The sequence below is a fragment of the Prunus dulcis genome, chromosome 3 (assembly GCF_902201215.1).
Source record: "Prunus dulcis chromosome 3, ALMONDv2, whole genome shotgun sequence".
Taxonomy (NCBI): Eukaryota; Viridiplantae; Streptophyta; class Magnoliopsida; order Rosales; family Rosaceae; genus Prunus; species Prunus dulcis.
This window is the reverse complement of record NC_047652.1, coordinates 11,469,922-11,526,433: the sequence shown is the minus strand read 5'-3', so window position 1 is coordinate 11,526,433 and position 56,512 is coordinate 11,469,922. Positions and strand designations below refer to the sequence as shown.

General features: G+C 37.0%; 5 protein-coding genes and 1 long non-coding RNA gene across 7 annotated transcripts; 1 reads left to right on the top strand and 5 right to left on the bottom strand.

Annotated features, from left to right (window-relative positions):
- Positions 1-7,427: 7,427 nt before the first annotated feature.
- Positions 7,428-13,706, bottom strand: LOC117621535 (putative ubiquitin-conjugating enzyme E2 38). The gene is made up of 7 exons (XM_034352083.1): positions 13,570-13,706; positions 13,320-13,419; positions 11,696-12,231; positions 11,348-11,411; positions 10,889-11,028; positions 10,495-10,806; positions 7,428-7,975 (listed from the first exon to the last, which is right to left on the bottom strand). The coding sequence occupies exons 2-7, from the start codon at positions 13,384-13,386 to the stop codon at positions 7,736-7,738; spliced, it is 1,359 nt and encodes a 452-aa protein (XP_034207974.1). The 5' UTR covers positions 13,387-13,419; positions 13,570-13,706; the 3' UTR covers positions 7,428-7,735.
- Positions 13,707-18,525: 4,819 nt separating this feature from the next.
- Positions 18,526-19,642, bottom strand: LOC117622084. The gene is made up of 2 exons (XR_004584942.1): positions 18,938-19,642; positions 18,526-18,833 (listed from the first exon to the last, which is right to left on the bottom strand). It is a non-coding gene; the product is annotated as an uncharacterized LOC117622084 (long non-coding RNA).
- Positions 19,643-19,879: 237 nt separating this feature from the next.
- On the bottom strand, positions 19,880-22,075 carry LOC117622083 (ankyrin repeat domain-containing protein EMB506, chloroplastic-like). Its single transcript, XM_034352615.1, has 7 exons — positions 21,573-22,075; positions 21,093-21,172; positions 20,779-20,877; positions 20,581-20,679; positions 20,400-20,498; positions 20,201-20,299; positions 19,880-20,073 (listed from the first exon to the last, which is right to left on the bottom strand). The coding sequence occupies exons 1-7, from the start codon at positions 22,021-22,023 to the stop codon at positions 19,969-19,971; spliced, it is 1,032 nt and encodes a 343-aa protein (XP_034208506.1). The 5' UTR covers positions 22,024-22,075; the 3' UTR covers positions 19,880-19,968.
- Positions 22,076-24,658: 2,583 nt separating this feature from the next.
- Positions 24,659-25,847, top strand: LOC117622415. Its single transcript, XM_034353078.1, has one exon. The coding sequence runs from the start codon at positions 24,950-24,952 to the stop codon at positions 25,709-25,711; it is 762 nt and encodes a 253-aa protein (XP_034208969.1). The 5' UTR covers positions 24,659-24,949; the 3' UTR covers positions 25,712-25,847.
- A 114-nt stretch (positions 25,848-25,961) lies between these two features.
- LOC117621463 (mannan endo-1,4-beta-mannosidase 2-like) lies at positions 25,962-31,415 on the bottom strand. 2 transcript variants are annotated; one of them, XM_034351955.1, is made up of 6 exons: positions 31,318-31,415; positions 30,159-31,188; positions 29,143-29,340; positions 28,091-28,213; positions 27,435-27,646; positions 25,981-26,797 (listed from the first exon to the last, which is right to left on the bottom strand). In XM_034351955.1, exons 2-6 carry the CDS (start codon positions 30,552-30,554, stop codon positions 26,392-26,394), a joined length of 1,335 nt encoding a protein of 444 aa, XP_034207846.1. In that variant the 5' UTR covers positions 30,555-31,188; positions 31,318-31,415; the 3' UTR covers positions 25,981-26,391. The 2 variants fall into 2 exon arrangements, with proteins under 2 accessions (XP_034207847.1, XP_034207846.1); XM_034351956.1 differs by lacking the exon at positions 31,318-31,415 and having other exon boundaries at positions 25,962-26,797; positions 30,159-31,271.
- Positions 31,416-41,267: 9,852 nt separating this feature from the next.
- Positions 41,268-43,635, bottom strand: LOC117623454. Its single transcript, XM_034354445.1, has one exon. It carries the CDS (start codon positions 42,088-42,090, stop codon positions 41,587-41,589), a length of 504 nt encoding a protein of 167 aa, XP_034210336.1. The 5' UTR covers positions 42,091-43,635; the 3' UTR covers positions 41,268-41,586.
- Between the last annotated feature and the right edge of the window lie 12,877 nt (positions 43,636-56,512).

Sequence of the window (56,512 nt, the reverse complement as noted above, 5' to 3'; positions counted from 1 at the left end):
CGTATTATAATATTTCACACGACGAAATAAAGTAGCAATCGACGACATTATATATTTATCACGGCGATAAATAAATACCGACGTGGTTAGTAGTTTCAAACGACTCAATAAAATAAAACACCGACGTGGTTAGTTTATACGCTGTCATTTATTGAAAATCATAAAAACAAAATCCTAAGGAGACTAACCCTGGATTGTAAGGCATCATGAAAATCTGTTCACCGTCTGTCTTCTGAAGTCGAGCTGCTACCAGTCGTGATCTCTCAGCTATTGTGCCAGAGTTGGCACTAACTGTAGCAAGGTCGATAAAGCCAACCATGCTGCACATATTTGCTTGTTTCAAAACATCGTGTAAGTACCTAAATACATAAAATAATATAAACAAGTCAGCACAAAAAAAAAATACGACGGTTATGTATAACAAAACAACGTATTATAATATTTCACACGACGTACTGAAATAGATGAGGACGTTATAATATGATTATCGCGACGGTACACACTAACGACGTGGTTAGTAAGTTAAGACGACGAAATATAAACCAACGACGTATTATTTTAGAATTACGAACCTCATATATACAGCCACCACAGTAGCTCCAATTTCTTCCATGCCTGCAAATTGTGTAATATCTTCATGCAGGAGGAAGGTATCGCGATCACCACCAAACACCTCCTTATCAATTGTAAATTGCAGGAGCTTATCCTCAGGAAAGAGTGTCGTTTCCACATAACGACAAAGGCTTTTTAAAGAAGATGGCGCCTCCATATTTGAATAATCACCAACTTCAATAACCTGTTTAAAGAAATAAAAAAGATGACGTGGTAATTCAATAAAGGCGACGGTTTAAGGAAAAACACGTCGTCTGAAAAGAATTTAAACGACGGTGAAAAACCGTCGTAATGAATATTTTATTACGTCTTAAAAAAATACCGCCGTCTACGTTTTAAACAAACGACGGTTTAAAGAAAAATAACGACGTCTGAAATTTTGAAAAACAAATAAAAAAGGCAAAATTATGTGAACATACCTTTTCGTCATGCTTTTCTTCATCTTTTTTCTCCTTTTCTTCTTCCTTCTCTTCATCTCTTTTTTCTTCTTCCTTCTCTTCTTCTTGCTGATGTTCCCCATTTTTGGCATTATCATCCTCATAATGGAGGGATTTCACCTCACCTCCAGAGAAGCTAGCTTTGTCAGACATAGGATTTTTGGGGCTTTGGCTAATTCTTTGTTTAAGCATGCCTGGATCAAAATTAGGAATTAATTGGGAAAGCTGACTAAGGAAATGCTCCCTCTCAGCCTCTACCAATTGTTTTGTTCTAGCCTCCATCCTTAAGGCCTCTTCCTTTGCCTTAGCCTCCATCTTTTTAGTCTCTTCTTGAAGGAGAACTCTTAAACTCTCCTTCAAACGGTCATCAAAGCTAACCCTCTGTGGTTTGGGTAAATTGAAATACTGCCTTGGGGAAATCCCGGCACCTACTCCTCTCAATCTGCCAGGATGCTCGGGGCCCAAAGCCATGGTCAGCACATCTTTGCTGCCATCTACTCTGACTTTGCCTTCCGAGACTTGTTTCTGCAATTCATCCTAAAACAAAGATATAAAAAAAACACGACAGTTATTTATGTACAAACGACGTATTATATAATTTCACACGACGCAAAAACATATAAACCGACGTTATTATAACTTATCACGACGGTAGTTATAACAACGACGTCTTATGCTATAATTACTGAAAACATAGTGATTCCTATTTAGACCTTTAACGACGTTATTTAAAAAGTTTCGACGTGGTAATATAATTCACACGACGTGAAAATGAACCACCGACGTCTTATGCTATAATTACAGAAAACAGAGTGATTCCTATTTAGACCTTTAACGACGTGTTTTAAAAAGTTTCGACGTGGTAATATCATTCACACGACGAAAAAAATATAACATAAGACGTAATAAGAATTTTTGACAGTTTAATAAAAATTTAAAACAGAGTGAGTAGGCTTACAATTAATTTTGCTTTTTCTGCCACCTTTGGATTGGGGATGTTACCATGTTTGTCCTGTCTAGCTCTCTTCCATAAGGTAGATCGATCAATTTCTACCCCAGGCATGGTTTCCTCCAATTGATCCTCCAATCCAGCATATCCTTTTTGAGACAATCGATGATTGTACTCGAGTTTCTCCCTAATCTGTGCATGTTGAGAATGCACAGACTCAAAATCTTTTGAAAGCCTTGAAGCTACAAAGGCATCCCATTGTGCTTTCTCTATGAATTTATAAGTTTCCGGGGGATGGCTTAATTTCTCCTTGTCATTGGTGTATGGAAGGATATAATGCCTCGTTAGTGTAGACTTGAAATCCTTCCATTTCTTGGCAGCTGAAGTTAAAACAGATTTCTTGCCCCCTTGACCTACGACAAAAGCCATGTCAACTGCTTCCCATATCTGCTCCTTAACATCCTTGGGGATTTGGGACCATTTCTTGTCCACAAGGGGAACTCTGGAGCGTGCAAAGACACCAATGTACGACTGCATTTCACTATGTGCTTGGCCAATACCTTTCCCCCTTTTATTGTACTCAACAATTGGCCTCGGTTTCTGAAGCTTTCTCTTCACAACACGAGGCATTGTGCTCATACCTCGACCAGTCTTTGAATCATCAGAGATTGTTGTCTGGCTTTCTGTCTCAGCAGATGATGAAGCAAACTTCATCTTCTTCGAAGACTTCATCTCCTTCGAAGACTTCATCTCCTTCGAAGACTTGTCTTGAGGAGCTACCATTCCAAGCTTCTTGGAGCCAGAATCCTTAGTTTGTTGTTGAGAAACCATTTTAACAGACAGCCAGAATCCTTAGTTTGTTGTTGAGAAACCATTTTAATGACAAAACTGCATGAAAATATTTCAGGAAAAGATTAAGAACACAAACGACGGTTATTAATAAAATACGACGTATGATACGATTTTAAACGACGTCAATAGTAATAAACCGTCGTGGTATTTATGTTCATACGAGTTTAAAACCATTATTTATATAACGTCGTGGTATTTATGTTCACACGACGTCAATAGTAATACAACGTCGTCACACGTCAATCGTAATAAACCGTCGTGGTAAAACCATTATTTATATAACGTCGTGGTATTTATGTTCATACGACGTCAATAGTAATACACCGTCGTGGTATTAACATTCACACGACGTAAAACAATAAGATATACTGTCGTCTATATTAGATTCCAACCCTAGTTTCTTTTTCTTTATATTTTATCAAATAAGGGAAAAACAAAAACCATTGTTCAGAGAAATCAAACCTGCAATTAAACAAGCAAATAAAAAAAAAGACTATTATTTTAAAAACAACTTTGTCAATTTTCAGACGACGCTAGAACGACTGACGAACCGTCGTGGTCTACATATTTAACCACGTAAATAAGAACTACCGTCGTCATATTTAGTTGAGGTAGTTGTCTTCAAAGTTGGAAACTTTCCCTCTTTGTCTGTATATTTTATCAAACTTGGAAAGAAGTAAAATGATTTTGGCCAGAAAAAAGGTAAAAAGATTTTTCAAACAAAAAAAGTATGAGCATGCAAAACAGTAACCAAAATAGTGAAAATGAAAGTTTACCTTTTGCGTGCAATGAAAGCAAGAGGAAGACGATGTTTAAGTTCAGAGACGACGAAGAAGACGAGAGGAAGACGATGAGATACTCTGACAGTGCTCTGACAGGAAAAAAGACGAAAAGTTTTCTCTGGGAGATTGAAATTTTTAATCGGGTTTGGAAACAGTGCATGTGTAAGTCGAAAAGTTGCTTATATATAAAACCATTTCAAAAAAGAAATACGGCGGTTACATATAACTACGTCGTTTTTAAATAACACGACGCAATATTTGTTATGTGCCGTGGAATCCTTTCATTTAACGTCGTTATGTTTAATATAACCGACGTGGATTTAAATAAAATAAGAATATAAGAACAACGACTGTTTTTGTTTTACTGTCGTCGTTTTTAGTCGTCTTAAGTAATACTAAGACGACGTAATATATTTTTTGAGCGACGTTGATTTTCTAAACGTCGTTAGGTGTAATATAACCGTCGTTGAAAATTGTCTTTCTGATTGCAAATTTGCAAAGACGTTAGGTATAATTTTTGTAGATACACAAACGCACACACATCATCAACTTCCAAAAAATTGTCTCTCTGATTGCAAATCTGTGTCATCTGTTAAGATTATGATGTGGAACAGAATTCCATCTGTTAAGATTTCGTAACCCTTGGGTTCTCAGAAAAATCTGATTATGTCGGCGGTTTTCTATATAAACCGTCGTGGTTATTTCAATTCTTGTCATTAAGTAGATCTACCGACGTAGGATAAGAAAATCAAAGAAAAAAATTGTTAACAAAAATTCATATTAAGACGACAGTTTAAATTAAATGTACGACGTATGAAATGAATAAATACGACGTTAAATTTTATAGTACAATTTAAAGATAACGTCGTAGAACTATATGATAATGACGTCGATATATTTATATTGTACGTCGTTGTAAATTATTTTAATACGGCCATATTTTTTTATTTTAAAGACGTGGATTTGTTTGTAATTATACGGCGTCTTATACGAAAACCTCGTCGTGTTATTTTTTGAGTAAAAACGGCGGTTTTTATTGAAATCGTCGTCTTTAATTTCTACGTCGGTCGATTCATAACTTCCGCCGTTCTTTGTTGCTTTGATTTTACACTGCGGAAATCTGTTTCAAATAGACGTCGGTTGTTTAATTAGGTACGTCGTTGTTTTTGAACAGCCATTTGAATATCCAATTTTTTGTTGTCTAAGGTGGTATTACACGACGGTGTTTTTGGAACCGTCGTCTTTTTATAAACCACGGCGGTTTTCACTTAGACCGTCGTTGTTTTCTGGTCGTCTTTTTCACTTTTTGTAGTAGTGAGAAATTTATGAGTTCTAGAGGTGGGAGGATAAAAGGAAAAGCTTGAGGCTTGAAAGCTATGGTATTTATAGCTTGGAAGGGTATGAGAAGGAAGGAAAAGCTTAGAGTTATGGTTTGTGAGGCTTTATAAGGAAAATTGAGGATTTCAAATATGGGAAAATAGAAGAAATGGTTGTGATAGCTGCGGAATGGCTGGGATGGCCACTGGAATGCTTACAACAGCTGAATGAAGGAAGGAAAGTGGTCTGGTGGTTGCTGAATGGGGTTCATGGCTACTGGGATGCTTGCAGCGGCCAAAGCAAGAAGATGTTGTGCTACTTCAGCAGTTAAAGGAAAGGCCTGATGGCTAAAGAAGGGAGTTGATGGTTGCTGTGTTGCTTGCAACAGCCGAGTAAGGGAGTGTTGGCTGAAGAAAAATTGGTGCCCTTTGCTTGAGCCATGAATGCCAATTTATAGAGGGTGAGGGTTTTCCTTTATTTCCAATAGGTAAAGGGAGGTGCTGGAACCAGCCTATTTCCAGTGGTTAAAAGGAAGCACTGGGGCATGCTATTTTCCAACATGTGAAGCTAGGTACCATAAACTGATTATTTCTTATGGGTAAAGGGAAGTGCTGGTGACTGCTTGTTTCCAGTGGGTAATAGGAAATGCTAGAAAAGGCTTGTTTCCAACGGATAAAGCTAGGCATTTGGAAAATGACTATTTCCTATGGGTAAAAGGAAATGCTTAAAAAATATCTCATTTGCTCACCCACATTGGAGAACTCTAAGTAATAGGCTTGGACTTTGGTGCTCCCAAGTAGCTAGCCCAAAGTCTCCATTATCCAAGAGCTTTCGTGGGCCTTGTGGACCTCCGTAACCTTCCACACCACAATCCCTCATGCAAGCCCCGTAAACCACATGACTTGGGTTCATGTGAGCTTGATAGGTGATTGGCATGGGAAAAATGTATTATGAGTTTGGCATGGCATGTGCACTATTTCTATATTTATTTAATGAATTAAATCCCAAAATACAGCTTGGATTAACGCATGACCTACATTATATGTTATATTGGGCTTTAAATGTCTTTGAGCTTCCCGTGACTTTTTTGGGCCTCAACACAACTGAATTGTATACTCTTTCCTCTCCCAAGGTTTTGTCCCATGTTATTTTCTCCGGGAAGATTTTAACAAGACCACCGTTAACATTATAGTCTTTACCATGTAATGTTATGTTGAGTTTAATGAAATACTATCTTTTTCTCAACAAAAATAATTAATACATCTCCTCAACATCTACGTTCAAGCCTTAAAACTTCACTGGCAATATTTATCTCAACATCATTATGTTCAATCTATTCACTAACAATTATTCTCTCTTAGCCTTGTTGGTCGTATCTTTTCTTTAGCCTTGTTGGTCGTATCTTTTCTTTGTTTATAAGGACAATGCTTGGCTCCTAATATATCAGGAGTCATTCCTCTTTAACACATGACGTGGCCTCCTTAGAAGACGACACATGTATCTTTTTTTTAATTTTTTTTGTTTCACCAACTCTCTCTCTGTCTCTCTTCTCACCCACTCTCCTCTCCTCCCTTTGCTCTCTTTTCTCTCATTTCTGTCTCTGTGTCTTCCCCTGCAATTCTTTGGAAGAAATTTTCAGCCTCTTTCTCTTCCCGATCGCTGCCATTTTCCATCCTCGACATCAAAGTCGACCGCCATCTTCCATCTCCGCATCACCTCCCCCTCCTCCATTCCCCGTTCTCTCTCCAATCACTCTTCCTCCATCATCATCATCATCACCCGAGGGGATGAAGATGGCTGAGGGAAAGAGCGAGAGAGAAAAAGGGAATGAGAGGGAGAAAATGGCAGGAACGAAGGAAAACAAAGTGAACATGTAACCTATATATATATTTTATAATTAGGTTAGAATCATTTTTTCTTTTTTAGTACGAGTGATAGTCTAACTATAGGGCCCTCAGCTTTCTTACAGGTCTGCAAATCAATGCCAACAATGCCATGTTTCACTTGACTAGCCCTCGTTGGCAATTAGGTTAGAAATTTAGAATAGTTAAAAGAGTTGTTCGTTTAAAACAAGGAGGTTGAGTGAGAGCTCTTGCTTGTAGCGAAGTAAGTTGTATATTGTATATCCAATCCAAGTTTTAGACCCATAAAATACGGGTAGGAGTCTGAAAAAGAAAATTAAATATGGACAGGCGAATTTAAATCAAGCTTCGTTTCCTGAGTAACAGGTTTTACTTATTACCAAAAATACAGACTCCAACTCCAAGTTATACTTTTAACAATAGAGATTCTTTTATCTGAGTACCATGTAACATGGTCACCAGAATTTTTCACTATTATCGGTTGTACCCAACCATGTGCCTCTTATCAGGAGATAGGTCATAGATGAAAGAGGTAGATATGGCTGTGCACAACTGGTGATCAGAAAGTATTACTCGCCACACATCTCGGTATGGATTGAGTATTGAGGAATTGGAATAAGAAATGTTTTGGCCAGAATTGGCATAAGCATATATTAATACGGCCATATTCATTCCAATTAGAGCACAATAGCAATGAGCCAAGTCCCGTTCAAAGTCATTACCTTATACTTACATATGCCAGGAATCCCAAAACATAAAACATACTGAAAATTAACCAACCAATTCCAAAATAGCAGAGCATTGAAAAGCACATGGGGTACAAAAATACTATATGCATGTCCAAGGAATTTGTTTCACCATGCCAATGTATCTTTAGCTCTTATTACCTTCCCAATCCCATCATGTCAGCTAGTCAATTGTGATTTAGGCTCCAACTCGAAACTGCTCACAATCTGTTGATCCATTTTTGGTGAAATTTGTAATAAGCATATTCATCATCCTAGCTACACTTGACTTGAACTGTTTTGAGCCACTATTTTCAACATTCTGGGCTGCATCTTCGCTAACAGACCCTACTAAAGTGCCCTCAGTATATGCTTTACATGCTGCCAGAATATTATGTGCACGGTTGCGAAAATGACCCAAGACAAAGTCCTCAAAATACTGCAAGAAAATCCGCTTAATTTAGCCATAGAATTACATACACAAGACAAAAAAGAGAAAGTGCTTCTCAAAACAAAAGATAATATACAAACTCTCACTATTCACTTTTCAGCTACGCTACTAAAACCACAGTAAACCATAAGGAAGAGTGAGGTGTTGTGTTCTAATGTTCATCTCAGTACACTTAATTTAGCCATAGAATTACAAACATAAGACACAAAAGGGAAAGCGCTTCTCAAAACAAAAGATAATATATGAACTGTCTCACAATTCACTTTTCAGCTATGCTACTAAAACCACAGTAAACCATAAAGAAGAGTGAGGTACTGTGTTCTAATGTTCATGTCAGTACACCAATCAGTGGGCAGGACAGCAAAGTTCACCTCGCGAACCACCACCATAGCTCATAAGGAAACTGTTATTGGCACTTAAAAAAAGTCATCATGTGCTCCTTCCTTGTTTTTCCACAGAGGAGTGCAGGATGAGTTTTCTCAAGTGCCAATGACAACTCCGTAACAAAAATACATAAATTACAAGATCCAAAATTTAATCAAATTTTCATACGATCCAAGTAAATACATGAGGAAATAATATTCTAGTTTATGAAAATTCTCTTTTTCCTCGTCTTTTTCCTTCTTTCCCCTTTTGGAATACATAGCATTTCTTTGAACCTTTCCATTATATACTTTCAAATAATAAATATTTCATCACTTAACATATATACCCAGTGGTTCCACAGATTGTGACAGAAGGAAAAAACCAGCGGAATTCAAAGAGCATGGAAACTCACAAAGCAAAATTTATATATCATGATTTAAGGTCCATTAGTCGCATAACTGGCAATTAATGACAAATAATACAGTTTGTACTCTCAAAGTACTTCTACAACAAGCAGAGTCATATAACACAATGAATCAACCATGTTTGAGCTCCCTATATTCTGCTATCTTTTGGCATAGAACACAAGTAACAATTGCAAGCTTTAGATACAAAACCAAGTGGATAAGACATCCACAAGCCAAACGAGCTACAACAGAATAACAGACGAAACCAGAACCAGAATCAGACACACTAAAACAAAGACACTAGCCAAACTACACAGAAAAGGCAACACCAGAAGGACCAAAAGAAACGAGCCAGAAAGAATCGAACAAGATCCAGCAAAAAGCTAAAAATAAGCAAGACTCAAAAAAACACTTGACATCACAACAGCAGCCATATCCCTCAATATAGTGGAGTAGGAATAGTCTTTGAAATCTGAAGTGACAGAAGCCCATAAAGCTGCCAAGAATTGAACTCTATCCCATAATTCACCAACACCCACTCCCTCATACTCATCAAAAATCCTCCTAGTACGCTCCAGCCATATGTTCCAAAATACAGAATGCACCAAACAGCCCCATAAGGTTGAAGCACGCTTCGCCCCGCCCCATACGACAAAATGGGAACTGAGAAAATCAACACAACCTTGTGGAATAGCCCAAACAGACTTAACCTCCCTCAACAAGGTCCACCAAAGACTTAAAGAAAAGGGGCAATGTAAAAACAGATGATCCACGTTTTCCTCACTCATTTTGCATAGAAGATCTAGATGCCATAATAACTCGATAGTTCTCCATGTGAAATAAGAAAATATTTGTTTCCTAGATGAGTAATAGATGGTAATCCAATAGCTCTTAGCTCAGACAAAATAGCATTCCTGGACTCCAAGTTTAATAGATACCAAAGCTGGCAATCTATTTCATATTGTACATCCGAGTACAGCTTCCTGTCTAAGAAGCCTACAAGTCATGCCAAGGGACCCCCGCTGTACAGTTCCAATCTCATCCTGTCTCTATTTAATTGCTAGCTGCTGTCATCTTCTCCTGCAGCCAGTATCCCAAGCCCAAATACAACCACAATCCTAAACTTTTTCACCACATCAAAGTATCCCAAAATAAACTCATGTCCAACAGATCCTGCCACTCTTTAAATTAGATAAATTGTGCTTGAATTTCTTTAAAATATGAATATTCAGAGCAACATAGGGTAGGACAAGACTGAATGAATCTCAAACCATACCTGAATATCCATGGGTAAATCTACAATATCCAAATCCTGCCCCATCTCAGGTTAAAATAGTCGCCAATATTGGACAATAGAGTAAAAGATAAAGCACACGTTCCTCTGCCTTCTGGCCATATTACTCTTCCTCATTGCATCCCTTCTAATTCCATTGTGGATCTAATTCCATTGTGGGACTTGGCAGGTTAGGGTTACAACATAGTTTGCTAACAACTAAAGTAAGCAGAGAAAACAAGCCTAGCTCAATTAAGTCCTACAATTATGCTAGACTCAGAACCAATTCAACCCAAGAAACCACAACTTTGGGAAATAAAACTCCCTATTGTTTTGCAAAAGACTCAAACTTCAATAGAGACAATCTAATAAATCAATCCTCCAGCAAGGAAAGAAGTAAACTTTTTTTGCAAATAAAAGATCAAAGTGAATTCTAACAGAGATGGTCGCGGTAATTATACCTTAGGTGGCCTCCTTAGTGTATACATCATCGTCTTTAGGGATAAAATAAATACTTCCTCATTGTAGCTCCTGGACCTCTTTTGCCCTTCTGCTCCAACATACGTTGTATCATACCCCGGCTCATTGAAGAAGGGGTCTGCATTCAGAATAAGAGCTTGTATAGAGACTAAAACTTGTAGCATTGTTGATTGCCCTGGGACCCAATTTTCATTTTGTTTTCCACTCCAAGTGCCTAGGAGACTGAGACAAACTTTCCCACATTCATACAAATTTGGATTTAATCGAAGACCTCCTGAATAGTAGTACACCATCTGACAGAAGAAATTCTGAAGTCAATACATACAACAGACCAAATAAACAATAAAAGCCAATATAGTGGTAGCAAATACATACCGGTGGTGACTTAGGATAGTTAGTGGGGAAGAGACAATCAAAGACAAAAAGACCATCATGGTAGGGAGTGCCCGGAGGTCCTATAATAACTGCCCTCAAAAGTTCCATTCTTGCTTCATAAACCCTTACAAATATAGTGTCTGCAAAAGGAAAATTAAATTGAGAGAGGAAGTAAGCCATCCTACTAAACTAATGCCATGAAATGACCCAAAAGGAACTGATTTCCCAAAATAGGTGAAATTGCTTATGGAAAACAGAGACGGCAAGGGGAGATACAACCTTACAAACACAAAAATTATTCCAACACTGGTATGATCAATATAAAAGGTTAGTCATTTCTGGAATTGCTTACATTCAATTACATAAAAAATCAAACACAAAAGGCTCAAACCATACATTCCCCATGCTGTCGACATAACAGAAGCATGGTGAATCACTAGACATAGTGGTAGACCTCACCTGGTAAGTCCTTCTCCAAAATTTTCCACTCTTCCTGAATTCTCTTTGCCCAAGACTTGGGTGGCTATCAACAAACAGACACAGATTAGTACATGATCACACATCCATAAATAAGTGCGTGTCCTGGTACCTCAAACCCACCCCCTCCCCGAAACCCATGGGAAATGGTTACCCCAATTTGGGGTGTGTTAGTTTGTGTGTGCTCAGGCCTGTGCATTTTTATCTGTAAGATGAATATTCAGCCAGACCAGGCACATCTGTGAAGTGAAATGTGGGCACCTGCACATGTTCACACATCTGTTTGGGAGGGGGCAGGTGTAAAGCTCAAGTTTAAGTAATTAAACTCACCTGCTCATCTGAAAATCCCATGCGGCTATAGTGATGATCCGAGAAATCTTCCACAATATCAAATTGCTTAAACTGTTGGGAATTTTGAATGGTACAGTCATCAATGCTGTCTGCCGGTTTCGTACTAGAACTTGACTCAGAAGGAACAGTTGAACTACATGGTGGTAGATCTGAAATAGTTAACGTCTTAGTGGATGCTAAGTTCTCACTTGGTGAAGGATCATTCAACCAGGGCAGTGGAGCTTCTACCCCAGGAGGCAAGTTCACATTATCAAAATGAGATTGCAGAGTCATATAATCATCATCATCATACAAAAAACCATCATTGTCATCATTGTCATCATAGTCATATTCATTATCATCATCACCATCATCATCTTCAATGCTCATATCATCATCGTCATTAGATGAAACACCATTGGAAGTTTTGACAACATTTGAATTGGATGATCCTGATGTTGAAATCTTGAGGAGATCAATGCTATCTGCTGATCCTGCTACACTACTTGAGTTCCCAGGATCACTGACCAAAGCACAAGCACCCTACAGAAAGATGTACAATTTTTACAACCATGCAATGGTACACAAGAGATACAGAAAAGGCAGCCAATCAGCATGTAGTGTAAAATTAGTCAAGATAACACAGCTTAGCTTATTCTTCTTACATCTCATTCTTCATAATTTAACAGTTCTTCCCACACTACCTAAGTCAATTTCAATAATATCATCCAAAATGGTAATTGATCTTTATTGAGAAACAAGCTCCACAAGGAAAAAAATTATTTCGAGTAGTTGAAATTGTTTCATAGCTATTGTCATTGAATTGCTAAAATATGTCTTTTTGCATATTCATGTAAGTATAAAAATTTCTTTTTTGTAAAATTGAAACACGGTACAGTACATTGCAATAACGATGAGTGGTGATGATAATGGTCAGAGGTTAAACCAGCAACACCAGTAATGGTAATAAATATAAGGGAGACACACACAATCTTAACTATGGCAAAAAGTAAGTGACAACATACAAGTTTACAACTTTTCAAATGGTAACTGTGACAATAACAGTGGCCGTAACAGTATGTTTAGCATAAAAATTCCGCATTTGCCAACAAACTGATGGAGACTGTATATAAGTGTAGTTCACTTCAACCACGAGGAGAGTTTATATGCATTGCAAAAGTGCTTAAAAGTTAAAGCTAAAAAAAATAGGTTTTAACCAAAACAACCAGTGGTTGCTGCTGGAAACTGTTAGTTTTACAGCATTTAGTTGAGTGATCAAACAGCCCAAACTAAAATAACAAAAGCACTGAAAGAAACAGAGAAATCAGTCGTGTAGAAGCGTAGAAGACTTCTAGTTCACTTGCTAACCAAACACAAAGCCTCAACTTTCCCAGAAAGTTTAACAAAATTGAAGAGAACAAAACAATTTCTTGGCGATTGGTCTCAATAAGTGTAGTTCTCTTCAACCACGAGTCAAAAATCATCATAAACGACCAGATACCCAAAACCCATCACAAAAAAAGGCATAAATAGAAAATTTGACACAAACCCATGAAAAATAAATTCACCCAACAATTACCCAAAAAGTCCCATTTCTTAAATTATACTAAATTTAAAAGCAATACCTCATTCTCCTTGAGTTTCTTGGGCAAAGAGGCCTGAAGGGCTTCTTCAGAAGCGGAAGAGGCCATGCCAAATTTCACTTCTGACAACGACAACGATCCCTAGAAAATCAATGGGACCAAACTTTAAAAGACAGAGAGAGAAACAAAGTTTTCTTGTACGGACTATTTCCACTTAAAAATTAAAATTCATGCTTATTATTACGGAGAAAAACAAAATCCAAATTTCAAAGTCATCAACATGATCAAAACCTTGCAGAGCTGTGAAGTCCTTGTTCTATACGAAGAGAGAGAGAGAGAGAGAGAGTAGTAAAGTGAGAGTGGAACTTCCAATTGGAAGAGGAGAGAGAGAGAGTGAGCGTTTCGCGCCCTATTAGGTAAGTTCGCTATCGTACGCGGAAACAAAGGTTAGGACGAGGGAATACGACGCGGTGAGGATAAGCATGTATTGCAACGTGGCGGCTTATTATTGGAATGTCGAGTTATTGTCTCCTGCATTGCCAATAAGGAAGTGAGTATTTTAAAGCTTCAGGTGAGACTGAATATGGGGGATTGCTGCTGATTCTAATTTACACCCTTATAATTCCCATTAATTTTTTGGGTTCTTTAGTTTTTAGGCACTATATATTTTACTAATTAAGAAAATACAAATCCAATTTCACTTAATTAGGAAAAGGCCAAAGAATAAAAAATAGGATGTAATTTTACAATCATGTATTGCAAAAAGCTAAAAATTGCAAAAAATGACATTTTAACTATTTCATTTTAAATCAAAAAGTATTACAATTTTACAATAATGTAATATAAAAAATATCAAAATTACACACAATGTCATTTCAACTTCGGCAATCCCCCGGGGACCAATTCCATTGCCTTTTATTCATCCTTTAAAAAAAAAAAATTGTTACATTAAAGGGCTGGAACCTTGACCGTCAAAGGAGGAAGCCTCACTCACAAACCAATACACCAAACTTGTTTTTGTGATATTCATTTAGTTACACAATATTTATATAAACAATCAACGATTTTAAAAATAAAAAAAAACATTTCAAAACCAAATTCATGGAAAACTGCAAATAAAAACAGAAACTACAACAAATACAATGTAGATATCAATGATGTAAAAAAACAAAAACTATTAACAAAAAATATATATACAATGTAGATATCAAATGATGTAAACAAAAAACTCTAAAAAAACATTTTAAAAAACCATTATCGTTCTACAGGGACTTTCCAAAACCTCTAAAAAACAACAACAACAAAAATACTACCTGAGATGAAGAGGAACAGGAAATAGGTATGCAGTTTTTTTTTTTTTTTTTTTTTGTATTGCAGTTTATGTTTTATTATGTTTCATGTAATAATCTGATCCTAAATAAATTTTTAATTATTAATTTATTCAAGTAAAAGACGATTTTATTCCGAGAATATTTTAATGGTTTAAAAGTTGACTTTTTGTTTGGGAAGGAATCTGGGGATTCTAGTTGTACCAGTGTAGAGCACGTCAAGATGAGTCCGTAGACATGTAGTGGGCTCAAATCAAAGTTGTAATGAAGAAGTTATGATCTACGGAAGCCTAGTGGCATAACCGTAAACATTTTGAAGTGAGTTTTTTTTTTTTTAATAAACCAGATCTCTCTCTCTCTCCTCTCACGCAGAACATATCTCTCTCTTTCCTCCGTTCAGCCCAGGTGGGACACCACGTGTTTCGGCAATGATTCCGGCCACGTCCGGCCGTACCCGGCCATGGTTTTGGATCCATTATCTTCGTCTCTCTCTCCTCTACACATATATACTAGTTTCCAACCCCAAATCTAAGGAAATTAAAGCCAAAATTAAAGCTAAACTAAAGCCCAAATCAGGCTGTTTCAAAACAGTGGGTTTCGAGGGATTTTTCGGCCACCAAATTACACCCAAAATACTCTCTTACCTTCCCTTTGTGTTATCCCTCGAAGAGCCAATGTGAATTCATTCCAAAATCATTGATTTCAAACCTAGAAATTTATAGGTTCTCAAAGATAGAAATGTTCATTCGAGGGTTTTAACGGTAGAATTGAACTTCAAGCCAAGATACTCGTGCTTTATTGAACTTGCAAGAAGGACTCTCGAAGGGTTATGCTAGCTCGGACGCACAGTGAGTAGACATTTGTTTTCTAAATAGTTTTAAGAAGTTCTTGAATTGTGGTTATTAATTGCTTTGCTTAAGGAAATGGATAATTTATGATTTCCAGCTTTCTAAATAGCGTTTTATGCATATTCGAATTTAATTTGAGAACGATTCTGAAAGATTATTCATGAACGAAGTATTTATACTTTTTGCTTTCCAAGCATTTAGTTGAATTCAATGATTTTTATTAAATTTTGGTTATGTTTAAATGTTAATGAATTAGAAAGTAGAAAAGGAAATATTAACGGGATTTAAGGACTAAATGAGAAATCGAATTATAAATTTTCTAGGAAAGGTTTTTAAATCACCATATGTACCCAAAATGTTGCCTTCGGTTGAGTTAGCGCGCCTTTGACAGTTATTCCATGAGTCTTAGGGATATTCAGACCGTGAGGAGTGAGGATGCAGCTCAGGTTGACCAAGTGTCCCCTAAGTCTTGCGAGGATGCGGCTCAGGTTGACCAAGTGTCCCCTGAGTCTTGCGAGGAATGTGGCTTGGGTGACTTTGTATTTCCAAGGCTTGCGAGGATGTGTCGCTTATGTGACACTTGGAATTGACTGATTTATTATGGGTACAGCTACGTGGAATGAAATTATCTCTTTTCAATAGGGGTGTTCATGGTTCAATAACCGTGTCTTAGAGGAGTTGCCGACCACTGAACCGGAGGTCATCAGCGCACCTATTTTAGAGACCATCGCCGCATCGAGGAGATGCAAGACCGACTATAATCGGCACGCCTAGAAGTCGGTGCGGTTTGGTTTGGTTCGGCGAGCATCGATGGCAGAGGATTGAACTGAGATTGAGGATCACTTCCTGGTTGAGGGTGTGGGGAGGAAGAAGAAGAAAAGAAGAAGAAGATGGAGAGAAGAGGGAAAGAAGAAGAAGATGCAGCTATTTACCCAAAAAAATAATAATATAAGAAAATGCAGCGGCGGGAGGAAGAGGAAAGAAAAAAAGATGGAGAGAGAGAGAGAGAAGAAAGATGGAATGACAAAAAGATAGAGAAGAGAAGAAAGAAGGCATGTCGGCTGGGGGTGGAAGAAAAGAAAAAGAAAATGAGAGTATGTGGGGCAGGGAAAACCCTAACTTTAAAAATAAATAAATAATGTTTTAGATTGTAATAAATAATACAATTATACACACATTAGATAAGAAGGCACATCAGTCCAGTAGTATTTGGGCTTTGCATATGAACTGTGAATATAGTTTGATTCCCCATCATGGCATTTGTCTAAATTTTTGGTCAAGTGTGCTCAACACCTGTCAAGTGTCAGACACGCACACGATTTAGCTCAAATTCCAAGGAATTTGAGCTTGGATTCAGCTCAAATTCCAAAGTGGAATTTGGGCCGAGTCCCGTCATTTCATCCATTGTAGTTTCATTAAAACTAACATGTTGAAGAGTTTTTGAAGTCCACTCTTTTTCCCTTCTTCCTAGTTTGGCTTTAGCAGAAATCCTACCACTTATTACAAGAAATATTACAACAAATCCTACCACAAAATGAAAACTAGTTGTTACTTGAGTAAAGTCGCCGTGCACCATCTCCACAAGCTTACTTATCGTGTTTCGCTTGAAAACCTAGTTCGTATCCTCAGTCTAAACTCGAGAAAACGAACCACTGCTTCCATATGGGGACAGGGGGTACGCCATAGTGGGGATCGCAGGGCAGGAGTAACCGAGCCCGAAGATCCGGAACAATTGGAATAACCCGAATTCGAAATTGCCGAGGAGGAATGTCCCAGATTAGGGTTAGGGTTAGGATTTTGATTGAGATTGGGATTGAGCCTGCGCTGGAAGAACAGAGGCAGGTCTTGACCAAAGACAATGCTAAGATTCTTGGCGAGATCGACATGAGTGGAGCTTGGGATAGGACTCCATGAGCTAAATGATGACGAGGATGTTGTAAGTGACGCCGTGAAACGACATGGGGATGGTGCCTTTGAGGAGGTTGACGGAACAACCGTTGTTGTGGGTGAACGTCGCCGTTTTAGGGTCAAGGGAGAGGTTGGCGGTGGTGAGAAAGATGAGGTGATTGAGGATGTTCCATTTGGTATCTTCAGCGTAAGGGAGGGAAGAGGGGCCTCGCTGCGAGAGGACTGAGCTTAGGAACTGCTGAATTAGTCGCAGGTTCGTTTGGGTTTGACCAGTCGGCAGAACCATCGCTATTCGTGTTTGGAAAATGGAGATTTCAGATTGAGAGAGAGAGAGAGAGAGAGAGAGAGAGAGAGAGAGAATTTTGATTGTTGAATTGAAATTGGGGGATTGGTTTGTTTGTTATATTTGCTTCGCGAAGAAGGGCATGTGAGCGTGCCGTGTTGAGTTGAGACTGGCGTGTGAGCATGTTGCTGCTGACTTCCCCCTTTCAAAAATGGTGCCCAACATCTTTGAACTCTCAAAAAATTTCTCTGGACAACTTACTTCTTCTTTTTTTTATTAAGAAAATTAAATACAAATTACGTTATACTTTAATTTTATCTAAATTATCGACGGGGATTCGAACTTTAATGTAGAGTGACATTATACTTTAATTTAATCTAAACTATTAAAGGGGATTCGAACTCTGATGTAGAGTGGGGATCAAATCCACTTTAATCAACTTGGCTAAATTCATATATGTGATTCTTACTTTTTGTGAAGCCATTTTCTGAGTGTCCATGGCTAACAAGGTTGAAGCAAGCTCTCAAAGTGACAGGATCTGTACTAAATTCTCGAGGATCAATGGGATAGATTTATACTTGTTTCAACAAAAACATGCAGCAAGTTGATGTCTAAAGAATACGTACACATACAAGTCAGCAAGTTGCAAAACAAAGCATGCCTTACAGTTTACCGGGTTGGTGACAACTTGGCATTTTCAATTTAGCTCGGAAGCTTATCAAAATCCGGCAAGTTTTGGTGACGGCATTCTTTGGCATCGGTTTCCATAGTAGCACATTAGCCAACAAGCAGTGTGGGGAAGGTATATTCAATTATTAGCCAAAAAAAACAATAATAAATTCGATCCCCCTCTCCATGCATGAGTCACATTGTGAAAATGTTTGGTACAGAAAAATACTCTTTCTTATAGAAGTAAAATACGGCAAACAAAACCACACTCCGATAGCTCATTTTGTGTCCTGGAGACCATCCATTATAGAAATAAAATACGTCGAACTAAAATACGATGAACAAAATATTATTTCTTATAGAACTAAAAAGGAGGGAAAAAAAACAAGCAAAAAAGTGAAAACCAGACTTTACCAGTTTGCTAATTCATGTCCAGCACTGTCAAAGCATTTTCCAAACTCCATTGGTAGACGATTTTAATACACCTATTACAAATGGTTTAGCCTTAACTTTTTCATCCTGCACGACAACAGCAGCAGTCAGAGCACTAAGAAAAACAGTGAAATCAGGAGAAATATAGATCATTTGGAAGTAAATTGCTGACCCCTGCATAGATTTCAGACCTTTTAATTTTCTCTTTGAGGGCTAGGGTTACGGGCTCTATACCTTAGCCTGCCGCCACGCTTTAGGGTTGGCTTATGTCAGTTGGTTTCTTGTACACTTGTGGGTGTCTTCCTGCGTCTTCCTACGGTGATTCACGATCGCGATGTTTCACCCCACGTGAACAAGATGGGGTGGTTATTAGTTCTTCAGCCATCTCTACTAATAGTTTTATTGGATTTACCTATAGTTTTGTGGCCGAAGTCCTTGTGGATCACCGTGTCAACAGTGATGGTTTTATTAAGACTTTTTCGAATCTTTGGAAGGAAACTGAGGAGGTCTTAATCAAGGAAATATAGTCTAATAGATTCTAGGTTCGCTTTGTGAGTGCCCAGGATCAGAAAAAGGTCCTTGAAATGGAACCCTAGGTGTATCGACACTCATGAGTCTTAATGGTCGAACTCCAAAATGATGATAATATGCACTCTTACGTCTTTGACACATGGCACTTTTTGGGTTCAGTTACACGGTGTTCCTGGCTTCTATATGACGATGGTCGTTGCTCAGGCTATATTGGTGCTATGTTAGGGGATGTTATTCGGGTAGATAATCGTGATGGATCCGATTGTGAAGGTCATTTTATTCTCATCCATGTGCAATTTGATGTCACTTTACCTCTCATTCGTCAAGCACCGGTCACTTTTCCAGAGGTTGGGGAGAAAATGGTGGAGTTCCACCTAATTATTGCTTTGCTTGTGGGCGGCTCGGCCATTCCACTCAGGTGTGCCTTAAGAAATATGCAAACCAGTGCATCCAGCACCTTTCTATTACCTGTTCGCCCTCTGATGATATATGCATGCCTCTACTTACAATGCATTCAACCAATATGCTCCTTCTTGCATTCTCTCTGCCCCCAAATATTCCATCCATGTATTTTCAGTTTCCCCCCGATATAAACAACGAGATAAAGTCGGAATAATTAGTTGATAAAGCCATCTTGGATGCAGGATTTTTGAACATATAAATACGAATAACACACAATCGACTGTGTATTCTAAAACTCTCTGTCCATTGGCACTGTCTTCAGTAGCTTAGTGAGGTCATAGGACTTGAAGTCTTTCCCATAACATAAGCCCAGATCTAGGGGAGTTCTGCCATCCTGAAAAATATGAAGCAACTTTGTTAAGATCACTTTTACAGAAAAAAGGAAAGAAAAATAAACGGAGTAGAAAAATCCTTGCTTCATCTCTACTAGAGATCCCTGCTCTGTATCTGGTCAATCCTACCTCATTTCTTCTACTCTTATCTGCACCATTGACTAACAAAATTTTTGCAATATCTCTATTTCTACTTTGTACAGCAATATGCAACGGAGTCCATCCATCCTGAAATACAAGCATATGAAGTTGTTAACAAGGTGGGGAAAATAAAAGAAAAAAGACAAACTGGATACAGCTTTGAGAAATTTCAAAAAATAAAACTCACATTATCTGCAACATTGACATCAACTTTATATTTGATCAATAACTTGACAATCCGCTTGGTGCCTACTTGTACTGCATAATGAAGTGGCGTAGCACCATCCTATAACACAATAATCATAAAAACTTATAGTTCCCCCACAGAAAAACGGACCAGGAGACATTAATCAAAATATTTTCCTTACCCCATCTCTGATATGAGGACTTGCACCTTTTCGTAGAAGATGACTAATAACAGCTTCCTTTTTGGCTATGATTGCAGTGTGAAGAGCAGTTAAGCCATCCTGTTTCACCAAATGAATCTGAGGTTTACTAATCCAGGTACTACAGGGTGCTATCAAATTGGAGACAGATATGGGAACTCCATTATAGATAAAACTCACCTTATCAACAACATTAATATCTACACCATCGTCAAGTAACTTGTCCATGAAAGTTACCAGCCCCGATAGTGCAAGAGTATGTACCGGATTCCATTTTGCCTGAGTAATGAAGGTATAAGACACAATAAATGAAGGAAAAAAAGTAATCACTCTCTACTTGCACATTTGACTTCTTATTAACAGTTGTTTTAGGGAGTGAGAAACAGTTCAATCAATCTGCTCAATCTACAATTCATCATTTGTACTATAGGAGGTAGGTCATGAGCAGACTGCTAGAAACTCATTTTAGTTAAAACTTGAACAGAAAGCATTACAGTTGATATTTTCTCCATATAGGGAGTCGCATGCTTTTGCAAAATTGCTTTTTCTTCTTGCTCCAAGAGCTGTTCCACCTCTGAAATAAACAGATAATACCAATGAATATTTGGTGTTTACCAGGAACTGAGATGCCCAAAAACGTGTTATTACATTGAAGAAGAAAATTATCAGACCAGTGTTTTAAGATCTACATGACCAAGAAATTGTAGAGTACAAATCAACAGCCAGAACTGAATAATCTTACTACAGCAACAAATGTGCTAATATTGCAAGATAACATGGTAAGTCTAGGAAAAATGTTAAGAAATCATTTTAAAATAAATAAATAGTAGGGAAAACTAGGGGTTTTCCATAAACTTTCCAGAAAGATCATAAAACCTCTAAACCCAAAGCTTCTTTTAACTTTTAGAACACAAATTTCAGAGAAAACAGTAATATTGAAGCAACAAGAAAATAAAAGGAAATTAAGAATAAACCTTTCACAAGTTCCTCTTCATACTTGTTTGTTGTGGACCTGTCAACAGAAGCAGCAGCTGGAGCACCTTTCTCTTCTTCTCCTTCTTCTTCCCATTCACTTTGGAAACCCAAGTCATGTTCTTCTGTTTCTTCCTCATCTTCACTGCCGCCGCCATCGTCAGGATCTTCCCACGTTCCCATGTGGGTCTGTAATGAAGATGAAGATGTTGGGTTTGACTCAACCAAAAAATTTCTCAACTTGGAGTGCTTCTCAGCACCATGGAAGCTGAAGCTTCCCCTCCTTATATTATACGCTTTCAAAACATTGGTGTTATGAAGCAATTGTAATTGATGGCTATTTTCTTTGGCCGTGAAATGCTTGAAAGAGCTCAAAATTGCAAAGGAATGGTAACCTTTTGGGGCAGAGAGTGAATGTGGAGCTGAGAATGGTGAGATTGAAACCGTGCCCATTTGTTTTCAGCGACCGAAATAGCCACTGTGTGAGTATATGAGAGAACCCAAGTTAGAAGGGAGTTTGAGTTTGGGTAATAGAGGAATGGATTAAAGTTAAAGACTATCAAATGGGTCGGGTCAAACCGGATTTAGGAATAGAGGGATTTTTGGTATAGAGGAATGGATTAAATTAAAGAAAAATTAGGTTTTAGACATAATTAACTTTATTAATTAGTTTGTAAGATATTTGATATTTTGGTTTTAGTTTTAATACCTAGGAAAAAACTACTATTTTGGATTAGCCCAAAGAGAGGCTCAGATTCGTTGGACTAGGTAAAAAATAACAACTGATAAGACAATTCTACCCTTCTTCTTAAAAAGCCTGGACAGTTAAGCACAATGGCACATGTAGTAATTTTAGGGTTGTTGGATGTCCTTTTGGTAAAATTAGGTGGCTTTGGTTTTATATTAATTAAGCAAAATTAATTATCTTTCTTCCAAATTAGTTAAGTTTTTTATGGGTTAAAACTAAAGAACCCTTAAATTAAACGGATACAGGGTTAAGTACTATCAAATGGATCCTTTTGAGTTTTGACACATCGGGTGAAGACACTTTAAGGAAAATGTAATTACAGTTAAATGGGCTTGTACTTTGGCCCGAGCTCGAGCCCAACCTGTTTCAATGTGTGCTTGAGTTTTGAACCAGACTAGGTTCAACAATTTTATAGTTCAGTAGCGCACGATTCGATCAATTAAATAGATCAGCACGGCACAACATGAATTACTTATTGGCATAATTTAAAAGAATTAGGCAGGCCATTTGACACTTCTAGTTCAGGGTAGTACCAAGTTGATAAGTTAATACTTGTGTTTCACTTTGGCTAGTGTGAATGCACTGTTTTATATCTGCTGAGGAGCTAACTCCATATCTACACGCACAAACACATGTTTTTTCACATTGCTACGTCTTTGCAAATTCCTTATCAATTCCAATAAATCCAGCCCCGTTTGGTTCACAAAATGGATTTGAGAGGAAATCACTTCCCATATCATTTCCCAAAGAATATGAATGAAAGATTCTTTTCCCACGTTTGGTAATGTTGAGAAAGTGACCGGGAGATTTCACTTTGTTTCCTTTCCCATGTTTGTTTTGATTAGGAATGAAAAACAAAGTTTGTATAATTTTCCAATTATACCCATATTAAATCAAATAAAAAAAGAATGCATTTAATGATACGTTGTAATTATAAATTGTTAATAGGGACAAAATAGTCATGAAAATTGTGCATTGAATGTTGGCTCATTTTCCCAAACTTTCCATGAGAAGGGAAAACAAAACCCAAGTTAAAAGGAGGGCTTCACCTTCCCCCCCCCAATTTCCCATGTGACAGGCAACCATTTTCCATGTCTGGACTTACCAAACATGGGAAAGCAATTGAATTCTTATTCCCAAGCTTCCTTTCCTATGAACCAAACGGGGCCTAAATGCTTTGAGTGAAGTGTTGTCTAAGCTCACTCTCCATTCCACCACCACAGGAACTCTGTCCATATCCTAGATGAATATGCAAGTTGATAAATTATTCAAAAGCTCGTGTTGTGTTTGACACAGTTCAATAATGATCGTGCTTGGGCCCGAATTACTTATTGTCACGATTTTAAACAAATTGATCAGCCTGACTCAATTAGTTTGACCCCTCATAAGTTAAAATAGGTCAGTTCAACATTCAATTTACTTGACTTGGTAAACATTACAAATAATTCTAGTGATAATCTACGCATAGTGGGGAGTACATCCGCTCTAGCTAACTTGGTTAAACCCATGTATGCATAATCATATACATTTTTATTGTCATGGTCACTCAATGCAGAAAGGACAAACTTAAGTGTACTCCTTGGGTGAACCTCCTTGTCTGCCATATTAATTAACGAGTCTTCATCATACACATGTCATAATTTGAATTGTTTATTTTCTAAATCATAATTTAAAGATCATCTTTGTAAAAATAAATATAATAAATATAATAATAATTGAAATTAGAGATCATGTGGTCATTCATATAGATCAACTAAATAGAATGAGGATGTTAGTTGTTACTTAGTTGTTACCAAAATCATTGATTTGGTCTGACATGTGGATGATCTTTAGATTGTAAATTTGTGATTTAGGAAACGAAGTCTTTCGGATACGACATGCCTATGTGGTAAAGATTCTTTAATCACAACATGATTGACAAGGAGGGGGTGCACTTAAATATTATCTTTTTTGGATTAACCCCATAGGACAACAAAAATGTATATGATTATATCTTATTAGACACCAGATTGTCTTTTGATGTTAAGAAAAAAGCTTGTAATCACTTCCTATTTGTCAACATTTAGGTTTGGAATTTGGAGGGTGGTTGAACAACCCATTAATTCTCCACAACAATGGGGGAAAGGAGAGCATTTTTCTATTTGAATGTGGATTATGGATGACTGAGGTTAAATCACCTAATTGCAAGAATCCACATTTCCTTCGGGAGAAGCCACCTAATTCTTCCATAAAGGTTTCTTTTTTTCTTTTTCTTTTCTTGACAAAAAAAAAAAAAAAAAGTTGTTTTATTTTTGTTCCTCAAAATAAACAGAGCAGGCCCAATTTTGTTTAAATATTTATATTTTTCTTCGACGACAATAAAAGATTGGTGATCTGGCTCCCTCCCTCCCTCCCATAAGAAACGCATCCCTCGTGAAATTCTTGAAATTTCTAAGCGCCAAATTGCTGGCGCCAAAAACTTCGCGCCACTTGCTCAATACCCGCCACACCACCTTCTTTATAACCCCCTTCTCAAAAATAAAATCCCATTTCCAAAATTTCATTGTTTCTTCTGCCCTCCATCTGTTTGTGAAAATTCCCAAAATATATTCCAAAACTTTCTCATAGCATTTCAGCCCTATTTCCGCAGCCATGGTGCAAAAGCTCAAGCTTGCTAGCCCAGTCAAGTTCTACGGCAACAGCCTCCCCCGCCCCCGGATCTACACCGACGTCAAGTTCAACGACCACCGAGTCGATCCGCCTGTTGCCGTCCTCGACCCTCTGCTCTGGTGGGCCAACGAAGCTCACTGGTCCATGGGCGGCCTCAGTTTCAAGCGCATAAGGCTCCAGGGCCGTATTGAAGGCAACGTCGGCAGGCTCCGCGTGCAGCGCGAGAAGACCGAGAGGAAGAGGCAAAAACTCGAGAAATCCGCAAATGGGTCGGCCTCAAATCAGTCCAATAGCAAGAGGGCTGCCTCCGATTCGCCTCCTCCGGCTCCGATTGCGACGAAGCGCCGGAGATTCTTGGATCTGATCGATGAAGATGATGAAGATGGTAACGATGCGGATGAGATGGAGCATGAGGTTGAGGCTGTGAAGGGGAAGAGGCTCGTGAAGAATCTAGCGGATGCGTTTGATAAGGTGGCTATGGAGGGCGAGGGAGGCAACAGCCTGGGCCCATCGAAGGGTTTGGGTGGTGAATCTGAGGGAATTGCAACAAGAACTCGGAGTCGGAGATCGGAGGAAGATGAGGCTGCAGAGACTGTATTGAAGGTGGCAGAGGAGGTAAATAAGTTGAGTTTCAAGGACAAAAAGTTGAAGGGCAAAAGCAAGGGAAAAGAGAACAAGCAGCAGACCGGGTCTAGCAATGTAAATGGGACTAGGACTTCGCCCAGATTGGCAAACCGTAGCTGAATGTTGGTGTAGGCAGTCAGATCTGCAGTTTAATTTTTCTTCTTTTTTGTTGTAGTTTCTTGCCTTTTTCAGAAAAAAAAAGGGCTCTATATACATATCTCTTGGTGTTGAATTGCAGAGCGGAATTTATGTTTAATTGCAGATATTATATTAATTAATTTGCACACTTGAATCGAACCTAAGGCTTTGGGTGCAGAATCAATTCTCCTCATCTCTCATAGTATTGTAGACTTGCATTAATTCAAGTTCAGAACATGAAAATCTCACCAGAGTCAAGGCAGTTTGTATAAATATCAATACACCAGTAGTTATCATTACAAAAGAGCTATTGCTATCTCTAAAAGAGCTATCAATCCTATCAGTGCCTTAAAGCATAGTTTCAAGACTGCAACAAATACCATTGCTTACAAGCAAAAGCAGAATATTCAATAATTTAAGACCTTTTTTTGCTTGTTAATCTGTACTTTCATTATGAAAAGCTTGATAACATCGCAATTTATAACAGCTTCTATAACTCATATGAATCATTTAAAATGAAATTATATAATGCGTATTATGTGGAAAGAGTATGGTACACGACCGAGACATGCTTCTCTCCTTCAAGCACTGTTGAACCATAACAGAGATCGCATTTTAGCCCCCAAGAAAATGAAATTTTCTGCTGAAAAAGAATAAGCATTTCACTGTCTTTGCGAGCACAAGTCTTTCAAATTTCGCTGTTGTTGAGTTGGTCCATGGAGTCTAGCCAACCTGCATGATTGTTCTATTATCAGCTTATATGTAGATGGCCTTTCCCATGGAACAATCCCAAATTCATCATTATACTTGTCCATTCCTCCGACGAATAACTGCCAGACTAAAGAACCTGCACCAGACCCCTTTTTCTTTGCAGATTTGTAAATGGCATCTAAAATAACTTTGTAAAATCTATCGCGCTGAGATGGTTCAAAGTCTTTGTTCTGGTTTGACAATCCATATTCGGTGAACATCACAGGTTTATTCAGCTCTTTGTCCCCATCTTCTATGTGAGAATGCATCCACTTGGAGACAAATTTGAGGTTCTCGTGAAATTCTTTATCATGAAACCTACCCAAAAAGTACGGATGAAGTGAATTGTCTAAGATATTGTCAGTTTGGATCACACATTCAAACAAGAATCCACCTGATCAAAACTTTAAATTAAAAGTCTAGCAAATGAACATGAATCTATACATGTAATTATTCTCTAATAAGGTGAGTAAAGTAGTTTATGCTTTTGAACCGTTAGATCGCAAATAAATCACTGAGATGTATGGAGATGTATCCCATCCACTGTACATCACAACTGTTCGTATACGTATCTAAGGCCCTTATTAGATCATAACTCTCTATATAAGTACAAAAATGATTACCATTTATTCGAAAAAGGTCCTTTATCAATAATTGGATTTTGATCCATCAGTTGGCATGGATTTTTTGGGTCACCTGTGAGCAGGACACACTCACACAGCCAATCTAATAAGGACTTCAGTTAGGGGTATGCATCTCAATTGATAAATCAGTTTGGATGACTGAGATGCATAAAGTAAGATGCATTTCAATATATCTCAACATCCATATCTGATAAGGCCTTAATAGAGTGGGTATATAAATATGCTTATCGCCTTTTAAATTTCTGATAAGTTTGTAAGATTGGACTTCCCTCATATTGACTTGAGAAATTTCATGTAATGGAAGCGCTTACCAGTGGTCAGGGTAAATATGAACAGAAGCAAAATCAATGTTTGGGACCTTGGAGTTGCGAATAAAATCTGATCCAAGTCTAGATGCCCACATTTCTGGATTCACAGTCAACCTTTTGGGGTTTTTAGGACCATAAAATCCTTCAAGGCCCACAGTCAGTAGATGTTTCTTGTCAATTGCTTTAACAAATGCTGACATTTCTTCTATCCAATCCTGCAACAGTATGCCATACAATTAGTTCATGTTCTGAAAACAGAGGTTACAGAGCCGACCATCCCCCTCTCCCTATCCATCTCCACACCTCCCAACTCACCCTACCCTCTGAAGAAAATAAAAGAATAAAACCCCCTTCACTGGTAAAGGAAAAGATAAGAATTAAGAATCGTTGAATGTTAGAATAAGTAGCTCTTTGCCCAAAGTAAGAGGAAAAATATTACGTAGTAGTAATAGCTCTCTACTAGTTTCTATTCTTTTCCTAATATGGTGTATCACAAAGAAATCACAAACACGTTAAAGGAAGGTTCCACCAGAATTGCACTTTGTCTCAAACAAATAAGATATTTCTGACTGAATTTTAGTGAAAATATTTTGTAAAATCCAGGGAATCCATCAAGCAGAACTGCACAACTCCATAATTTTTAAGAACTGACTACATACTTGGAGAGTGTCGCCTGAAGCATCAGTAATGCAACGGGGTTCGTTTATTAACTCCCATGCAAAAATGGTAGGATCATCTCTATATTGAATTCCATTGAGAGTATTCTTCCTCGTTAGGAGAGTCTGTAGAAAAAAGGAAATGAATTAAAATTAGTTTGAAATCACATATTATCGTAGCACCAAAATCGATGTAAAATATGTTCTCAGCAAGTCTGTTATTACAGGGAGAAGAATCAGTGGATGAAAGTAATGACCTGTTCAACATACCATACCAGTTAAGACCAAAATCATTTATCTCATAACATTCAAACTCATTAGCAATCCACAATACTTCTACATGCACTCCAGAATGTTATTTTCAGAAATAGCTTCCAGAATTCAGAGATATCCCTCCTCATAAATCTTAAATGCCACTATCCTATTAACCAGAACTTGATGCTTTTAAATTCTAATTTTTCCCTCTACAATGCTTTAAATCCATGCAGCCATCCGTAATATATCTGGCACACAATTAGATCCTTTTGTATCTTAGCAAGAACTGGGGAAAGGGAAGGAAACAAGAAAAAGGCCAAAGAAAGAAAGCTATTTCAAGATCTCCTATCCACATCATTCTGTGTGAGATCCAAATGGAGATCGATCAGAATCTTTTTCTTGTTGATCATGACACTAAGTTTTGCATTCTTAGTCTTTGTACCTTTTGCCAGTGACCACTTTGCAACCAAAAAGCTTACCTGACATAATCTGTCACCAAATATTCAGTAAGTATAACCTAGTAGCAAGTCATCTTGCCAACAAAATTCTGTCCCCATACCCTGCCTTCATGTCAACATAAATATTGGTGAATGTAAGTAATACATGAGAAACTGACACTAACAAAATTTAACCTTTTAATAAAATTTTGTTTTTTCCTTTCCAATATAAATAACCATATTAAACATACTAAATACTTTTCCAGTCATCAACAAGAAAATCTAGGTTATGAAGTGTCAAAGAGGCATCAAAGAGTTGTGCAATATTTCTTTCTGGGGAAGAAAAGCAACAGAAAAAGTTACCTTCACGTAATTCTTGAAATAATTTCGAATGGAAGGATCGAAGAAAAAGGAGTCATTGGAAGCGCTCAAACCAACACCTTCATCCCACGCCCACTTCACATACTGAGTCTTCCCACCATATGCTTGCAAGTTATTAACTAAGCTAAAAAGCAACCTGATACCCTGTTGTTTAGCTTCTACAATGACATGATCCAAAGCCTGTCACGAGATCACAGTGTTGTAAGAAATAGTTAAAAAGGGCAAAACAAATACGAAAATAATGGCAAGATAACAAAAAGAATAGTAAACCATTTTATTGTAGGTATACCATTAGCTGTATACCATTAGCTATATACCACGTAGCATGGGAACCTTTGATTGTCTTCCCTTAAAAGTGCACTTTGAACAGCAAGAAAAAACTTCAAGAAGTTACAGAGAATTCTCTTTATCTTGGCAAAAATATGGTTATCTAAAAAACTGTTCCTACTGGGCAATGGTCATGTGTGCGCTTTACTTTATATTAAACAACAACAAATCATTAATCTTAAAGAGGTTAAAGAATGTGGCAGAAGCATTGCAATACTAGGAAAACTTTTACTACATTATAGTCCAAAACATTTCGCAATAAGAAACACCCAAACATGACTGATCGTCTTTCAAAGGCGCTGGATTCTTAAACACATTTAGTCAATATGCAAACATACAAACTCTTTGTTTCAACCCTCCTTTTGTTTTGGGTTATTCCCACTTTCATAATGCAATATAATCTCTATCAACAAGGAACTGACCGGCATTTAGTTTGTACTAGACCTGCTGATTTACCTTCTCAGATGGAACTGTAGTTTTATTACTTTAGTTGCAAACCTTCACTGATAAATTATGGCAAAACATGATCACCACTCAAGCAAACCCACAAATTGAAGCACCCAAACAAGTACAAAGAGAAAGTTTCGAACTCAACGAAAAACAAAACACAGAGGTCAGAAACTTATGTTTACTATAAGACAGAAGGATGAAAATACATGAATTATTAATACCTTGAACACTTGCTCATTGAAGCGACCAGGCGAAATCTGGAGGGCATTGTAGTCTCCATCATTAAAGGCCCAAGTTCGGCACACGGTAAGACCCATTTTCGCACCAGCTTGCAGTATCTCCCGCACCCTGGGTTTGGTATACTCATCCACACTATGATCCATTAACCAGTAAGAATTCCACCCATTAATGTAAAATGCTTTGCCATCTAACATGAACTGAGTCCCATTCCTCTCCACAAAACCCAGCTTGGTTTTTTCCTGTAAATTCGTCCCCAAGCCACCGAAGGACATGTAGATGAAAGCCACACACGATGCAAATCCAACAATTGGGTAGAACAGGCCATTTCCTGCCACTACCATTTTCTTCCTATACGTTGGAGAGGACCTCAAGATCATAAAAGCCCCAAAATTGGCACAGATTTGAAGTAATTGATTACCCAGATGAGATTCTGGTACCTTCGAACCCAGATGCAAACAGGAATGTTTGCAAAAACCCAATCTTGAAGACACCCAGATCCTTCTCTAGCTGTAAGGGGTACCTCAAATTCTCAAAGAACTTCAATTCTCACACACATTTAATACGGAGTGAGAAAGGAGAAGAAGCAATAAACAGAGAAAAATGCGTATTGCTGTCCTGAAGTCTTTGGGATTTTATAACTCAAAATTAGGCAAGAGGAAACCTATGACACTATGCAAGAAATATGGAAGGTTTCAGACCGTGTGGGGAATATGGCAGAGAAATCACAGCTAACATGTACAACCTTGAAAACAATGGTCAAAAAAATTGAGAGAGAGAGAGTGAGAGAGAGAAAGTTTGAATTGAATGAATTTTCGGTGAAAGTGAGAGTGGCGGTGGGTGTGTGGTTGTAGTGTTGGTATCAAGCTTGCTGGTTGTTTAGATCTGAGCACCTGATTTCACTGCTTTTCTTCATGTTTACTATTTGTACTGAGCAAGTCTCTGTGTTCAACACCCATGGGTCCATCCCTCAATGTGTAGAGAAAAGATACCTCAATGGCTGAATCTCACCAACTGATAAAAATATGAAAAGAACACAAAATTATAAACAATAAAAAACCAAAACAGAAAAATAGAAGAAACTCTCATATACTCATTGCCAAGACTGTGCCAATGATTTGATTTAAGCTCACAAAAGTGTACCATTTGATCGCCTGCGGACAAAAGTTTTTGGGATTGACAGATCTGAAAACTATGTCCATGTGAGAGAGGCATATACTTTATTTATACGGTGTTTTTCTTTCTATTTAAAATTATTTTTTTGGTATTAATTTGTGAGTAATGAATTTATAGAATGTTGCTGTGCCACTGGAACGAAACATAATCCAGTACACCAATCATTTCATAATTACAAACAAAGATTTTACTATATAATTCCACGTTATTGAAATAGATTTTTACCTCTTGTGGATGTCAATTTATTGTGTTAAATAAAATAAAAATGAGGATTTATTCTCTTTCTGTTTATTGTCTTATGGTATTTTTTGATAATCGAAACTGTGCATTTTCTAAGCAGTAATTTAAACTCTCCAAAAACTCAATTAAATCAAAATGATTCATCTATACGTTGAATGACAATTAGATGTCACAATTTATGATTTAGTTAATTTTTATATAAATAAATTTTTAAGATGACCTAAAAGTAAACGGTTCCCGATCATTAAGCAACATTACTTGATGAGAAGGAAATGAAAGGTTGATGAAGAAGGTTGAAAAGAGAATGCTTCTACATTTAAACAAATAAAAAAAAGCAAAAAAAAAAGAGAGAAAATGAATGGAAAATTACAATAATGAGATTATTTAAATCAGTATTAATCTAATGATAAAAAAATAATAATAAACAAAACACTTGTACAATGTAGGTCTCTAGAGGTCAGAGTCAATGAGTCATAAACTCAACTTTGGTGCTTGACCCAAAAAAAACAAATTGGTGAGGCCAATGAAATAGCACGTGCGGAGAGCTAAGTTTGGTTTGGACACACAATTCCTCCATTAAAAAAGTGCCCGGAATTCCTGAATGTCAGCCCTGGTCTTAGAAAAATCAATGTTGTATAAGTAGTGGCGGAACTATTTCTAGACCTCTAATTTTATAATTCTAACTTCGTTTTTGTGTAGAAGATTTATTGTTGGACCATTGACCAACAAGGCTTTTAACCAATTCATTACTTGTTAGTTTGCTAAGCTTCATACCTAATTTTGTATTAACCGGAATGAGAGACATTCCTATGCTGGTTTAAAAATAGATGAATATCAGAAGTATCATTTAAAACAAGTTTATTGTTGTTGTTGTTGTAGTGATTAAGACTTATAGTTCTGTTATCACAAGTATATAGTTGGAGTCAGTTAGAAGGAGAACGACAAATGGAGGGATGCTTTGTGTTTTTTTTTTTGGTAGAGCAAGTTGGGAGATGCCTTGTTACTCATTGGAGAAAAAGCGTCTGGTCTAACTTAAAAAAGAAAAAGAAGAAGAAAAAAAATATTGAAGTTCAAGGAAGAATAATTGGACGGTCTTTTCCTTTACCAAAAGAAGAAAGAAGAAGAATAATTCCTTTCTTCCTCCTAATTGTCATCTTCTATCATATCTTGTATTAAAAAATAATAATAATAATGATATTTGTTTCCTCCTAATAATATATTAATTCCAATTAATTAGTGGGTGCAACTTTGTAGGGCTTTGATTGAAACTTTGCACCATCTTTGTTTTTGTATAGATTATATTCATCTTCCCATTATTTTCCGTACAAAGGTTTGGTTATGATGATTAGTACCCATAATTATCATCATCTTGCTGAGTCAAGACTCAAGTTAAACCCCAGAATATGCTCAGTAAAACCTCCATTTTTTTTTAATTATTTTATAAATAGTATTTTAAACCAATTTTTACCCCTTACTACCAAACAACTGAAAATAAAAAATAAAAAGTATAAGGATATATAAATTGGACATGTGTCATTCTTTTGTTGGCCAATATAAGGATATACGGAGGGCTTGCTTGCACTAGATCAAAACCACAAACTAATCCTCACTCCACCTCACTTTCGATCATTCACTCATCATCTCCACAAATGGTCCCTCCCTAATCCGAAATCCTAGAGAGAGTCGATCGTCCCTAACCCCAAATTTGCGGCCAATCTCGTAGTCCACCGCCATTTCTCACTCTCTAACTTTCTCAATCAAAGTGGAGAGAGTCGATCCCCTCTGGTTCACTCTGCAAGAAAGTGATAATATGATTCTAACACATGAAGTGGATAGGTACATGTTGTAAGTTCTTGAAAAATATAAACATTTTTAACACTAACCTGAGTCTGACATGGTGCTGGACAAAATGGTTGTGCAAAGGTACTAAAGAGTCTTCTCCTAGAAACCGATCCTTATAGCTATAACTCTGATGGGTGAATTTCTGATTAGCTTAGATGTGTATATCAGAACTAGGGGGGAGCCTTCTATATATATGCATCTCTCTAAGTGTCCTGCCCATCAGGAAACACTTAGAGATATCCTTCATGCGATAGAACTAATTTATTCCAATCCTTGTAGAACTAGGAACCTTTAAGCCTTCATTATCCTTATTAAACACTGTTTTAAAGGCTACCTAATCGAGATAGGTTTGAGTTCCTGATAAACAATAAGTCTTTCAATCCTTTATTGATTAGAAGATCACTTCAGTAGGTTTAAGGCAATAAACCTTCTTACATTCTCCCACTTGATCTAATAATCAATTCAGACTTATTGCTCATCACTTAATGGCCATGTGGAACTCAAAATTCTCTTGTTCCTTTATCAAGCCACTGTCATTTTGAAAATTCATAGAGGACTATCGAAGTACACTGGATATATAACATCCAAGACTTTTATAATCACATATATGAATCTGCAAAACACATAAGGCATCCAACTAGATTGAAAACGAGAACCCTTTTGTTTTACTGTAAGTGTAATAAAACAAAACAGTTCTTTGCTCACCCTTTAAGACTACCAAGGTCTCCTTTAATGACTCATTCATAGATTCAAACTGCAAAACATAATGCTAGCATGATCACAGTTTGGCCTTTATTCTATTTGTCATCCAGAAGCAGTAAATGCAGAACATTATATAAAAACAATTCAAATAAGTCTACTTTAAACAGAATCTGACTAGATAGAACTAGTTAACAAAATCAAAAATAAAACATAACTGCAAGAACTCTAGCTCCCACTGACTCCCACTGACTTTAGGTATCAAAACTGAATTGCAATCCCATGCTTGCCACATGTCTGTGAAAAACATGATTAGGCAGCCCTTTATTCAAGGGGTCTGCAATCATAAAATCTGTGCCAATGTGACTTAGAGCAGTCTCTCCATCTCTGATCTTTTCCTTCGCAGATAAGAACTTTAAATGCAAATGCCTCATTCCACTTGATCTCTTATTTCCTTGTGCAAAATACACTGCTGCAGTATTGTCATTCCATAACTGAATCGGTCTCTGTATTGAATCCACAATTTTCAGCATGGACATGAAATTTTTAAGCCACACTGCCATTGAAGTGGCTTCATAAACTGCCAAGAACTCTGCTTGCATGGTGGAGGTTGAAACATACTGCTGTTTCATGCTCTTCCATGCCACTGCAGCACCTGCAAATAGAAAAACAACTCCTGATGTGCATTTCTTAGTATCCTGACATCCTGCAAAGTCTGCATCTGCATATCCTTCCAGCTGCAAATTTTCAACCTTTCTATAGACCAATTTGTACTCTTTAGTTCTTTGCAAATACCTTAATACTTTCTTTCCTGCAATCCAATGTGCTTGACCTGGATTAGACTGAAATCTGCCAAGAACACTTATGCAGAATGCTAAGTCTGGCCTAGTGCAGACTTGTGCATACATCAGGCTTCCTACCAATGATGCATAGGGTTTGTCCTTCATCTCCTGTCTCTCTTGCTCAGTTTTAGGAGATTGTTCACTGCTCAATTTATCCCCTTTTGAGAAAGGAACATCGCATCCTGTACAATTTCCCATGTTAAACCTTTTAAGCACTTTCTCAATATATGCCTTTTGGCATAAACCAATCATTTTTCTTTCTCTGTCCCTACTGATTTCAATTCCCAGAACGTAGTTTGCCTCTCCCAGATCACTCATATCAAAATGATTGGATAGCATCCCTTTAGTGTCATGCAACATAGACAGATTGCTACTTGCTAGAAGGATGTCATCCACGTATAGTAGCATAAAAATAAAATTCTTTCCATTGAATTTCATATAGATGCATTCATCTAATGGATTATCAATGAAGCCTTGGGACTTAACAACTTCATCAAATTTGAGATACCATTGTCTTGATGCCTGTTTTAGACCATATATTGATTTCTGCAGCTTGCACACTAAACTTTCTTCCCCTTTTGAGGCAAAACCATCTGGCTGCTTCATATATATTTCTTCAATTAGATCTCCATTTAGGAAGGCTGTCTTAACGTCCATTTGATGAAGATGCAGATCAAAATGAGCAACTAAAGCCATTATAACTCTGAATGAATCTTTAGTCGACACTGGAGAGAAAGTCTCATTGTAATCAACTCCTTCTTCTTGTGTGTAACCTTTTGCCACTAGTCTGGCTTTATACCTGTCTATTTGTCCTTGTGCATTTCTTTTAGTTTTATAGACCCACTTGCATCCTATAGGTTTGCATCCTGGTGGTAAAACTACTAGTTTCCATACCCCATTTTTGCTCATTGATTCTAGTTCAGATTCCATGGCTGCAGACCATTGTGTGCACTTGCTACTTTCCATGGCTTGCTTGAAAGTTGCAGGGTCTTCCTCAGTATTGATGTCATGTTCAGATTCTTGTAGATAAACAAAATAGTCATTGGACAAGGCCGGCCTCTTAGGCCTTTGTGACCTCCTGAGTTGTGGATTTGGAACCTGTACTGGTTGATCTGTCTGAACTTCTTCTGCTGCAGTTTGTTGGTTTTCTGTCACTTGTCCTTCTTCATTATTTCTTTCTTCATCCATTGGTGAGTCTTGGTTTTCTCCCAAGACATCAAGAGGTAAAATGGTAACATTTCTCATTTGATTCTCATCTGCAGTTTCCTTGTTTTCCAAAACCTCATCAAAATCAAAATCTGTATCATCTAATCCTCCCTCTTCTTCTTCAATGAAGATTGCTCTTTGTGTTTCCACAAATCTTGTGTTATGCTTGGGACAATAAAACCTGTAACCTTTTGTCCTATCTGGATATCCTATGAAGAAACAACTCACAGTTTTGGAATCAAGTTTCTTCTGCATTGGATTGTATAATTTTGCCTCTGCCTTGCATCCCCAGGTTTTTAGATGAGCCAAACTAGGCTTTCTTTTGCTCCAGATTTCGTAGGGTATCTTGTTTGTAGCTTTGGTAGGTACTCTATTGACAAGATAATTTGCAGTTTTTAAAGCTTCTCCCCATAGAAAAGTAGGAAGCTTTGCACAGCACATCATGCTTCTCACCATCTCTATTAAGGTTCTATTTCTCCTTTCTGAAACACCATTCTGTTGTGGTGTCCCAGGATTTGTATACTGTGCAATAATGCCCTCTTGCTGCAAAAAGTTTGCAAAAGGTCCTGGATTTCTTCCCCTTTCAGTGAACTTGCCATAGAACTCTCCTCCCCTATCTGATCTTACAACCTTTATCTTAGAATCCAGCTGGTTTTCTACTTCTGCTTTGTAGATTTTAAACATTTCCAGTGCTTTGGACTTTTCTGTTATCAGATACACATATCCATATCTTGAAAAATCATCTGTGAAGGTAATAAAATACCTGAAACCATCATGTGTATCAGCTGGAAAAGGTCCGCAAATATCTGTGTGTATTATCTCAAGTAGTTTTTCACTCCTTATCGCCCCTTTCTTTCTGAGATTTGTCAATTTTCCTTTTGCACATTCAATGCATGTTTTATCTTGTTCATGGTGGTTAAGTGGTGGAAGAATTGATTCTTTGCTTAAGAGATTCATTCTTTCTTTCGAGACATGTCCAAGTCTCTTATGCCATAGTGTGAAGGGTTCAGTATTACAAGGTCTTTTTGAACTTAACACATTTATCATCTCTGTACTTTGATTTGGCAATTTGCAGTTCAAACGAAACATCCCATCAATCAACAATCCATTACCAATAAAACTTTTATTTCTGAAAATGGAGAAACCAGACTCATCAAACTCAAACTGTAAGTTTGATTTTACAAGCTTGCTAACTGATAATAAGTTCCTTGTCATAGAAGGTACATAAACGACATCAACTAATTCCAAAACAAAACCTGACTCCAACTCAAGGCTAGCTAAACCAACAAAATCTACTCTAACTCTTTCTCCATTTCCCACGAACACCTTCAAGTCATCCTTGTTTGGCACCCTCTTTGTTTTGAATCCCTGCAGAGAGTTAGTTACATGAACTGTTGCACCACTATCTATCCACCATGAATTAGATAAAACTTCAACTGTATTAGATTCATAAATCACAGAGACATTTTCATGCTTACCTTTTCCCTTTTGCTTGTCCAACCAGCGTTTGTATCTTCTGCAGTCTCTCTTCAAATGCCCAAACTTCTTGCAGAAGAAACACTTCAAGCCTACTGGACCTATGCCCTTTGCAGTCTCATCTTTCCTTTGCTGCTTATCTGCATTCTTGTTTTTGGACCATTCCTTTGGTTTGAATTTTGTATCCTGCACCCAACACACTTGTTCTTTGCCTTTGTCTTTTCTAATACTTTGTTCTTCCTGCACACATATACCTATCAAATCAGCAACTGACCATATCTCCTTCTGAGCAATATAAGTGGTTTTCAACTGTCTAAATATGCTAGGTAGGGAGTTAATGGCGAAGTGCACCATCATGGTCTCATCTACATTGACTTTCAGGGCTTTCAGCTTGTTTCCTATCTCAACCATGTTTAGAATGTGAGTCCTTATGCAGCCTTCTCCATTGTATTTCATGTCTGTCAGCTGGCTCATGAGTGTGCCTATTTCAGCTTTCTTAGATCCTTGGAAGTTTTCTGCAATAGCTTCCATGAACTGCTTAGCATTCTCAGTTTCGATAATACTTCCTCTGACTTCTTCTGAAATAGACCTCCTCATGATCAGAATTGCCATTTTGTTAGCTTTAATCCACTTTGTATATTTTGCCTTAGTCTCAGCAGATGCATCATTAGCAGGTACTGATAGAGCTTCATCAATAAAAACCATCTCATAATCCAGAAGTCCAAGAGCAATTTCCACATCTTCTCTCCATTTCTTATAATTTGAGCCAGTGAGAGTTCGAATCGAGTTATGATTGACTATACATGTTTTAAAACAAGATAAGCACTTTATATAAACAACTTTCCCCAGGACTTTAATCAAACACACTTAACCACATCTTTGGACAGTAAATTAAGCATGCTTTTTTTGACACTGGAAAACGAATAGATATGAACTTCCTGAGAAAAAGATCTTCCACATCTTTAGACAGAAGAAAATCTTTCACTAATCCATATCCATCCATGTTCTATGTCAATCCACCATGATGAAAACGTATCAAACTGCTTACATCTTTGGACAGAAAGTCATTTTGATATGTTCTGCATCATGATGCAAAATTTTTTGATCATGACCTTTGAATACAATGATCATGCAGTGATTGAGTTGCTTTGGCTTACTCAATCACCACACAAACACTGTAAGCGATGATCTGTAAAAAAAAAAAAAAAAACTGTCATGAACATGATAAAGTTCATACTTTATACTGTTATCATGTTCATACTTTATAACTTAAAAACGGTCAATTTATTTCCTTTGATTTTCCTGAACGAGATTTGTTAGGTATAACATGATATAACTTAAGCTCTAATACCACATGTAAGTTCTTGAAAAATATAAACATGTTTAACACTAACCTGAGTCTGACATGGTGCTGGACAGAATGGTTGTGCAAAGGTACTAAAGAGTCTTCTCCTAGAAACCGATCCTTATAGCTATAACTCTGATGGGTGAATTTCTGATTAGCTTAGATGTGTATATCGGATCTAGGAGGGAGCCTTCTATATATATGCATCTCTCTAAGTGTCCTGCCCATCAGGAAACACTTAGAGATATCCTTCATGCGATAGAACTAATCTATTCCAATCCTTGTAGAACTAGGAACCTTTAAGCCTTCATTATCCTTATTAAACACTGTTTTAAAGGCTACCTAATCGAGATAGGTTTGAGTTCCTGATAAACAATAAGTCTTTCAATCCTTTATTGATTAGAAGATCACTTCAGTAGGTTTAAGGCAATAAACCTTCTTACACATGTTGGATCTACTTGAAACAATTAATGTAAGTTTGATATACTAGGGTGGTGAAAAATAAATGGCTCAAATATACTGATTTGGTATTAATTGCAAAGTAGCATCAGAATCATGTTTTGGCATTGGTGGGAGAAGAAGCTCATTGTCTCCTAGGATGGTTGAAGCTTTGATTTGCTCTCAAATGGCTAAGGTCATAAGATATATCTTCATTACAATATGTGCTAACCATTGAGGAAATGAAGTTCTACGAATCAATTGAATGGGGTAATATTTTCATTTTCATGTCAACATTTGTTAATTATACCATGGATAATTAAATGGGATTTAATTTGCAGGATATTCCATGGATAATCACCATCATACCTCCCCATTTGCTCCTTTCCAAAATTTTATTTTCAAACAAAATTTCACCAAAATAAATAAAGATAAATCGAAATAGGGAATATAAATCAGAAAGTGAGTCAATCACCACCAAGGTTTTATAGAGGGTGTTCAAGAGGGGTTCTTTCTTGCCATTGGGATGCGATTAGATTTCACATAGGCTCCAAATACTCTTAATTTGATAAACTCTAAAAATATTGTTTTGGCCCTAACTTTAACAGAAAATATAACATTAGATCAATTACTGAAGTGGAGTTAAGGAGACTAAAACAACTATTTTTTGAATTTAAAGACCAAAATACAAATCAGGCATTAGTTCAGAGACTAGTACTCCTAAAAACACTTGTAAAAAAGGAATATACTAAGTTTGTGTCATTTTTAACAAAACTTAACAAATCAAAACATTGTCCGAATTGGTTGAAAAAGTCATTTATACTAAATTGAACCAAACCGGCCCAAATTGACTCATTTGGCCCAATTTAGTCGGCTCGTTTGGTCCAATCTTTATCGGCATTAATCAATGAAGAAAGTTAAAAGGAAATCTGAAATCACCTTCGGTGTGAGTGTTTTAGGACTGCTATTTGGTTATAAAACACAGTTTTTCTCGAACCAAATGATTCCTGACCAAAACCTTTTCTTTCCTTTTTTAATTGAAGTTTTATTTTAATCGATATTGAAAAATACACACGTGATTTAAGGAAAAAAAAAAGTAATTAGGTTTGGTGAGCTTCAAGAGCAAGAGCGATTTGAACCGAATAGCAGGCCTAGCGTGTGCACAGATGTTGATAACAGATAGATAGATTCCTATGTAGACTTGTACTGAACTCCACCTCATGCTTTAAACCATTTTTAAATGTTGCGCAGATTAGTTTGGATTGGAGAAGGATTTCAGTTTAAAGAGAAAGAAGACAGAAGAAACCAACATATTATTTTAGTGCTCTACATCAAAATTCCATTCTCATCTTTAATGAAAGACAAAAGGTCTTCAACTAGCCATTGCCACTCAGAGAAGCTAAAAACCTGCAATTTGGCATTAGAAAATTGGTAATGCTAGCAGCCAAGCCCAATTCTGTAAGAAACACTTGTGTGGACGGGAATAACATTGTTTTGCTATCCCGATCAATTACGGTATGCCAAGTGAAAAAGTTATCACGCGTGGCAACTGTGATTGGCTGGAAATAGAAAAACAGTGCCATCCCCGTTTCCCACAAGTTTTTCTGCTAATTCATATGCTAGTGTTGCATAATGAACAGAAGGGCATGGGCAATGCGTGCTAGACTATCCTAAACCTAAAACCTGGAGACTTAAACCAAATGCATCATTATATGTCTCTGTTTCCGTATATTAGGGCCCTGATAGATTTTCTCCTTTGCTGCACAGTCAAATTCCAGCATAAAGCTTGCAATTGCTCAAAACACATACCAGAAATCAATTGGTCCTTGTTTATCACAAAGAAAAAAACACCCATGATTTCAAACATGTATAGTCTACAAAATTGCGAAAATTGGGGAAGGATAAAGATAACACAAGAAATAAGAGTCAGATCGCACAATAAAATCAAAAGAAGTAATGTTACAGAGCCCTACAACAACATGGGGGGTTCAGAGCTTTACCCTTTCTATTCTTGAGTAGAAAAACAGAAATACCAAATAATGTCTTAGGGAAGAGAGGAGAAAACTTTACCAAATCCAAAACCCCATCCTTCAAATCTACACACCCATTTCAACCCCCTTAGAACTAGCAAAAATCCCAGCAACCAAATCATTCGATCACCTCAGAACTCCTCCTAAAAAGCGCAAAATACCCCAAAACAGCACAAGCAGCAGCCACCAAATTGCCTTCCTTCAACAAAATCCTGATCACAATCCCAAAAATCTCTCTTGTAATCTTCCTCCCCTCCACAACCAAAGTACTCCTAGGCTTCCCAAAGAAGGCCAGCATGACCACAATAGTGATCCAGGTGACCAAAGTGGCAGGCACCACGACTGCAAGAGCTGCAAACATGGAAAGCAGCCCAAAAACTGCCCCAAGAAGCACCGAGGCATAAAGGGCAGGCCACCCATATGATGAGGAAGAAGGTTGGGCTTGCAATTCATACCAAGACAGTATGGATTTGAGGAAATTCCATAAAGAAGTTAAAAGGATGGCATAAACTAACACAAATAGACATACCCATGTTCTCCTTTTGCTCATAGTTGTTAAAAACATCATGTAATATGATCGCGGCGGCGGTGTTTCTTGCTCATCTTCTGTTGTATCTGCCATTGAAACAGCTTGCTTTTCTCTTTCTCTGTATGCCTTAGCTTTGGGTTATTTGCTCTGGACTTATTTTTCTCAAAGAAAATCCCCACAAGATTTTGAAAAAATTAAAGCTATCTGAGCTTTGGGTTGGTTTTGGTGATCTTGTTGTACATCTATGTCTGAGTGAATTCTGAGATTGATTATGAAAAAGATGGGGTAAGGAAGCTGAAGACCACATGCACTTGAAGCGCGTGGAGTAAATTCCTTAATGAGGGTGACAAAAGTTGATGCCACCTGATAAGTGCGTGGTACACGCGCTTCTCATGGTGTGTAAATGTTAATGTGCTGGGATTTACATGCCCAAAGCAAGAGCACCTATGTACACACTAATAATAATGAGCTTTCTCTGTTTTTCCTTCTTTTATTTTATTTTAGGAGGAAATTACAAAATCATACCCAATCTTTAAAGACTCATTTGACTGGTACCCTAATTTAATAAAACTTTTCAAAAGACACCCTCCTTTAATAAGACCGTTAAAAATTATGTTAATTGTTGATGTGGCAAAAGTGAAACTCATTTTTTAGGTTGATGTAACATCCAATCTAAAAATTAATTAAAAAATTCTTTATTTTTTTAAATTAATTAAAAAGTTTAAAATCGAACCTCTCATTCCTAGCCTCGTCTGTGACCCACCTTCCCCACTTCATCCACTGTCATCCAAACCTAGCCAACTCCCATCTCATCTCCACCGTCATCCAAACTCAGCCACCCCCACTGCTCCTCCTTCGCTTACACCACCATCACCTCCCTCATCTCTTCAGCTCTGTCTCTGTCTCTGTCTCCGTCTCCATTTCTCTGTCTCTCTCCCCCTCCCCACACCAAACCTTATCAAGACATCCAAAACCCAATTCCATGGCTTCCACTGTGCCTTTCTCTTGTCCACCAAATCCATAGTCATGGCCTTCCTTTGCCCTAGTTGAAGTCATCCATAAGCCTGAAACTCAACCGGAGAATGAAAAAAAGAGCTTTGTTGTTGCTGCTTTAGCAGCTTAGGAGGATGAATAGACAGTTCAAAAGACTTGGAATCTCACAGCAAACTTGTGAATTCCCAATTTGGTTTTGATTCTAAACCCATATCCAAAATCCCCAAATTTGGGTCTGATAGAGACTGAGAGAGAGAGAGAGAGAGATATGGTCATTTTAACCTTCGACCAACAACCCACATCCCTTGCAACCAACAACCCACAAGCTCGACATAAACCACCTTTCCCTTTTGCTATCGCCCAGTCCCCATCTCCCTGTAAACCTGACACCCATAACCACCCCAACCATAGATGCAACCCAACCCCTTCGACCCGATCTTCAGCTAGTAATGGTTGGGTTTCAGCCTCAACGTCTACAACAAAGAACCTAGAGATGAAACGCAACTCATATATGAAACACAACCCATCTAAATCCCTAATTTCTCGATAGAACTATGAATTCCTAGTTTATAGGAATGGGGAACGAGATGAATTTTAAGACAATTAGAGAAACAAAAAGAAGAAGCTAAGGAACTGCTTTGAGTTCTGCTTTCAGAATTGCTTGATTCATTTCAATGAATAACTTACGTATTTATACAAGGTTTGGTTGCCAAAATCAAGGATTTAAATATTGAGGGTTTCAGAAATATCGGTGGTCCAAAAACACGAAAATATCGATGGAAATATTGACAAAATATCGATATCGATAAAAATTGAATAAAAATGACGGAAAATGGTAGAAAAACATGGAAATTTGTGATGAAACTTTAGAAGATGTTTAATTAGTCAATTATATATTGTTTTGGGGCATTTTTTTTTTTGATTGGAAAAAATGCATTGTATGATGAGTTGAAGTGATTTAAGTTGAGTCTAGTGCCAGCTAACAAACACTATAACTTAAAAAATGAATAATATGAAAGTAATAAAAGGTATTATTATGTAGGTTAAGAATAACAAATGTAAAGACACATAACAATAATAAATAACTTTATAAAAAAAATAATAAATAAGAGGGATTTATGTAAATACATAACAAAATTATATATAGTAAAAATATTAGCAATATGTGTAAGTTTATTAAATTATATATTATATATATAAGATAATTTCTTTGTTCGAGCAAGTCCATTGGCTTTTCTCTTTAAATCAATGTACCATATAAAAATAATACAGATACCAAATTGACAAGGACATTGCGACATACCAGGTGGAGGAGAGATAGGAATTGTGGTCTTTAAGATGGGTTTGAAATCACATGGTGTCAAGTCTATGAAATTTTGGCTTTATTAATGGCTTGGGTGGAGTGGCGATAAATTGGCGATATGAAGAAATTTCGAGATATATCGGCGATATATTACCCAACTCAACTTGTTAACTGTAGCTAAAATTAACTAAACTAAAATAGTAAATTATTTTAAACCATAAAGAATGAATTACCTAAAATCTCAAATTCATTCAAAATTATTAACTTTTTATGGTTTATAACGACTTTTTTTAGGCTTTAAATAATATAATAATATATTATATTATGTTTATTTTTGTTGGTAGATCCTCATGGATCATGGCTCCTTCATTTAAAAACCTTCGACTTCTGCTTAGGCTAAATTGAGATGAGAAAACTCTGTTGTTGCCTTGTCCCAAATATACGACTTTGATTTACTGGGAAGCTAACCTTTTCTTCCAATGCAAAAATACTCATACTTTCCGTGTCGTGTCTCATTGACTTTCCTCTCCAAGATGCAGTCCTCCTTTAGAGCATCTCCACCCATAAGGGCTAAGTCTAGGGCAAGGGCAAGCAAGGGCTGCCACTATTTACGTGAATAGTGTCAGCCTTGCCATTTGTGGTTCCACCCATGAGGGCTAAGTCTAGGGCAAGTTTAAGGCAAATACTATTCATTGTACTTTATTTCATATTTTTTTTAATACTTTAAACCATTAATTTTGATAATGTTTTGTAATTAAATTTTCAGATAAGATTTTTGGTTGTCACGTGTCCATTATGTTTCAGAAAAGATTTTCGGATGAGAATCTCGGTTGCCACGTGTCTTATTCCAAATAAAATTTTCGGATATTCATTAAAAAAAGTATAATCACAGATTTCAGATAAGATTTTCACCTTCTAAAATTATGCCACGTGTTCCATGTTAGATAAGATTTTTAGATATTTAAAAAAAATTTATAATCTCAGATTTCAGATAAGATTTTCACTCTCTAAAATTGTGCCACGTGTCATCTCTATCTTCTGAATCCCTATATAAAACTACACCATCAACTCATATCTCTCACACCATCTCTTATCTATTCCTTCATTTCTCAGATTTTACAAAACACATTCTACTCTCAATATCAAACTTGAGGAGGGTGTTGGAGAGGCAACAGAAAGAAAGGGAAGAAATCCAGCGTAGACGTGCTGAAGAAGATCGGGACGTCGATGAAGAAGAGGAACAAATGCTTGCAGTAGCGGTGTGTATGCTTAATCAATCAAGGCAACACCGTCGTCCTCGTGCCCCAAATGTGGACAAACGTAGGGAGTCTCGGGGTAAGAATATCTTGGAGGATTACTTTATCCCAAATTCGTTATATCCTGTTTCTAAGTTTCAAGAGAGATAGAGAATGCAGCCACATTTGTTCCAAAAAATCATGCATGATATTTGTAATTACGACACATACTTCATTCAAAAGCATGATGCTGTTGGAGTTTTGGGTCTTATCCCGGAGCAAAAACTTACAGCTGCTTTGCGGATGCTTGCTTATGGGGCATCTGCAGAGCAGGTGGATGAGATTGCAAGGATGGAAAAATCAACTATCCTAGAGTGCTTGGTGAGATTTTGTGATGCAGTGGAAAATTTGTACACGAGGGAGTACCTTCGCCAAACCCACGCCGAGGGACCTCCAAAGGCTGCTACAAAATGTAGAGGCTCGAGGTTTCCAAGGCATGATTGGAAGCATTGATTGCATGCACTAGCAGTGGAAGAATTGTCCTACTGCTTGGCAAGGAGAGTACGGGAATCGGAAGGGCCAAAAAAGTATAATTTTGAAGGCCGTAGCTTCATTCGACTGTTGGGTTTGGCATGCCTTCTTCGAGGTTGCCGGATCTCAGAATGAGCTCAATGTCCTTGGTCAATCCCCGATGCTCGACGAGGTATTGCGAGGTCATTCCCCCCAGATCACGTACCAAATCAACAATACCGTATACTCTGGTGCGTACTACCTTGCCAACGAAATTTATCCTAGGTGGACGACATTCGTGAAAACAATTTCGAATTCTTAATCCGAGAAGGAAACAAGCTCTGCTTCCTTTCAAGAAGGTTACAGGAAAGACGTGGAAAGGTGTTTTGGTATCTTGCAAGCTCCTTAGGCAATTATTAGGGGTGCTGCTAGGATGCTAGATGATGAGGTGCTGCGGAGTATTATGATGACTTGCATCATCCTCCACAACATGATTGTGGAGGATGAGTATGACTATGATGCTCCAGAGGTGTTTGAACTCGATCCCATGAACACAGCGTTGACAAGAATATATGAAAGGTCGATGGGACCAAATGGACTACCAATGGAGCCCGAACCGTTAGTTCGGGATGGTCGATTCAACAACCCCATGATTGATCGTTATCAAGAAATGCAATCTTCATATGTTCACGAGAGACGTCAAGTTGACTTGATCGAGCACTTGTGGGAGATGAAAGGCAATCACAATGGATGAAGTCAAGATTAGTGCTTTGTTTGGAATTATGCTTTATTTTTAATTATGCTTTATTTTGTGTGTGGTGTTTTTTGGAATTATGCTTTTTTATTTATTTAAAATTATGCTTTTATGTATGGTTTGTTTTGTGTGTTGTTTGCAATAAATTAAGGTTTGTTTTTAATTAATCTTAAGGTTTTAAATAAATAGTCATATTATTTAATGAAAAGGAAACAATACAACAAATTAAAGGATAATACATCAATATAACATATGACAAAAGTGTTTCAATACAACCTAATGGTTTTCATCATTTAACCAATCCGTATTGCTAGGTCCGTCGTCATGGAAAAGTTTTCTTCTCATCACATCCCTTTGTCTATTTTTCCAATGGGCCTTTGTTTCAGGAGACATATGGCTCGTATCCATGGCCATGATTTTCATCTCTATCATCCATGTCTTTTTCTTGTCCATGCTGTTGTTGAATTACAAATGCTTCCTCTCATGCCATGTCCGCTTCATCTCTTTTCAAGTCTCTCTCAATTCTTAGTGAGGTGTGCTTAGCTATTTGCTCCAATAATTGTACACATTCATTGTTCGAAGTGCCCCCTCTCTTGGCCTTTGCCGCCTTTCTCCCATAGGTCTTGGCGGATGTGGGAGTGGTGACTCCATTTCCGTTGGGGAGTACAATGGCGAATCATGGAGCGGCGTCTCATTCAACACAACCAGCGGACCGGGGGGAATAATTTTGAATCTCAAACAATCATTCACAACTTCCCAACATTGAAAATGCACGAAACTTTTTTTGCCTTGCCCCATGGCACCGAACCACATTTGTGCTTGGATGATCTATTAAAAATAAATAATTGGAAAGAAAAAAAAATATATTATGCAAGAAAATATAAACTATTTTGAAATGCAAGAATAAAATTGATTATGCAAGAAAATATAGACAAATTGGAAATGCAAAAAGAAAAAAAAAGATTATGCAAGAAAAAGAAATAGAATATGCAATAAAAAAAATACATTAAATTGATTAAAATGGCAAATATAAATATTTTACCTCATCGGTAAGATTTTGACTGCTTCGAATGTTCTCCCTTGCTTTTGTCAAGGCATTTCTCCATTTCCATAACTCTTTATTCAGTAGTTTCCATCTACTAGACAAGGCCATTTAGGTCCAAATGGAACCCGATTGTTGACAAAATTCTCCATGAATTTTGCTCCACATATGATGGAACTTCATCTCATTGCCCGTGATAGAGTCATGACTAACGTTCACCCAAGACTGACGCAACGAAATATCTTCTTGAGTTGAGCACGAGCCTCCGGTTTCGACAGAAGATGCCATTTGTTTGTTTGTTTGTTTTTTTTATACAAATGGAAAGTAGCAGAAAAATGTGAGTGGAGAATAAAAAATATTGGAAGGAGAAGAGTTTGTATGGAGAATTGGTGTGGAAAGTGAATAATGTGAGTGGAGAGTAAAAAATATTGGATGGAGAAGAAATTGTATGAAGATTTGGTGTGGAAAGTAAATAAAATGGTTAGGTATTTATAGGGAAAAAATACAGAATTTTTTGGTATTTTTTTTAAAAAAATTTCAGAATTTTTTTCAGCCGAAAAAACGAGGACCGTCGGATTTTTGGAAAAAAACTGTTCTGAGAGGCCCGGTTGCGACACGTGTCAAATGCCCGTTGGAATCTGTCAGGGGTGACGTCAGCACTTTTTTTACCGTTGGCGCCAACGGTAAAAAAATTTGACTTCCGCACGCTGACGTCACCGCCCTCGGGTTGAAGCCTAGGCGAGACTTGCCCTTGGGCCTGCCCGGGTTGGTGGGACCCAGCGATTGCCTGGGCTCATTCTTGCCCGCTGGAGCGGGTTGGGCTCCCGAGGGCAGCTTTTTGCCCGGGTTTGGGTAGAGTGCTGGACTTGCTCTTAAAGGGTCTTCTCCCTCGTTACTCAAGTCATCAACTAATGGGAGACGAGTATCTTCTTCAGGATCGTCATCAAGTAGAGATGGTTCAACGAGCTTCAGATTGTTGGCATTAATGACCGAGTACATATGCATGTATTGTGGTAATTCAAGCTGAAAGACATTATCACCAATTTGTTTGATGATCTTGAATGGTCCATAAAGAATAGGCTTGAGTTTCTTGCCTTCTCCAGTTAGCCGCTCTTTTCCAAGGTGTAACCATACTAGGTCACCTTTTTTGAAGTTACATGGCACACGATGCTTATCATGGTGAGCTTTATATTGTTGTTGAGAATGTTGCAGTTGTGCCTTCACTTCAGTATGAATCTTTCTAACTCATTTGAGAAATTTCTATGCTTGAACATGTTCTTCTTCTTCTTTGCCACTTAATGTCTGGTCACTCATAGTGAATGCTAAATCAAAAGGACTCTAGGGTAAATAACCCAAACAAACCTCAAATGGAGATTCGAGTGTGGAGCCATGAATTTCTCGTTAAAGGCAAACTGTAAGTAAGGGAGACTTTCATCCTAAGTCTTCGAATGCTTGGAATTGTAACCCCTCAACAAGTGTACCATAGTCTGGTTTACGACCTCCGTTTGGCTATCTATTTGTGGATGAATTCAATTTGGTATCCATTATTCCCTATAACAACCTCCAAAAATGGCCTAAGAATCGTTTGTCTCTGTTAGAAATAATCGATGTAGAAGCCAAAATGCTTCCAAACATGTTGGAAAAATAACTTAGCAACTCATTATCTAGTAATGGTCTTCTTGCATGGAATGAGAATCATTATCTTACTGAAACGATTTACCACCATAAATAAGTAGTCATTTCCAGACTTGGCTTTAGGCAATCCACCAAAGAAATCCATCGAGATACTCTCCCAAGGTTGGCTAGCACTACTACAAAAAAGCAAAAAGACGACGGTAAATCACCGTCGTGTATTCGGTTTTTCAATGGTCGTGGAATCCACCGTCATCTTTTCCCTCATAAACCACGGCGCTAAATCACCGTCGTTGTTAAAATATACAACGTCATCAACAAATACAAAACGACGTCTTTGTACTGCAAAAGATCTAAAAAAGCAGTCGATGATGAGAATAGACGACCAACTCTCTAAAAAAACCGTCGTTAAAAAGGAAAAATATGACACATATTAACAGAACAAGGCCGCGAGATAGACATACAACGACGAAAATTAAAATAAGACGCCGTTAAATATCATTTTCACGACAATAAAAAATATGACGGCTTTAAATAAATTAGAAGACGACGTTATTTATTCCTACTACGTCGCCTATATAGAAACAACCGTCCTAAAATAAGTTTTCCACTTCGATTTTTCTATAAAAGATGACGTGGAAATAGTTGTCAGTGTCATTATTTACGACGAATGTATTTATAGAGTAGACGTTGAAAAACGAAACAACGTCGGTTACAAATATATGGGAGTCGTATTACAAAATTTATACGCCCTATCTTCAGAAACAAACAACGACGATAAATATTAGACGTTGTTAAATAAAACAACGTCGAAAACAAATAAAAACAGACGTGTTTAGTTTGCTAAAGTTTTAAAAATTTGTCGAGGATGAAAATAGACGACCAACTCAAACAAATCACCGTCGTTAAAAAGGAAAAATATGACCCATATTGAAAGAACAAGGCCGCAAGATAGACATACAACGACGAAAACTAAAACACTACGCCGTTAAATATAATTTTCACGACAAGAAAAAATATGACATCTTTAAATACATGAGAAGACGACGTTATTGAAATCTACTACGTCTCTTATTTACAAACAACCGTCGTGAAATAAATTTTCCAATTCGATTTTTCTAAAAAAGATGACGTGGAAATAGTTGTCAGTGTCATTATTTACGACGTATGTATTTATATAGTTGACGTTGAAATGCGAAACAACGTCGGTGGAATTTATATAGTCGACGCTGTATTTATATGTATTCATTACTCACGACGTACTTATTAATGTAGACGACGTTGAACTTCTAAACAACGTCATTATTTACGCTCAAAATAAACCAGAGTTCCGACATGTAATGTATAGATAATTTATTATGATGAGAGCCGTATTACAAACAACGTCGTTTAATTGATATTAGACGGCGGTTATAATGAATTACCGTCGGAATTCATTTCGTTCCTCTTCGCTTATAAAAGAACTTGCGACGTGGAAAATGTATGATGACGTCGTATTTTTTAACGTTCAGATTATTTATCTCGTTTTTTAGACGTCGGTATTATGGGATTGGAGTCGGGTTATTTAGAATTACATGGCGGTTCTTAATCCTTCCCCGACGTGATATCCTGAATAATTGCTTCACAATAGCGTCGTGGTTCTTCATTGTTACATTGCTTTAAGACGTCGGTAAATATGCTGAATAACTGGTTCACAACAACGTCGTGTTTTATTTGAACAGACGTCGTTTTTTATGCATAATATAATGTTGTAATCTGGAACCAGTATTTTTTGCACTGATTGTTTTGTGGCCAAAACCTGTATAATGAAAGTGAAGAAATTACATTACAATATATTACAAAATTAATGTCATACACTGCCAATTACATAAGCATCATTCAATCCATATATCTTCACACTCACCTCGAATATTTTGACTACCTAACTCACCCACCAGTTCATCAAATGTGTCAACATTTGGCATTCCTCTAGTAAATGGCTCACACTCAATTATCACATCACCTAAGACTTCATCACCAATAACATCATTATATTCTCTATTAGGCATTGATAACACTATCGACCAACCACGATGCATCGGGTCGTCAACAAAAAATATTTGTTTGACTTGAGAAGCAAAAACAAATTGGTCATTCCTATGTCCAATTTTACTCAAATCTACAAGGGTAAATCCAAGTTCGTCGACTACAAGACCAGAACTATCTATCCAATCACACCTAAAGACCGGGATTGTAAACTTTTGGTAGTCAAGGTCCCAAATTTCTTGAATGACACCATAGAAACCCATATTTGAGAGAATTGGGTTTTTATCCCTGGCACTAGCAACTTGCATGGTATGTGCAAGTAAATAAACTCCACTATTTTGAGTTGTCCGCACATCATCTTGTGCCTTGATATTGAATTTAATAACTTTAATAAGATAGCTCCTATATAATGGCACTGCCATGTTTGGACCAGCTGCTAGCCACCTTAAATTTTCTGATACGCCATGATTGTCTTCCTCAAGTTCACTTTGAACCTGCAAATTAATCATATCTTAATTAAATCTAACATAGAAATAAGAAGAAAATTAAAAGAGAAATATGTTATTCAACAACATATACCTTGAAGCGTAGCCATTGAATGAAAGTGCTATTGTGCTTATCCTGCAGCCACTTTGTTCTCTTTCTAAATTTTTGATAAGCAGTCTTGATGTGGATCATATGTTGCCTACATGACACGAAAAATTCAAGCATTACGGTCCCAAATATATAAGATAAACATAAAAAATAATTTAAAATGGAAACTTAAAGAATAAAACTCATACGTACTCGATATAAGGTAGGACTTCCTCCGTATTCTCCAAGACATATAGATGTGCTTGATTCAACAGGTCTTGATCAACTATGCTCACTGTGCAACCTGGTAATGGCTTTGAAACTCCCATCTTTTGGCTTGAAGGCACTCCAACTGTACTAACATCAGATAAATGCTGAGTACAAACATTCTTCTCAATGTGCATAACATCTAGGGCATGCCTCACAGGAAGGTATTTCCAATACTCGAGATCAAAGAATATTGATTTCTTCTTCCAAAAACTATGTCACCATTTTCAACCATATGCAGCACTTCTTCTCCGGTTAATGGCTCGGGAGGTATGCCATATTCAGGTTTCCCATTAAAAGCTGCACGTTGCCTCCTATATGGATCATTGATTGGTAACCATTTTCTATGCCCAATGTAACAAATTTTGTGGCCATTTTTCAACCTGTGACTAGGTGTATCATCGCCGCATATTGGACAAGCTTTTTATATCCTTTAACAACACAACCAGATAAGTTTCCATAGGCGGGGAAATCATTAATTGTCCACATTAATGCAGCTCTGAGTCTAAAGTATTCTCCATTATGTGCATCATACACTCCTCTAATCCCAACCCACAAAGATTTTAAATCATCAATAAAAGGCTCCAAGTAGACGTCTATATCATTTCCGGGTTGTTTAGGACCGGAAATCAATAAGGTTAACATCATGAACTTTCGTTTCATGCACAACCATGGAGGGAGATTATATGTAACTAAGATAACTGGCCAACAACTATATCTGCTACTTAGAGAACTGTGGGGATTGAATCCATCAGATGAAAGAGCCAATCTCAAGTTTCTCGGCTCATTACCAAACCCAGGCCATTTATCATCAAGAAGTTTCCAAGACGGGGAATCCGCCGGATGAGACATCTGACCGTCAATTGATTTTCTAGCAGCATGCCAAGTCAAACTCTTAGCTGTCTCATGTGATGGAAACATCCTTTTAAACCTTGGAATTGGAGGAAAATACCACACCACCTTCGCTGGCACACCCTCTTTCAAGATTGAATCTTTGCCTTCCTTCCACCTTGAGATACCACAAGTAGGACAATTAGTTGAATCCTCATACTACTTCCTATACAAGATGCAATCATTGGGGCATGCGTGCATTTTCTCATAACTCAGCCCCAATGCACACAAAGTCTTTTTAGCCTCATACATAGAGGTTGGTATTGTATTTCCTTCTTGAAGCAAATCGCCTTGAAGTATCAATAATTCTGTAAAACAGACATCACTCATCCCATGTTTTGCCTTCAAATTATACAACTTCACTAATGCCGATAACTTCGTGTACTTTCTACAACCAGGGTACACAGGTTGATCTCCATCCCCAATCACATTGGCAAACTCATACGGATCGGAACCAAAATCACCAAAATCATTATCATCCATATCAATTTCTTCAGACACAAAACTGTACCCACTATGGCCATCATCTTCTTCAACATTTCTACTAGCATTAGTAGTTGCTTCCCAAGGTTCTCCGTGAAATGTCCAATTCTTATAGCTTTGGTCAATTCCATTAAAGTATACGTGATCCCTTATAATTCCAACCCCAAACAACTTCAAATTAACATATTTAACACATGACAACGGATATGTGTTGTAGTTAGAAGATTTTCTACAGCAAAGTTCAAAAATGCTTCCACCCCAAATTCATATGCCTTCGATCTTCTATCCGAGTGCATCCATGACCTATCCATCTCCGACACTATAACCTATTATCTATAATAAAGTGAAAATACAGGCAATGACCATCACTATAGCAGTTTATACAAAATAGCAAGTAATACAAAATAGAGACGACGGGTTTTAAACAAAAACAGACGTATTTGGCATATATAGACGACGGATTTTCAACAGACGTCGTCTATTATAAGTAATACAAACGACGGTTTATGAAAAAAACGTCGTGTATAAGTAATACAACGACGGTAGTTTAAAAAAACCGTCGTGTAATCGTCGTCGTATGCCTAAAAAGGCGTCGTGTCTCAGTTTATTTTCAAGAACCCAAAACCTATTAAGAACACAACATATATATGAAACCAAGCAAGAAACCAACATATACATGAAACCAAGCAAGAAACCAACATATACATGAAACTAAGCATGAAAACAATAAATCCATTCCCAATTCAACATAACATAAGGTGATTAAAAGAGCCGAAAAATTAAATCCATTCCCAATTCAACATAACAGATAATGTAATCCTTATACAATTTAAACAGAAAATCCATGAACCCATACCTATAAGCACATTATTAACAGATCGCAAAGCATATACCTAAAACCCTTTAACAAAACAACCTAATATCATTCAATGAATTTACAAGGGGAAGATAGGGTTTGTAATTACAGGTTGGACGAGCTCACAGATTCGACGGAGCCTGGAGAGTGCAACTTTTAATTAGAGCAGAAGTGAGAGAACGAAATGTTATGTTGCGCGAAATCTGAAAATTTTAGGTTTCAGGGTTCGAAGTATAAGAATAAGAGCCAAATCTAAAAAATTTAGGTCGCGCGAAAATTTTAGAGAGCGCGCGCTTTAAAACGTCGAAAGAAAAACCAAGGCGAAAGTTCCACGACGGAAACTTCATTTTTTGGATTAAGAACTTAAGGCCGTTTATTTTGAAGCTTCATTTTTCGGATTAATTTTAAATTTATTTTGAATATTTTTATATAAGGACGACTGAAAAACCACGTCGGGGTTAAGAAATTAAAGACGTTGTAAATTATATAAACCGACTTACATATTAAAATGACGTCGTTTAAAGTGGAAACCATGTCGTATATTTTACTGCACGACGTAACATATGTATTCCACGACTCAACTACCGTCGTTAAAAATTAATACCCTAAACCCTTAAACCTAAATTATACAATTTAAAAAATTAAGTTTATAAAAGGGTTTATGGTTTTACAGCCTAATATATACCCTAGACTACCCAAAAATGATACTTTAAAAATAAACCCCAATAAATAAAAACCCTAATCACTAAACCCTAGACTCTAAACCCTAAACCATAAAACTCGAAGTGATTTTATGACTCATCAAAAGAATTTTGTTTTTGAAGGTCATTTTAAACTTTTGTTATTCAAAATGAATTTTTTCAAGGTTTAGGGGGAATAAAATATATCAATGATTTCATAGGAGTTGACTTTGCATTTTTCAGATTTATTTTAAATTTATTTTGAATATTTTGATATAAAAATAATAAAATATTCTTATCACAATAACAAACCACGCCGGGGTTAAGAAATTGAAGGCGTTGTAAATTATAATAGACGACTTACATATTAAAACGACGTCGTTTAAAGCAGAAACCATGTCGGATATTTTACTGCACGACGTAACATATTTATTCCACGACTCAACCACCGTCGTTAAAAATTAATACCCTAAACCCTTAAAACTAAATTATATAATTTAAAATTTTAAGTTTATAAAAGGGTTTATGGTTTTACAGCCTAATATATACATTATACTACCCAAAAATTATACTTTAAAAATAAACCCCAATAAATAACAACCATAATCTCTAAACCCTAGACTCTAAACCCTAAACCATAAAACTAGAAGTGATTTTATGACTCATCAAAACAATTTTGTTTTGATGGTCATTTTAAATTTTTGTTATTCAAAATGAATTTTTTCAAGGTTTATGGGGAAGAAAATATATCAATGACTTCATAGGAGTTGACTTTTCATTTTTCTGATTTATTTGAAATTTATTTTGAATATTTTGATATAAAAATAATAAAATATTCTTATCACAACAACAAACCACGCCGGTGTTAATAAATTGTAGACGTTGTAAATTGTAATAGACGACTAAGTTGTTAAAATGACGTCGTTTAAATGAGAAACCATGGCGGCTATTTAACTATCCGACGTAAAATATATATTCCACGACTTAACCGCTGTCGTTACAAAGTACTACCCTTAACCCTTAAGAAATTGAAGATGTTATAAACCATAAACGACTCAATTGTTCAAAGAACGTCGTCTAAATATCCTTTTGCGTCCTATTTGTTTAAAACGAAACAACAAAATACGACGGCTTTTGACTTTATTAGGTCGTTGGAAACGTATTACACGTCGGTTACGCAATTTGTATGTTTGTTTTTTTTTTTAAATTTAAGAAAACCTCAAAAAATTTTTACATTATATATTATAGACAAAATTTGTACATTATACATA

Coding starts and splice junctions, on each gene's coding strand:
- LOC117621535 (XM_034352083.1), bottom strand. CDS start 13,386: ATGGCCTCTTCCGCTTCTGAAGAAGCCCTTCAGGCCTCTTTGCCCAAG. Junction 12,232..13,319: donor GAAACTCAAGGAGAATGAGG/TATTGCTTTTAA, acceptor TGTAGGGTGCTT/GTGCTTTGGTCAGTGATCCT. Junction 11,412..11,695: donor TGGGATTTTCAGATGAGCAG/GTGAGTTTAATT, acceptor GTTTGTTGATAG/CCACCCAAGTCTTGGGCAAA.
- LOC117622415 (XM_034353078.1), top strand. CDS start 24,950: ATGGTGCAAAAGCTCAAGCTTGCTAGCCCAGTCAAGTTCTACGGCAAC.
- LOC117623454 (XM_034354445.1), bottom strand. CDS start 42,090: ATGGCAGATACAACAGAAGATGAGCAAGAAACACCGCCGCCGCGATCA.
- LOC117622083 (XM_034352615.1), bottom strand. CDS start 22,023: ATGGGCACGGTTTCAATCTCACCATTCTCAGCTCCACATTCACTCTCT. Junction 21,173..21,572: donor TGAAGAGGAACTTGTGAAAG/GTTTATTCTTAA, acceptor TGTTTATTTCAG/AGGTGGAACAGCTCTTGGAG. Junction 20,074..20,200: donor ATAAGAGTAGAAGAAATGAG/GTAGGATTGACC, acceptor CATATTTTTCAG/GATGGCAGAACTCCCCTAGA.
- LOC117621463 (XM_034351955.1), bottom strand. CDS start 30,554: ATGATCTTGAGGTCCTCTCCAACGTATAGGAAGAAAATGGTAGTGGCA. Junction 28,214..29,142: donor ATTTCAAGAATTACGTGAAG/GTAACTTTTTCT, acceptor TTTTTTCTACAG/ACTCTCCTAACGAGGAAGAA. Junction 27,647..28,090: donor CTTCAGGCGACACTCTCCAA/GTATGTAGTCAG, acceptor ATACTGTTGCAG/GATTGGATAGAAGAAATGTC.